Source organism: Mesocricetus auratus, unplaced genomic scaffold (assembly GCF_017639785.1).
Source record: "Mesocricetus auratus isolate SY011 unplaced genomic scaffold, BCM_Maur_2.0 Super-Scaffold_100008, whole genome shotgun sequence".
In the NCBI taxonomy this organism is placed as follows: domain Eukaryota; kingdom Metazoa; phylum Chordata; class Mammalia; order Rodentia; family Cricetidae; genus Mesocricetus; species Mesocricetus auratus.
Window position 1 is genome coordinate 76,699,057 of NW_024429192.1, and position 72,089 is coordinate 76,771,145.

The 72,089-nt window shown below is 37.7% G+C and overlaps 1 protein-coding gene across 1 annotated transcript; it reads right to left on the bottom strand.

Annotated features, from left to right (window-relative positions):
- Nucleotides 1-21,071: 21,071 nt before the first annotated feature.
- LOC101824195 (vomeronasal type-2 receptor 116-like) lies at nucleotides 21,072-54,517 on the bottom strand. Its single transcript, XM_040751449.1, has 7 exons — nucleotides 54,507-54,517; nucleotides 36,964-37,017; nucleotides 31,077-31,368; nucleotides 29,744-30,547; nucleotides 28,776-29,003; nucleotides 27,581-27,704; nucleotides 21,072-22,000 (listed from the first exon to the last, which is right to left on the bottom strand). The coding sequence occupies exons 1-7, from the start codon at nucleotides 54,515-54,517 to the stop codon at nucleotides 21,072-21,074; spliced, it is 2,442 nt and encodes an 813-aa protein (XP_040607383.1).
- Between the last annotated feature and the right edge of the window lie 17,572 nt (nucleotides 54,518-72,089).

Below are 72,089 nucleotides of genomic sequence, written 5' to 3' on the forward strand. Positions count from 1 at the left end.
TGTTAGATGATCACTTTTCCAAACAAAAAGGGGGAATTTTATGAATAGACCATGTAAAACTCTAGACAATGTTAGGCCCCTCTAGCTGTGCTATTTCCCCTCCTGAAATACAGTACTGAAGATGACCACCCTTCTTTGTTGTCTCACTCTACTCTGTTTACAGTAAAATTCCCATTTCCTGTAAGCAGTCTATTCATCAATAGGAAACAGAAAGTCAAGGTCATTCACTCTTCATGGGTCCTTTCAGAAAAGAGCTCAGGAAAAATTCTTCAAAAATGAGTTAAAAGCAGAACAGGCAATCTTTGGTCAGAGTGATGAGGTGACATTTCAATGTATAACTTGGTGTAGTCAGAAATCTTTGTAATTAGTACTTCTTGGAAATGGGATGTATTTTTTAAAGATCTGGATAAAAATGTGTGGTTAGGAAAAAAAGATCAGATCTTCTTTTTCTAAAGATGTATTTGCTGATCTTATGTATATGAGTGCTCTATCTGAATGTACAACTTTATACCAAAATAGGGTATCAGATCCCAATACAGATGGTTGTGAGTCACCATGTGGATGCTGGGAATTGAACTCAGGATGTGTGGAAAAACATCCAGGGCTCTTAATCTCTGAGCCATTTCTCCAGCACTGAGTATAATATTCTTAACAACACCAAAAAGCAACTAATTAAAGTACCTGTTATTTTATTCTTTTATAAAATTTTTATTAAGATAAGTTATGTCTTTGAAACATGCATGTATGCTTCACATGTCAATCCCAGTTCTCTCTCCCAAACCTCCTCTCCTGTCCCTCCACCAGACCTCCCCCAGCCCCACAACTAATCCCAACATCATTTCCCAGGGAGGGTGAGGCCCTTCTTGGGGGATCTCCAGAGTCTGCTATTTCATCAATCACAGGGCCTAGGCCCTTCCCCATGTATTCAGTCTGAGAGAGCATCCCTCCATGTGGAAGGGGCTCCCAAAGTTCATTCATTTGCCGTAGTAAACACTGATCTACTATCCAAGGCCACAGAGATTTCTGAGGCCTCCTCACTTACACTACATTCATGGAGTCTGGATCAGTCCCCTGTTGACCTCTCAGCCATCATTCTGGGGTTCAAGAGCTCCCCATTATCTGGTCAGCTGTCTTTGTGGGGTTCACCATCATGGTCTTGACAACTTTGCTCATCACTCTTACAGCTCTGTCACTGGGTTCCAGGAGTTCAGTACAGTGTTTAGCTATGGGTATCTGTCTCTGCTCCCATCAGTCACCTGATGAAGGTTCTAGGATGACATATAAGGTAGTTCTTAACCTCATTATCAGGGAGGGACTATTAATGTAGTCTCTCCACTATTGCTTAGTTTGCCAGTTGGTGTTACCCTTGTAGATCTCTAGAAATCTCACTAGTGTCAGCTCTCTCCTCAAACCTATAATGACTCCATCTATTATGGCATCTCTCATCCTGCTCTCCTCTATTAAAGTACCTGATCTTATAACTACTATAAACATAACAATACTCTGTTGACAGTGTTAAGTGAAGTTAGCCTTCAGCAGGTTTCACACATTGTTCTTAGTGTCCATTTGATTGAAAAATCTTTCCCCAACCCTTTACTCTGAAGTAATATCAGTCTTGGGACTTGATGTGTGTTTCATGTATGCAGCATAAGGATGGATTCTGTCTTTGTAGCATACTGCTAGCCTGTGTCTTTTTACAGGCAAGTCAGAACCATTATTATTTGGGTATATTAATGACCATTGTTTGTTAATTCTTGTTTGTTTTTGATATGTTGTTGGGGGTGTTATTTTGTGTGAATTCTCCTCTCCCATTTTTTCTTTGAGAAGAATACCAGGAGAGGCCAGACAATCCAGAGCTGCCATCATCGAAGATCTGTCCCACCTACACCAACCAGGAATCAAGAGGAGAGGGAGGTACCCCATCAGCACCCAGTGGAAAAAGGGATTGGAAGAGGATAGTATAAGAACACACTCAACAACAGAAGGACCAATATGACACCACTAGAATCGAGGGAATCTACACCAGCAAGAACAAAACATCCCAACACAGATGAAGGAAAAGAGAAGGACCTTAAAAGCAAACTTATGAAGATGATAGAGACTCTCAAAGAGGAAATGAGATGATCCCTGAAAGAAATTGAAGAAAACATAAACAACAAAATACTGGAAATTGAGGAAAAGACAAACAAAAAATTCAAGAAATAAAAAAAAAATTTAAAGAAAGCACGGATAGCCAAGAAAAAGCAACCAAACAAGGGAAGGAAACAACTCAAGCATTTCAAGGCTTGAAAGCTGAAATAGAAACAATAGAGAAAACACAGAATGAGGGAATGCTGGGAATATAAACCTGGGTAAACTTTCAGGAAATACAGAGGTAAATAACTAATAGAATAGAAGAGATAATATCAGGTGTTGAAGATTCACTAGAAGAAAAACTCATTGGCCAAAGAAAATCATAAGACCAACAAATCCCTAACACAAAATAGCCAGGAAATATGGAACACCATGAAAAGACCAAACCAAAGAAAAACAGGTATAGAAGACGGCAAAGAAACACAGTTCAAGTATACAGAAAACTTATTCAAAAATCATAGAAGAAAACTTTCTCAACCTAAAGAAGGACATGTCTATGAAACTACAAGAAGCTTACAGACCAAAAAGACGGGACAACAAAAACTTCCTTCACCACATAATAATCAAAACAATAACCTTACAGATTAAAGAAAAATTATAAAGAACAGCAAAGGAGAAAGTCCAACTAACATAAAAAGGCAGACCTATCAGAATGATACCTGAATACTCAAGGGTAAATTTGAAAGCAAGAATTTCCTGGATAGAGGTTCTATAAATGCTAAGAAACTATGAATACCAGCTCAAACTACTATACCCAACAAAGCTTTCAATCACTATAGATGAAGAATACAAGATATTCCCTGAATAAACCAGATTTAAACATGTATCCACAAATCCAGTCCTACATAAATTACTGGAAAGAAAGCTCCAACCTATGGAATTTCACATACAAAAACATAGGCAATAGATACTCTCACTTTACCAAACATAAAAGAAAAAAGGGGAGAGGAAGATCCACACAAAATAACACCACCACCAACAAACCAAGGACAAACAAGAATTAACAAACAATAGTCATTAATATACCAAAACAATGGCTCTGATTTGTCTGTAAAAAGACACAGGCTAGCAGCATGCTACAAAGACAGAATCCATCCTTTTACTGCATACATGAAATACACATCAAATTCAAAGACAGATGTTACCTCAGAGTAAAGGGTTGGGAAAAGATTTTTTACTCAATATCTAAAAAGTTAGATATCAAACTAAAATCAATCAAAGAGATGAAGAAGGTCATTTCATATTCATCACAGGAAAAGTCCATCATAATGAAGTCTCAATTCTGAGCATTTATGCCCCAAATAAAAAGGCACCCACATTCATAAAGGAACATTACTAAAACTTAAATCATAATAAAACCCTACATGCTTATAGTGGGAGAATGAAATACCCCAATCTGACCACTAGATAATACCACAAGACAGAAACTTAACAAAGAAACAAAGGAACTAACAGAAGTTATGGCCCAATTGTGTTTAACAGAAACTTTTAGAACATTCCACCCAAAAGAAAAGAATATATCTCCCAGCCCCACATTGAACCTTCTTTAAAATTGACCACATACTTGACATATATCAAACCTCAGCAGATACAAAAAAATGGAATAACACCCTGAATCTTATCAGATCACTGTGGTTTAAAAATAGAGTTCAACAACAACACAAATTGCAGAAAAATACAAACTCATGGAAATTGAACAATGTTCAATTATACCATTGCTAGGTCACAGAAGAAACAAAAAGAGAAATTAAAGACTTCTTAGAATTCAATGAGGATGAAGATACAACATAAAAAACCTTATGAGACACTTTCTAATCAGTGCTAAGAGGAAAGTTCACAGCATTAAGTGCCCACATGAAGAAACTGGAGAATAGTCACGCTAGAGAATTAACAGCACAGCTGAAAGCCCTAATACACAAAGAAGCAAACTTACCCAGGAGAAGTAGATCCCAGGAAATAATCAAATAAAGGGTTGAAATCAATAAAGAAGAAACAAAGAAAACAATACAAAGAACCAATGAAACAAATAGTTGCTTCTTGGAAAAAAATCAACAAGATAGACAAACCATTATCCAAAAAAAACAAAGGAAGAAAGAGTACATGCAAATTCACAAAATTGGAAATGAAGATGGGGACATAACAATGGAAACTGAGGAAATACAAAGAGTAATCATGTCATACTTTGAGAACCTGTACTCCACAAAATTTGAAAATGTAAAAGAAATGGAAAATTTTCTGGGTAGATATCACTTAGCAAAATTAATTCAATAACAGATAATCAATGTAAGTAGACCTATAACTCCTAATGAAATAGAAGGAGTCATCAAAAGTCTTCCAACAAGAAAAAAACCAGGGCTAGGGGGTTTCATTGCAGAATTCCACCAGAAATTCAAAGAGGAGGTAATACCAATACTCTCCAAACGATTCCACACAATAGAAGCAGAAGGAAATTTGCCAAAGTCTTTTTACAGGGCTACAATTACCTTGCTGTCCAAACCACACAAAGACACAGCTAAGAAAGAGAACTGCAGAAAATCTCCCTAATGAACATTGATGCAAAAATACTCAATAAAATACTGTCAAATTGCTTCCAAGAACACATCAAAAAATCATCTACCGCCAGGCGTTGGTGGTGCATGCCTTTAATCCCAGCACTTGGGAGGCAGAGGCAGGCGGATCTCTGTGAGTTCGAGGCCAGCCTGGTCTACAGAGCTAGTTCCAGGACAGTCTCCAAAACAATACAGAGAAACCCTGTCTCGAAAAACCAAAAAAAAAAATCAATCTACCATGATCAAGTAGGCTTCCTCCCAGGGATCCAGGGATGATTCAATGTACAAAAAATTCATCTATATATCTAACACATAAATAAACTGAAAAAGAGAAACCACATGATTATCACAATAGATTCTGAAAAAGCCTTTGACAAAATCCAACACACCTTCATGATACAGTCCCTGGAGAGATCAAGAAGAAAGGAGGGGAAAGTGACAATACAAAAACACACTCAGCAACAGAAAACAAATATGACACCACCAGATTCTAGAGACGCCACACCAGCAAGACTCCAGCATCCCAGTGCAAATGAAGCAGAAGAGAATGACCTTAAAAACAATTTTATGAAAATGACAGAGGCCCTAGAAGAGGATATAGGAAAATCCCTCAAAGAAATGGAAGATAAAACAATCCAAAAAATGCAAGAAATGGAAGAAAAACCAAACCAAAAAAAATTAAAAAATGCTCCAAATGGATGAAAAGACAAAGCAAAAGTTGCAAGAAACATTTCAAACAGTGCAAGGGTTGAAAACTGAAATAGAGAAACAATCTGAAGTAAGGCTGGAAATAGAAAAGCTGGGAAAATGGTCAGGTACAACAGATACAAGCATAACCAACAGAATACAACAGGTGGAAGAGAGATTCTGAGGTGTCGAAGATACACTAGGAGAAATTGATTCATCGCCCAAACAAAATCTTATGTTCAACAAATTTCTAACACAAAACATCCAGGAAATCTGGGACACCATGAAAAGACCAAACCTAAGAATAATAGGTATAGAAGAAGATGAAGAAAACCACCTCAAAGGGGCAGAAAACATATTCAAAAAAATCATGGAAGAAAACTTTCCCAACCTAAAGAAAGACATGCCAATAAAGGTACAAGAAACTTACAGAACACCAAATAGAGTGGACCACAAAAAAGTCCCCTTGCCACATAATAATCAAGATTTCAAATATACAGAATTAAGAAAGAATATTAAGAGCAGCAAAGGAAAAAGGTTAAGTAACATATAAAGGCAAGCCTATCAGAATTACACCTGACTTCTCCATGGAAACTCTGAAAGCCAGAAGGTCCTGGAAATTGCACCACCGCTAAGAGACCATGGATGCCAGCCCAGACTACTATACCCAGAAAAGCTCTCAATCACTATAGATGGAGAAAACAAGATATTCCATGACAAAACTAGATTCAAGCAATGCATATCCACTAATCCAGTCCTACAGAAAGTTCTGGAAGGAAAACTCCAACCCAAGGAAGTTAACTACAACCAGAAAAACATAGGCATTAGATAATCCCACATTACCAACAGCCAAAAGAACAAGGGGGTGGAATTTCACACGTAATTCCACCACCAACAACCATTCCAAATCAAAGAAGAATGAGCAATCAATGGTCATTAATATCCCTTAGTATTAATGATCTTAACTCGTCCATCAAAAGACACAGGCTAACAGAATGGATTTCGCAGACAGAACTCATCCTTCTGCTGCTAAAACTATACAATGGAAAAAAAGAAAGCATCTTCAACAAATGGTGCTGGCATAACTGGATAATGCATGTAGAAGTTTGCATATAGATCCATATCTATCACCATGCAAAAAAAAAACTTAAGTCCAAATGAATCAAAGATCTCAACACAAATTCAACAACATTGAAACCCTTAGAAGAGAAAGTTGGAAGTACCCTTGAATGAATTTGTACAGGAGACTGCTTCCTGAACATAAAAACACTATCTCAGACACTGAGGTCAACAGTTGATAAATGGGACCTCCTGAAACTGGGAAGCTATTGTAAGGCAAAGGACACAATCAACAAGACAAACTGACAGCCCATAGAAAGGGAAAAGATGTTCACCAATCCCATGTCAGACAGAGGCTCCAAAATGTATAAAGAACTCAAGAAGCTAGTCTCCAAAATACCAAATTATCCAATTAAAAAGTGGGGTATAGAACTAAATAGAGAATTCTCAATAGAGGAGTCTAAAGTGCCTAATAAACAGGTAAGAAAGTGCTCAATATCCTTAACCATCAGGGATATGCGAATTATAAACAACTCTGAGATACTCCTGTTTGAATGGCTAAAATAAAAAACACTAATGACAGTTATGCTGGATAGGATGTTGAAAAAAGGGTAACACTCCTCCACTGCAGTGGGAGTGCTATCTTGTACAGCTGTTTTGGAAATCCATATGGAGATTCCTCAGGAAAATAGGAATCAGGTTATCACAAGATCCAGCAATTCCACTCTTAGCCATATACCCAAAAGTTGCACATTCGTACAATAAATACATGTATTCAATTATGTTCATAACAGCATTATTTGTAATAGTCATGACCTGGAAACAACCTAGATGATTCTCAACTGAAGAGTGGATAGAGAAAATGTAGTACATTTGCACAATGGAGTACTACTCAGCACATAAAAAAACAATGGAATTTTGAAATTCACAGGCAAATACATGTATAGCATTAGAAGAAACCCTCCTGAGTGAGGTAAGTCACTCATAAAAAGACAAACATAGTAAATACTCATTCATATGTGGATTTTCAACATGAGGCTGGGTATTGCCAGCCTACATTTCCACCACTAGAGATTCTGGGAAACAAGGAGGAACCTAAGGGAGATATGCATGGTATCCTGGAGAAGAGGAATGTGACAGGTGGGACTGATTCTCCTGAGCATATTGGGAGCATGGGAGAGGGGAGAGGAGGCTGGGAGAAAGAGCAAGGGAGATGAGGGGAGAGGGGGACATTGGAGAGAATGGAGGATGAGATTGGGGAAGAATAGAGGAAAGCAGGATGAGAGATACCTTTATAGAGGGAGCAATTATAGGTTTGAGGACAGATCTGGCAGTAGTGATATTTCCAGAGATCTAAAAAGAGGATGCCAATAGGCAATCTAAACAATAGTGGAGAGGCTACCTTAAATAACCTTCCCTAATAATGAGATTGATGACTATGTTACATGCAATCCTAGAGCCTTCATCCAGTAAATGATGGAAGCAGAGACAGATAACCACAGATAACACTGAACTGAACTCCAGTTTCAGAGAGGGAGGAGTGATGAGCAAATGAGACAAGACCGGGCTGGTGAAACTCACAGAGGCTGCTGGGGCCTAGCCCTCACAGGGTCTCTGAGTTGTTTGTCAGCTGATAGCCACAGATGCATCCTGTTTTGTAGTCCTGGCTTATTGCCCCCGCATTGCCCCACTGACATCAACATCTAGCAAGAGGAAAACATGTTCTCTTCCACCTGGGGTTTTTCTACTGTGTTGTAAGACTATATATAACACTGCTCTCTCCTACAAGAGAGAAACTACTTAGCACTTGCAAAATAAAGACAAGAGAGAGACCTCTTAGCATTTGCAAAATAAAGACACACACACACATTCTCCTGGAAATAAAGACACTTCTTAGTACAAACAGCTGGACATCTTTATTTTCCTGATTCCTCAGAGTAGCTTGTGGCACAGGTGCCGCAAGAAGCAGCTGACCTGAACAAGGGAACAGGAAGCAGTCTCATGTACCAATTCATTCAAGGGTACCTCCCACTTTCTCTTCTAACAGGTTCAGTGTGGGTGGATTTATGTTGAGGTTTTTGATTCATTTAGACTTAAGTTTTCTGCATGGTGATATACATGGATCTATCTGCAGTCTTCTACATGCCAGTATCCAGTTATGCCAGCACCATTTGTTGAAGATGCTATCTTTTTTCCATTGTATAATTTTAACTTCATTGTCAAAAATCAGGTGTGCATAGGTTTGTGGATTAATCTCTGGGTTTTTAATTCGATTCCATTGGTATACCTGTCTATTTTTGTGCCAATACCAAGCTGTTTTCAGGACTATAGCTCTATAATAGAGCTTGAAGTCAGGGATGGTGATGCCTACAGACATTGCTTTTTGAGCAGAGTTGTCTTGGCTATCCTGGGTTTTTCATTTTTCCTTATAAAGTTGAGAATTTTTATTCCAAGGTCTGTGAAGAATTGTACTGGGATTTTGGTGAGGATTGCATTCAGTCTGTAGATTGCTTTTGGCAGGATTGCCATTTTTAATACATTGGTCCTACCACTCCAAGATCATGGAAGATCTTTCCATTTCCTGGTGTCTTCTTTAATGTCTTTCTTTAAAGACTCAAAGTACTTGTTTGGTTAGTGTTACCCCAACATATTTTATGTTGTTTGTGGCAATTGTAAAGGGTGATGTTTCTCCGATGTCTTTCTTGGGCCTTTTATCATCTGTATATAGTAGGGCTACTGATTTTCTTGAGTTGGCTTGTAGCCTGCCACATTGCCAAAGGTGTTTATCAGCTGTAAGAGTTCCCTGGTAGAGTTCTTTGGGTCACTTATGTAAAGTACCATATTATCTGCAAATAGTGAAAGTTTGACCTCTTCCTTTCCAGTTTGTATCCCCTTCATCTCTTTTTTGGTCTTATTGCTCTAGCTAGAATTTCCATACAATATTGAAGAGGTATGGGGAGAGAGGACAGCCTTGCCTTGTTCTGATCTCAGAGGAATTTCCTTGAGTTTCTCTCCATTCAGTTTGTTGTTGGTTGTTGGTTTGCTGTATATAGCTTTTATGATGTTTAGGTATGTTCCTGTTATCCAGGATCTCTCCAAAAACCTGGATCATGAAGGGGTGTTGGATATTATCAGAGGCTTATATAGAAGGAGTTCTTACTGACTGCAATAACATTAAGAGTTTGTGAGTTATCCTTCACACCACATACTAAAGAAATCACAATCCAGTTTTGCACTGAAAGAAAGCAGAAATCTATGACAATGGAGTCTTTGTGTCATGAAACTGTGGGAATTTAGCCATAGCATTAAAGAAAAACTGTCACAGAAATATGCTACATAAGTTAATGCATATTAGCATCGTAAGTCTCTCTTTGAAATGGAATGTGAAACTGTCACAAAGAGGATTCTTTGCCCAGATGCCTTATCCTGTATGGGTCCTCCATTCTACTATTACCTGATTTCCATTTTGAGGTGTAGATTCTTTCATTCAGAATACTACATTGCTTTTCAGTTTTTTGTTTGTTTGTTTGTTTATATGGGTTCTGATACCTATTTCTGTATCCCAGTCTCTTTTCTTTCTTGGAATCCAAGGAATGAGTTCTCTCTTTTGTTATCCCTAGTTTTCTACTCATATTATACTCCAAAATTCTACCTAAAAATTCACCTCAACCTGACACTTCATGTTTTTCATGGTCAATTTCTTAAAAGTATGAATGTGTGTTCTACGTTATTACCCATTGTCTTAGGCTGATGATTTATAAAAATCTTTTTCATTTTGATCAAAATCACTATCAAGTACTTAATTTCCAAATCAAATAGGTTTTATAATACAATATTTGAAATATTAACTAACACAAAAGATGCTTTTATTTGGAGCAGATGTTGACTAACACTGAGACAAACAGTTGGCAAAGGTACATTGAATGAGTAGACAATTGTCTGCCCTTTGGGATGTTTGTAATATATTCCCTCTTCATAAGACTTGTGAATCACTGTGAAGGGGCATAAACAATGTAAGGGAGAGACATGTTTGATAATTCCTAGAAAACATTTTCCTCATCACACAAGAGGGAGTTGAAATAATGAACTCAAATTAAGTGTGCCATCAGGCTCATACATGGTATAAGCACACAGGGGAACCAAATCCCAGCATTGAGACTGGAGGTAGGTACAAGCACATACCACCAGCTTATGAGTTTTGGGGATTTGACACCGGCATGTGAAAAAATAGTGAGACTGTTCTTCAAGAGTTATAATCTTAGAAACTCAATATTATTCCAGCTGAAAGCAATGCAAAATTACATATGGACATATTTTAATTTCTTCTACTTGCAAACAATGGCAAAATGTTCATGGGGTAGAGATAGGTGTTAGAACTAATATGCCTGGAAGAATTGGAAAATCTAAAATACATACTGAACACAATTCTCAAAGAACTAAGAAATAGAAATAAGCAATTCCATAATCCTGGATCAAGACCGGTGAGTTACAGTTGTAGTCACTTTGTGACAAAGCACTTGGAATTGGCACAAAGAAAAATATCACTGAACAGAAAAATATTGTTGTGCACATTTAACATGTTTATGTTCCTGTCAGTTTAAAAAATCACCCATAGAAGACTGAAAATGAGAATATGCCATTTGTTTTTTTGAATGTATTTGACTGAACATGCGGGCCAAATATATTCCTGCTAAAAACTGATTAAAAACAAACATATTTCCATAGATCATCAGAAAGAGACTAATGTAAATATGACTAAAGTCATCAGGGTACAGTTCAAGTTCATGAAAGGACAAAATAGCATTTTCAAAAAAGCTTCTGTGTTGTAGAAAGTAAAAAGAGTTGCAAATATGGGGTGCAAAGGAAGTTTTCATCAAGTTTTTTTGAATTAACTGACAGTGCTCTAAGTCCAATCCAGAGTGCATTAAGGAGGGAAATCCAGAGACCATTTGTATCTTAGATGTCTTTTGCTGAGAAAAGCCAAATGCCTGGAGTGGAGCTGAACACCCATGGAGGTAATGAATGTTAAAGCAAGCCAACCTGATGTTACAGGCTTACAGCATGGACCAGATCCTATCAAAATTATACTTAGATATTTGGTGTGGGTCTGAAATTTGGCTTATTTTATTAATGACTACTGTTCCGAGTGTTATTTAGACTTTTGTAACATTGGTTTTCTCATAATATGGGAGACTCTAGGATTTTGAAATGTTTGAGCATATGTGGGAAAACAGGTCATTATTCATAGACATTTGAATGTTCTACATGCCTTAGGCTATGGCCTTTAGTGTCAGGATCCTAGTCCTCTGCTATGAAGAGTACATATACCCAAATCTCACCACCTGCAGCTCACCTGAATCATACCATGTCTTTCCTTTTAATAATGATAGAATCTCTAAAGCGCCAGGAATCAGAGCAAGCATATCTTCCATTTCATTGTTTATTTCAGCTCCATTTTTTACACAGGGAAGAGAGATATAACCAATAAAAATGTTGAGCAATGATTTGTTCATAAGTCAATGCAGTCCTTGTTTATGTGAGCTGTTATGTATGTTAGATTCTTTTAGACTACTGTAATATTTGAACTGGAGAGGTATACATTATGAAGTGCCTTAGCTTAAAATATAATGTCTGAGAGTGTAAATATGGTTTCTGTACCTTATATCTCTCTCCACAATAGTTGTACTTGTTAGGAAAATAAATTTGGACATTGATCATTTTTATGAGTTTTTATCTAGAATCAAAGTTATTCTTAGTGAGATAATATATGTTCATTTGTTTTGTATGTCCAGGTAATTATTACATTTTTAAAAAGAGCAAGATCTTATTTTAAAGACAATTTCCACTTTCCTTATGACCAATTTTTGTTGCTTCAGATGATTAAGAAGACAATAGCAACTTCTTTTGTTAATCCCTGCAAAATCTTAGATGTGCTTAGGAAATGAAAGGAAAAAGGATGTTTCTCCAGTGAGGTCTCACTGGGAACACAAAGACGCTGATGGGCTGGCCCCATGTCCATCAGTAACACAATATGAATCATTGGGAATTTATATTTTTATTTGTTTGTTTCCAACTCTCAATTATTTGATTTATGTATTTATTCAACTATTTACAGATTCATTAATTTATTTTCCATGTATGTTTGTTTCTAACATGCAAGGAAGATAAAAGAGTGGAATATTGGGTACTCAGGAAGGTAGTGAAGATCGTGAGGAGTGGGGAACAAAATTCATTATAAGAATATAGTGTGAGGAAACCAGCAGATCTAGGTAAAGAAGGCCTGCATCATGGCATGACTTCCAGTGACTGGGGAAGGCCACAGAGCTTCCCATCCTGGCGGGAGCCAAACACTCCAGATCCCAGGTCTTCTCTTCCACCAATGAGACCAGGGGACCAGCTGGTCCATGAGACCAGGTAAAACAGGCCCTGCATCTGGACCTGCATTCCAGTGCCTGGGGATTGCCTGGGAACTGCACAGAGCTTCCCATCCCAGGGGGAGCCAAGCACCCCAGATTCCAGGTCTTCTCTTCCAACAATGAGACCAGGAAACCAGCAGATACAGGTAAAGAAGGCCATGCATCCTGGGTATGCCTTCCAGTGACTGGGGAAGGCCACAGAGCTTCCCATTCCAGTGGGAGTACCCCAGATCCCAAGTTTTCTCTTCCACCAAAGGGACGAAGGGACCAGGTGGGAGGCTAAGCCACCCAGATTCCTGGTCTTCTACTCTACCCACGGGACCAAAATTAGGATGAGGAATAAAAGAACAACAAGAGTATTGGACTAGCTAGCACCCACCGAAAGGGAACTCTGGTAGGCTAACAACCAGACCAGTAAGGGGCTCTTTCCGCACCCACTAGAAGAAGAGATGGGAAAGAGACAATACAAAAACACACTCAGTAACAGAAAAACAAATATGACACAGCCAGATTCTAGAGATTCCATAGCAGCAAGACTCTAACATCCCATGCAAATGAAACAGAAGAGGCTGACCTTAAAAACAACTTCATGAAAATGATAGAGGCCCTAAAAGAGGATATAGGAAAATCCCTCAACAAAATGAATGAAAAAACAAAATAAGAAATGGAAGAAAAAAATTTAAAAATACAAAAAAGGAAGAAAGAAAAGCAAAGGAAAAAATGCAAGAAATGGAAGAAAAAACAAACCAAAAATTGCAAGAAATGGAAGAAAGAACAAAAAAATTCATAAAATGCAACAAATGGATGAAAAGATAAAGCAAAAATTGCAAGAAACAATTCAAACAGTGCAAGGGTTGAAAACTGAAATAGAAAAAATAAAAAAGCACAATCTGAAGACAGGCAGGAAATAGAAAAGCTGGCCAAATGGCCAGGTACTACCAATACAAGCATTAACAACAGAATACAAGAGATGGAAGATAGAATCTCTGGTGTTGAAGATACACTAGGAGAAATGGACTCTTCAACCAAAGAAAATCTTAAGTAAAACAAATCCTTAACACAAAACATTCAGGAAATATGGAACACCATGAAAAGACCAAACATAAGAATATTAGGTATATAAGAAGGTGAAGAAAACCACCTCAAAGGGGCAGAAAACATATTCAACAAAATCATAGAAGACTGCTACACAGAGAGACCCTGTCATGAAAAAACAGAAAACAAAGACAAATAATCAAACAAGAAAAAAAGTTAATACATACTAGGCATTTCCTACCTCTAGTTTCAAAACCAAAATATCTATGATACTAAAATAGGGTTCACAGGCCTGTACACTACCTTCTTGGTTTTATGGCACAGAACACTTAAAGTACCATGATAAAAGTAATAATTCCCACCATGCCTGGATAAGAAGATCAGAAACAATGGCAATAAATAACAATGAGCCTTATTTTCCTTATTCTATGATACTTCTAAAGTCCTCTCAAATATTATCTCATCGTATCCTTAAAGTACATGTTATATCTGAATAAATGACCTGAATGAGATTCAAAAGGTTTAGCAATTTTCCTACCCTAAATTGCCAGGAAATGGCAAACAGGACACAAATCCAAAGAACCTGATTCTGGGATCTGTGTTCTTAACTTCTATGCTCAGTAACACAGCCTATAGCAACTATAATATAAGCCATTAAGGTATTAATCACCATACTTCCTGAATGTTGCCTCCTTATTCATCTGTAACATGACAGAAAAATTTTAACTGCATGGAGTAGACATCAAGTGCCTGATTAGTCAAGAGCTGTGTGACCAAGTATCAATATCTTATTCAGGCTGCAAACAGTATGCTGAAACACCATGACCAAAACCAAATTAGAGAGGAAATAAGTTTATTTTGCTTACAACTTCCACACCTCCGTTCATCTTTGAAGGAAGTTGGGGCAGGAACCTGGACTCAGGAGCTGATGCAGAAGCCATGAGAGAGAGCTGCTTACTGGCTTGCCCCTCCTCCTCATGGCTTGCTCAGCCAGATTTTCTTTCTCTTTTTTGTTTGGGTTTGGATTTTTGCATTTTAAGACAGGGTTTCTGTGTCCTATGTATCTCTGGCTGTCTTAAAATTTACTCATAGGATGGCATCAAACCCAAAGGCCCAACTACCTCTGCCTCCCAAGTGCTAAGATTACAGTCTTGTGCCACCATGTCCAACCATCAGTCTGCTTAAGAATCCAGGACTACCTAATATATAACACACTAGACTTTAAAATAAAATCAATCAAGAGAGATGAAGGAGGTCATTACATACTCATCACAGGCAAAATCCACCAAGATGAAGTGTCTATCCTGAACATCTATGCCCCAAATACAAAGGCATCCACATTCATAAAAGAAACATTATTAAAACTTAAATCACATATAAAGCCCCACACAGTCATAGTGGGAGATTTCAACACACCACTCTCACCACTAGACAGGAATACCAAACAGAAACTCAACAAAGAAGCAAAGGGTTTAATAGAAGTAAGGACCCAACTGGGATTAACAGACATCTATAGAACATTTCATCCACATAAAAAAGAATATACCTTCTTCTCACCACCACATGGAACCTTCTCAAAAATCGACCACATACTTGGCAACATATCAAATCTGAGCAGCTACAAAAAATTGGAATAACTCCATGTATCTTATCAGACTACTATGCGTTAAAATTAGAATTCAACAACAACACAAATTGCAGAAACCCTACAAACTCATGGAAATTGAATAACGCACAACTGCACCATTCCTGGGTCAAAGAAGAAATAAAAAATGAATTAAAGACTTCCTAGAATTCAATGAGAAGGAAGACACAACATACCCAAACCTATGGAACACTTTGAAAGCAATGCTACGGGAGAAGTTCATACCACTAAGTGCCCACAAGAAAAAACTGGAGAATAGTTATACTAGAGAATCAACATCACAGCTGAAAGCTCTAGAACACAAAGAAGCAAACTCCTCCAGGAGGAATAGACACCACGAAATAATCAAATTTAGGGCTGAAATCAATAAAGTAGAAACTAGGAAAACAATACAAAGAATCAATGCAACGAACAGTTGGTTCTTTGAGAAAATAAACAAGATAGACAAACCTTTGTCCAAACTTACCAGACAGCAGAGAGTGAACATGCAAAATCAGAAATGAAAAGGGGGACATAACAATAGACTCTGAGGAAATCTAGAGAATCATCAGGTCATACTTTGAAAACCTGTACTCCACAAAATTCAAAAATTTAAAGGAAATGGACGACTTCCTGGATAGCTATCACTTGCCAAAATGAAATCAAGAAGAGATAAGCAATTTAAATAGACCTATAACCCCTATGGAAATAGAAGCAGTCATCAAAAGTCTCCCAAACAAAAAAGCCCAGGTCCAGATGGCCTCAGTGCAGAATTCTACCAGAAATTCAAAGAACAGCTTATACCGATTCTTCTCAAAATATTCCACGCAATGAAAGCAGAAGGGTCTTTGCCAAACTCTTTTTATGAGGCTTCAATAACCTTGATCCCCAAGCCACACAAAAACACAACTAAGAAAGAGAACTTCAGACCAATATCCCTCATGAACATTGATGCAAAAATACTCAATAAAATACTATTGAGCCTTGGGCAGTACCCAAGTATACACACGGACTTTGGACTCCCATAGAACAATGTGAGGTGCACTCTCACCCTGAACTCTTGGGGAAGGGTCTAGGCCCTGCCCTGTATGAAATGACAGACTATGGACACCCCCATGGAGGGCCTCACCCTCCCTGGGGGAATGAGGGGATAACGGAGGGGGGGGGCTGGGGGAAGGGCACGGGAGGAGGGGAGGGAAGGGGAGAGGGACCTGGAACTGACTTGTGAAGCAACCTTGTTTCTTACCTAAATTTAAACTGGAAAAAAAAAAGAATGAAAAAAAATACTGGCAAATCGGTTCCAAGAACACATCAAAACAATCATTCACCACGATCAATTAGTTTTCATCCCAGGGATGCAGGGATGATTCACCATACAAAAATCCATCAATGTAATCCACCATTTAAACAAGCTGAAAAACAAAAATCACATGATCATCTCACTAGATGCTGAAAAAGCCTTTGACAAAATCCAAACCCCTTCATGATAAAGGTCTTGGACAGATCTGGGATAATAGGAACATACCTAAGCATAATAAAAGCTATATACAGCAAACCAACAGCCAACATCAAACTAAATGGTCAGAAACTCAACGCAATTCTGCTAAAATCAGGAACAAGAAAAGGCTGTCAACTCTATGCATACCTTTTCAATATTGTACTTGAAGTTCTAGCCAGAGCCATACGACAACAAAAGGAGATCAAGGGCATACAAACTGGGAAGGAAGAGGTCAAACTTTCACTATTTGCAGATGATACAATAGTTTACATAAATGACCCAAAGAGCTCTACCAGGGAACTCTTACAGCTGATTAACACCTTCAACAAAGTGGCAGGCTACAAGTCAACTCAAGAAAATCAGTAGCCCTACTATATACAGATGATAAAAGGGCTGAGAAAGAAATCAGAGAAACATCACCCTTTACAATTGCCACAAACAACATAAAATACCTTGGGGTAACGCTAACCAAACAAGGGAAAGACCTGTATTGCAGGAACTTTGAGTCTTTAAAGAAAGAAATTAAAGAGGTCCTCAGAAAGTGGAAAGATCTCCCATACTCTTGGATAGGTAGGATCAATGTAGTAAAAATGGCAATCCTGCCAAAAGCAATCTACAGATATCTTAGATATCATGTATTCCAATTATGCTTTATATCTTTTTATTTTCTTTTTGTGGATTCTATCTTTTTTCTTGAATGATATATCCTAATTACAGTTCCCTCAGTGTCTTCCTCTCCATGTTCATCTCCTCTAAATGTATGCTTTGGTTAAATATCATTCTGTCTCTCATAAAACAACAACCAGGGTTCTATGGAATACTTATATAATACAATATAATATAATAATATATGAAACGAAACTAACACATCATATTATGACAAAATTACCACACAAGAAAAACTTGCACAAAAGGCACAAAAGAAACAGATTTAGGCATGGAGAGCCACCTATTCACATTCTCAGGAATCACCTAAAACTTCTAAACAAGAAGCCATAACAAAAACACAAAATATACAGTAAAAAGAGAGAAAAAAAGCCATGAAAGGACATTATGATACAAGAAGGAAACTCAAAAGACATCATTATGTTTGTTTTCAGTTGTAAATCTAATGGTAGTCTTCCAGGCTATACTTAAAATATTTGTGTTTTCCTAGTGAAAGCATATTAGAGAAAACAGACATTCATTTGCAATTGGCTAGTAATGGGAAATAGCTACATGATATGAACAGATGAATTTTTAGACTTCCTCTTTCAGCTCTGGAACCCTATCTGCTACAGACCTCTTCAAGCTTCAAGTCCTGTGCATGTTTCCTCAGACTCTGAGAGTTCATATCTGCATCTAACCTGTTGATTTACAGGCCTTAATCTCTTGTCTTCTCTCTACTCTGCCTCCAACACACATTTTGCCTCATCTCCCACAGTGCTTACTGTGCCCTGAGGGAAGGGATTAGAATTAGACGTGCCACTTAGTGTGGGTCTCTGTACTTGCCGTCATCTGAATCAGGAGAAAGCTTCAATAGTGAAGAAGGCAATGATATCTTCCAGAATGTTACTAAGTGTCATTTTTAATGTTATTACTTTAATAAAACTGTAGCATTGTATTTTATCCCAGGCCCTTCAGCTGCCAAACTTCAGGTATTTAGACACACAAAACTGAAGGTATGTTTTCCATTTTCTGGAATACATGTAAATTCAAATCCTATGATCCTTGGCTACTCCTCAAAGTTCTATGTCATTATTAAATTAGATTTTGTGGGAAGCTGAACTCCCATGTGTATAAATGCGTGTGTGTGTGTGTGTGTGTGTGTGTGTTTTCATGGATTCTGTATCCTTTTCCTTATTTTTGTTTGATTTCTTGTTTAGTTTTTTTTTTTTTGGTTGGGTGTTTTTTTCTGCTTCTTTTCTAAAGAGAGAGAAGTAGAGGTTGTAAGGTTTTATGGGTGGATATTTAAGGAGGTTCTGGGAAGAGACAAGGTAGGACAAACCATAATAACAACATATTCTATGAGAAAATGTGTTTTTAAATTTATTTATCCTAAATTAATTTTATATTCTAAGTACAGTTCTCCCTCCGACCACTCCTACTATCCTCCTACTCCTCTCTGCCAAACCTCTGCCCTCTATACACCCTTCCCAATGGGTAATGGCAACCATCATTTGTCAACAATTCTGGTACATTAAGTTGGGGAAAGACTAAGCCCCTGCTCCCTGAATTAGGCTGAACATGACATTCCACCATTGGGAATGTGCTCCAATATGCTAGCTCATTCACCAAGAATAGATTCTGTGCCTACTACCAGGGGCCTATCAGATAATCCAAGATTTAAAACTCTCATCCACATACACAGGGACTAGTTTGGTCTCGTGGATGCTTCATAGAAGTTTCTCTATAGACCACAAGTTTTTAAGACATTGGTTCAGCTGTCTCTGTTGATTTTTGCATCATGATCTTAACCTCCTTTCTTATACATTACATCCTCCACCTATTTGCCTAGATTCTTGGAGCAGGGCCCGGTGCTTGGTTATGGATCTTGAATCTGGTTCCATCAGTTACTAGATGAATGTTACATAATGATAGTTGAGGTATTCACCAATCATGCCATACAGAAAGCACTAGAAAAAACTACAACCCAAGGAAGTTAGCTGTACAAATGACAGCACAGGAAATAGATAATTCCATACCATAAAATCCTTTAGGTGAGACATCCACACACTGCAACCCAAAATAACAAATATTAACAGTCACTGGTTATTAATAACCACTGCATCAAATGTGTCAACTTGCCGATTATAAAACACAGGCTAAGGGAAGGCATATGGAAACATTATCCATACATCTACTCCATACAAGAAAAACACTTCAACTTTGAAACAGATATTACCTCAGAGAAAAGTACTGTTAAAAGTCTTTCCAATCAAATTGACTTAAGACAATTTATTTTTAATAATCATAGACATTTATACAAATGTACTTTACATATGAAATTGGAAGCCTTAGAATTGTAGTTCCCAAAGAATTACATATCTTTTATGGAATGTTTATAAAGTATGCAGAGATGAGTGCTGATAAATTTTCAAGAGTCACAAAATACGCCGGTTCTATTGGAAGTATGTAGAGAAATTTATTAAAATTGAATTGTGAATGAGTAATTGCACAAACAATTTAGATAGCTATAGCCAAAGATAGACATGAGTACAAGCTCTACAGTAGGGCATTTCATTCTTCACAGACTTAAAGGAAGCTTCATAGGATTGTATTTTGGGTGAGTACTTGATTACTGAAATCTGACTTTGTGTTATTATTAAATAAATTGTTCTTCGTTCTATTCTAGTATGTAGCTCATTAGGTAATCATTTGACATAGTAATTCCTTTATGTCAAACTCATATTCATTTAAAAAAACGGCCTTTTCAGCTGGGTGGTGGTGGCACGCGCCTTTCATCCCAGCATTTGGGAGGCAGAGCAGACGGATCTCTGTGAGTTCAAAGCCAGGCTGGACCGACAGCCTCCAAAACAACACAGAGAAACCCTGTCTCATAAAACCAAATAAAAATGGTCTTGTCGCTGGGCGGTGGTGGCGCACGCCTTTAATCCCAGCACTCGGGAGGCAGAGGCAGGCTGATCTCTGTGAATTCGAGGCCAGGCTGGACCGATAGCCTCCAAAATAATACAGAGAAACCCTGCATTGTAAAAACCAAAAAAAAAAGGTCTTGTCTTCATAGCAAACTTACATGAAATGTTAACACAAGTAATCCAGGAAACATCAATGTCATCGAAAACACACGGATAAATATGAAAATATTTGGTCTTATAAATGCAATGTTGAAGAGGTAAAGAATGCATACATATCTTATTCATGTTTTATTTAACATTATTTGAGAGATGTAATGAATATTTATGGAAGCCAGCTTTCCAGTTAGAGAAATATGTAAATATGAGGAAATACAATAGGATTAGTTAATAAATGAATCCAATAAATGTAAAGTGTTAAATTACTATTTTATCTATATCAATTGTATAGGTCCTAGGCAGGAGTAAACGTGTCTACATAATTTAGAAAAACACCAATTAGGCTGTATAATTGAGTTTTTCCCTAGAATGTGCTTTCTTCCTGACATAATTAAGCACATTCCTATGAGATCTGAACAAAACAATATAGCACTTGGGGACAAAGATACAACCTAGGAGGCCTGCACTGGATGAGATGATAGAGAAGATTTCCATAGCAACTGAGGTTTCCCCCTTAGTGCTATGGTAGACAGGAAGAAATGTGACCCACACACTGAAGAAAACCAACATGCTGAAAGCAATGAACTTGGCTTCATTGAATGTGTCAGGCAGGTTCCGGGACATGTAAGCCATAGTGTAGCTCCCAAGTGCCATGGAGCAGAGGTATCCCAGGACAGAATGGAAGGCAATATTGCATCCCTTGTTGCATATAATAATTATGTGTCCATGTTCAGTGTGAGCATCTGAGTCAACAAAGGGAGGAGAGGTGCTCAGCCACATTCCACAGAGCACAAGTTGGATAAGGGTGCAGATGGGAATGATGAAGTTAGGAGCCCTTGATGTCATTATCCACCTCACCATTCTCCCTGGAACTGTGATCTTGAAAGCCAGAACCACAGTGATGGTTTTGGTCAGGACTGTGGAGAGAGCCACAGTGAACAGAACTGCAAATGTGCTCTGCTGCAGGATACAGGTGACTGTGTTGGGATGGCCGATGAAGAGCAATGGACAGAGAAAACAGAAAGTCAGAGTGATGAGCAGGATGTATGTGAGACTCCGATTGTTTGCCTTGACAATGGGAGTGTGGTGGTGCTTCACAAAGACACCAAGAACGACAAGGGTTAGTGCAGAGAATCCCAGGGCCAATAAGGTGAGTGCCATCCCCAAAGGGTCTTCATAGGCCAGAAATCTCACTGTTTTCTGGAGGCAGCGGCTCTGCTGTGTGTTTGCATAATGACTTTCTGGACACCTCACACAATGATCCATATCTACTCAGGAATTAAACATATTGTGAATCTCTGATCAGGTTACACTTTTATCCAAAGCTACTTCCCAGCACCAACTCTCTCCCATTTTCCCACATTTCCTTTGTTGTTTCAGACTCGAGTAAAACAATGCTCAATTGAGAATATTCCCAAATGCTCTCCAATTAATCATTCCAGATTGGTCTTTTTATAGGATATAAAATGAACCAGGCTATTTTTATCAATGTACTTAAATATAATTTTAATAGGAAATACTTTGTTTCTATTTATTTACTCATAAATTACTGAATTAAATTACATAATCCTAATATGATAATATCACCTCTTTCTTGATTCACTTTGTTATTTTTCCTGTGAGTTCAGTACAATGGATATGTAATGTGCAGGTTTTTCTTGTAATGTTCTCAATTATCACTCCCAAATCTACAAATTTGCATAGTTTTATTGAATGAATCTACCAGTTTGTTTCTTCTGTAATGGTGCTTGTGTAAATGGAAAATATTACAGTCTTGTAAGTTTTAAAACCTTCCTTTGTGAAATTGATTTGTCATTTCCAGGGAGAAATGATCAATTCAACAGATAGCTATAATACACTTAATTTGGCTGTAGTTAGCCATGGAATACTTATGTGATACATTATCACTTTTAGTTTTTGAGTTTCATCTTCAATTCAAAAGTTATAAATAACAATGTATTTGTATTTATCATTCAATTAAAATAACCAATTATTTTGCAAAGTAGACTTTCTAATTTGATTTTTCTTTAAAATTTTCATTAATTATACACTGGAAAAAAGAACTTATCATTTTGCTTCTGCCTGTGTGTATTTATTACCACCATCAGCATTTTATTTGTTAGCACTTGCAGTTATGCCTTCATAATACCATCTCACTCTCACAGCACTGTCTACTATTTTCTGTGTGTTCCATTCTGATGATTAAAAGTGAGCACAAATGCTTCAGAATCACAATCTTTAAATTTCTTAGTAAAAGCACAGGCTTTGTAAGTCATATTGTTTGGAAACTGAAAGTAATATAAAGCTAGTCCCATGTCATTCTACAGGTTTTGAAGTATGGGATTCACTGTTTTCAATTATTTAGTATTTATATTTTAATATTTTTCTTACTAAACATATTTTGAAATGTCTCTTTAAGCTTCAACCATGCAGGTTTTAATGTTGATCAATGTTGATCAATCTATTCCACTCTAGTGAATATATTTAACATATTCATGAACGTGTCATGGCTCCAATGTACTCAAATTTGCTATATGCACAATAAGTATTTGATTGTATAGTAAGTGTCAATATGCACGTTTTAAAATTAGGAAAGGTAATGTCACCAAAACATTGAAACTTTCTCTTCTTATGAAGTAATGTTAACACATCTGAGTATTCAGGAAAGCCATTACATTATTCAAAACATTCCAATTATATATGAAGAATCTCATAAAAAAGTAACATTAAGACTGAGGAATACTCTGATTTTCTCTCCATATTCGACATTATGTCTAAGTGTACTCAATGTTTCACTGTTTTCAATGTGTCAGGCCTACTTTCCATTCCTTGGATATATATTGACACGAGAATGCTGTGAAATATTAGATGAAGGTAAGTTACATTTGTTTACACTGTGGATACATTTTTTTCATGACTCAAATATATGTAGTATTGTTTTATGTTATAGTCGTGTTTCATTTTCTGTCTAAAATACCTGTTTGGTCTAATCATGTGTTGAATGTCCAATAGTTAGAAAGGAGAATGCTTTAGCAGGACTGGCAGGTAGAAAGAATATTTAGAATGAGAAACCTTGGAGACAACACCTAAGGAGCAAAACAAGGATGGGGAACAAAGGGTTTTCTTATGCTGGCACATTTACAACACTTTCATTAATGTAAGTGTTGTGCACTTTTCCCATATTTATCACAAAATTATTCCATAATTTACCCCTTCCATGTAAGGGGTATCGCGGTAATCGAGGCTATATAGGGAAAAACAATATATTTATTTATCAGGGAGAGAGAGAGTCGCACATACCAGGAGTTAGAAGCGTGGCTGGCTTCCAGGAGAAAAAGAGAGAGACCCCTTTTCCTTTCACTACCTTTTATCTCTACCTTGACCCCGCCCTGTTGGGCGGGTAGCTTTGTGGGGTTCACTCCTACAAATAATGCTTCCATTATCTAATTTTAGAAAATAAAGTCATTGTACACAATGAGTTAAGGACTATTTATCACTATTTGGCTTAGAAATCAAACTAACTCAGAAGAGATACAAATCTAGATTCAAATTTATTATACATAACAATCATTGAGTTTAAAATATTTCAGCCACATTGGAAATCAGTATGGAAGGAGATTTCTCAGAAAAATGGGAAACAGCCTACCACAAGACCCAGCAATTCCACTCTTAGGCATATACCCAAAAGATGCACATTCACACAACAAGGATGTCAGTTCCAATATGTTCACAGCAGCATTATTTGCAATAGCCAGAACCTGGAAGCAACCTAGATGTCCCTAAATTGATGAGTGGATAGAGAAAGTGTGGTACATTTACACAATGGAGTACTATTCAGCACAAAAAAACCAATGGAATCCTGAGATTTGCAGGCAAATGGATGGCACTAGAAGAAACAATCTTGAGTGAGGTAACTCACTCACAAAAAGAGAAACATGGTATGTACTCTCTCGTTTTTGGATTTTAGACATAGATTTGGGGAGTGCCAGTCTACAATCCCATGGCCAGAGAGTCTGGGAAACAGAACCTTCATCCAATGACTGATGGAAGCAGAAGCAGACTCCCACAGCTAAACACTGAACTAAACTCAAGGAACCTAGTGATAGAGAGGGAGGACTGATGAGCAAAGGTGTTAATACTGGGCTGGTTTAACCCCCAGAAACAGCTGACCTGACAAGGGTTATCTCTTGAGTCCCAGACTGATGGCTCAGAATCTAGCACAGGACTGATTGAGACCCCCTGAATGTGGGTGTCAGTGAGGAGGCCTAGGCAATCTATTGGGCCTTGGGTTGTAGATCATTATTTATTCCTGGCATACAAATGAACTTTGGGTGCCCATCCCACAATGAGAGATGCACTCTCACCCTGGATTCTTGGGAGAGGGTCTAGGTCCTGCTCTGGGTGAAATGACAGACTATGGACACGCCTATGGAGGGCCTTACCCTCCCTGGGTAAAGGAAGGGTTATGTGGGTGATTGGTGGGAGGGAGTGGAAGGAGGGGAGGGAAAAGGAGTGGGACCTGGGATTGACATGTGAAGCAACCTTGTTTCTATAAAAATTTAAGAAAATATATTATTAAAATAAAAATAACTATTTTTGTTCAATGGAATATTCCCATAATAGCTTTTTGATGGACCACCATATTGGATGTTTTCTGGGTCTAAACAGGTTTTAGACCTTTTTATAATTAAATTTTTTATTTAAATTAGTAACAAGCTTGCTTCCCATGTCAATCCCACCACTCCTCCCATGCCCTCCCACCAGCCCCCCACCCAATCCCCACTCCATTCCCCAGGGAGGGTGAGGGTCTCCATGTGGGATCTCCAGAGTCTGTCAGTTCATTCAGGGCAGGGCCTAGGCCATCACCCAAGAGAGAGCATCCCTTATTTTGGGCGGGCACCAAATTTTCATTTGTATGCCAGGGATAAATACTGATTTGCTTACTACCCAAGGACCCATAGATTGCCTAGGCGTCCTCACTGACACCCATATTCAGGGGATCTGGATTAGTCCCATGTTGACCTCCTAGTCTGGGGTCCAAGAGCTCCCCCTTATTCAGGTCATCTGTTTCTGTGGGTTAAACCAGCCCAGTCTTGACCCCTTTGTTCATCAGTCCTTTCTCTCTGTCACTGGGTTCCAGGAGCTCAGTTGAATGTTTACTTGTGGGTGTCTGCCTCTGGTTCCATAAGTGACTGGATGAAGGTTCACTTTTCCAGATGTTCTGGCAGTTGGAGAGTAGGCTGGAACTCCCCTGATTCATATCTCAAATTCATATATACATGAGTACATACCATGTTTATCTTTTTGTGACTGTGTTACCTCATTCAGGATAGTTTCTTCTAATGCTGTCCATTTGCCTGCAAATTTCTAGATTCCATTGTTTTTTTCCACTGAATAGTACTCCATTGTGTAAATGTACAACATTTTCTCTATCCACTCTTCACTTGAGGGCCATCTAGGTTGCTTTCAGGTTCTGACTATTACAAATAATGCTGATATGTTTATAGTGGAACAGATGTTCTGTTGTCTGAATGTGCATCTTATGTGTATATGCCTAAAAGTGGAATTTCTGATCTTGTGGTAGACTGATTCCCATTTTCCTGAGGAATCTCCATACTGATTTCCAAAGTGGCTCTATAATAGAGCTTGAAGTCAGGGATGGAGATACCTCTGAACATTGCTTTATTGAACAGTGTAGTTTTGGTTATTTGGATTCTTTTTTTCATATAAAGTTGAGAATTGTTCTTTCAAGATCTGTGAAGAATTGTGCTGGAATTTTAATAGGGATTGCATTGGATCTGTAGATTGACTGAGATTGACTGACTGCCAGTTTTACTATGTTGACCCTACCTATCCAAGAGCATGGGAGATCTTTCCATTTTCTCTTGTCTTCTTTAATTTCTTTCTTTAAAGACTTAAACTTCTCACAATTCAGGTCTTTCAATTATTTGGTTAGTGTTACCCCAAGGTATTTTATGTTGTTTGTGGCAATTGTAAAGGGTGATATTCCCCAGATTTCTTTCTCATACCTATGTGATCTAAGGATATCCCTCTCCTTGGAAGTTACATAGCTATGATGTTTCTGGTACTCATGTAAAGATGGAGGAAAATAGGGAACCTGTTATACTTCAGGATTACCTGGGTTAAGTTCCAAGCCCTGCATGGTCAACAATGATGTCTGTCATAAACCTTCAGGAGATCTGGTGCTCTAATCTGACTTTCATATGCACAATGTAATTAAAGGGTACCTACATACAGACATGCAAAACACTCACAGATATAACAAATTGATAAAAATGTAAAATGAAACATTTTTAAAACATGCCCATGAGTAAATAAAATACAACCTTTCTGATCACCTCTGATGAAGTTAGAAACATCACTAAAAATATACTACTAAGGGTCATAAAGATCCAACCCATAAATGAGTGTTTACTATGAACTAAATATGCTATGAAATACAAGAGAAGTCAGTAATTCTCTCTTAATTTCTCTCTCTGTCTCTCTCTGTCTCTGTCTCTGTCTCTGTCTGTCTCTCTCTCTCTCTCTCTCTCTCTGTGTGTGTGTGTGTGTGTGTGTGTGTGTGTATGTACAAAATGCCAGGGAGAAATGAAACAGAATATGTACATTGTTCTATGAAAGGAACAATAGCTATAGTGGATCAACAACACAAATCAAGTATGAATTTCAATGGACAAAGAATTAATAAAATGATGATAAAATGAACCAATATAGTTTTGCTTCTACATAAAAGAATTTTCTTTTCCTTCACAGAAACATTTCATCTGCTTAGATATTATTGAAAACTGTGGAGATGTAGGGAATTGCACAATGAGTATGACATTTACCTGTGACATTGGAAATTTCATTATCTAGACATTGAGTACAGTCATAGCAACAGGCAGGTCTCCCTTCCTGTGCAGATTTTCTGAGTCCAGGAAGACAGCTCTCACTGCACACAGAGCTAGGAGGCTGAAAATCAAATACATGGTGAAAATAATCAGGAATGGACAGTTGTAAAACAAGTAAAATGCAATTTTGCAATATAGAACTGTAAGGTGACAAGTTGTTATATGTATCAATTGTAGATCCTTGCATTGATACATAGCTTCTATTTCAATATAGTATATGATATAAAGTTCAATGCATTTAATAAGGGATCAAGAGACAATAGAAATATGAATAATTGTGGAAATGTTACAAGGGCAAAATAAGAAACAGGTCACTGAGTACATGTCAAAAAGATCAGCGTAATGCCATACTAATCCTACTGTGTACTTCTTTACAGTGAACCACTTTGCTTCCCAGTGGTGATGTTTAGTGTACACATTTCAGTTTGAAACATCCTGTATTAACAAATAAACTGTACTTTGTGACTGTCTGTTTAAAATGTTGTACAATATGGTATATGAAGTGAGAAGACATATTCTATAAGAAAGTAGAACCTCTTCATTTTCATTTGTTATGGAGTGAAAAAAATCAAAGGGGTTATGTAGAGCAGAGTTCATCAGTACCTACTACCTGACTGAAAAATACATCATGACTCATACATCATGTTACCTACCTGGTTGCTAGAATAATTATGTGGTCATAAAATTCTATGTAAGAAAGTTATTTCTGCCTGTGTTTTTATTTTTTTTACAAATTTGTCTCTTTTCAGCAGGAAGGCTTGTAACATACCCACATTTATGTGCCCTCAATGCTACTGCCAGGTACCCAAAATCCAATTGTCCGTACACTGATATTTTCTAATCTGGGAGTCAAAGTATTAGCTTCTCAGTTGGTTTGAATATATATGGGTGATATCTTAATAATCTTAATATATTAATAGCCACTGCTTTTATAACTGGAAAATGTTCCCATAAGAAAATGATGGAAAAATTCTATTACTCAGAATAGGGAAGAAAAAATTCCTCAAGTGGCAGTAGTTTTATATATTACAGATTGGCACTAAGTAGGGGTCAAATAACCATTACAACCATTACACACCAAAATGAGTGCTTATTGATAGAGATGAAAGCTATGAGATAAGAGACAACCCACCTCTCTAAATCCTGTGGCCCACTGTATCATATGGTCAGACAAGAACAGTTGTTGGTCATGTGGGGCTTTTGGAGAAAATGTGCCAACTTTCATCTTTTGTTTGAGACCTTGTGGAAAATTCCAGAAGTTGAGAATATCATATTCTGCATCTAATTTCCTTTGTGAATCCAAATCTACAATGTTTCCAGCACTATTTTTGAAATGCATATTCTTGAGAAAATGGTGAAGCTAAAGAGATGCAGAATCTGATGTTGAATTCATTCTCAGAATATTAAAACACAAGTAATAAAGCAATGGGTCTCATTGTACCAAACCCTTGACACTAATTGCAAACTGTATCAACACATGAATATTTTAATGTAAGAAGACCAAAAACAAACATACCATATTGCTAGACTGACAATCAGTTTCAGAAGAAATTATACACACACACACACACACACACACACACACCATATGATGAAAACGTCCTAATTAATGATTGTTGATTCAGTAAAATGTCAAACTTCTTGAAATGCTAGCCGCTTCTCCATATTTCAACTTGTGTATCATGGTATTTAAGGTGTAAACTGTATGTAAATGGTCAGATACTCAGTTAGGTAACAGGTATAATTTCAGAATTTAAACATTACAGATTGAATAAATTTGAGCACTTAGTATCTACAACCCCTATTTCTGCTATGAAATATACTTAAAGATAATGGGTTTTCAAATTAATTTTATAATGAGAAGATTATGTTGTTAGCGCAAAGTATAAAATCACATGTACACATTTAACCTTTTATTGCCATCCATTCATTAGGATCAATGACATATGTGTCTGCAGCATATTCTATATGACAAATTATATACTCTCCCATGTTCATTTTTGCAAAACTATTGTAGTGTACATTCATGTACTGAGTGCTTTCATAAAATTCTACAATATCACTGTACAATTTATAAAATATATAAAGTTAAAAAATTACCTCCCAAGGGTAAGTATTTGCCTTCCCCTTTCCATAGGGATAATTTTGTATTTGGTTGATAGTCAACTCATGGAGACTGTGAGCCACAGCATATACAGAATTATATACATTGTAACTCTCTTCAGTCATGTCCATGTCCAAAATATCTCTAGACAACATTTCCAATGAAATATTGGGTTTGCAGTTACCAAATGTTTTGCAATCAGTTCCAGAAAAATAACAATTGAAGTGTCTATCCCAAAAATACTCAAGATAATGGTCTGCAGGGTATTTAGCAGGGTTGTTTGTCTGGATAAACTTCCTAATTTCAGGAATCTCAGCATGGTGATGTGCAAAAATGAGGCTTCCATGTAGTGAATCAAACAAAAAATAATAACTAAAAATACTTGGATCCCGTTGTGACTTCATGACCCACACTTTCCAAATCATCAAAAAGTCCACCATATGTCTGAAAATACCACTTAAAGATTCTGTGTCACCATAAATGATAACCACATTTGCAGTTGATTTCATGATCTTCTGCATAGTCATAATAGAACTTAAGTAAAAGGAATGTATGCTGTCTGGAATCATTTCTACAAAAGCTATACATACTTGGTTTCTGTTCATCTCTCCTCCCAAGTCTGAGAGAATCTCAACCCCGTTGTGGTCATCTAGGAGAACCAGTCCCACCCATGTCCAGCTGAAATGGAGCAGCAAAAGCACAATGCCACGTGACAGAGATGTGTCTTTGGGTGCTGTCTGGTAGAGAGAAGTGTACTGGCCTCTGTCACTCAGGATAGTGTCAAATGGCCCAAAAGAAACCTGAAGTAAATTTCAAATAGAAAACAGGAGGAAAGACATTTAAATACAATACAATCCTAAACTTAAGGCAGCACATTCAATTTGTAGAGACTAACTTCTGCTCATCATGTTTATACTCCTGTCTTGGTTCAAAGATATTTATAGATAATACCTCACAAGACCCAACATTGTCTTTTTTTGGTTTTTCAAGACAGGGTGTCTCTGAACTGTTTTGGAGGCTGTCCTGGAACTTGCTCTGTAGACCAGGCTGGCCTCGAACTCACAGAGATCTGCCTGCCTCTGCCTCCCGAGTACTGGGATTAAAGGCATGTGCCACCAATGCCTGGCAACACAACACTTTCTAAAGACCCAATATAGGCACTCTTCATATTCTCTGCCTCCAGCAAAGTAGCTGAGGCTTTATAAACAAATGTCTTATTTATTATCTGTTATTGATAATGACATACTCTCACATGTGTACATTTTAATATACCTGAAATATCTGCAGTTTAATACAGGTTTCTTGTTCCCTCACAGCCTTATTCCTCACCTGTGGATATTTGTAGAGATTCAGCAGTCTCGCAATATATGCAGATGTTGCCCATGATGCTCCTGTAAGCAAAGCAGCAGCCTTCTTCTGCTTTCTACATGTGTAATTAGGAATCATTATTCCCATTCCTGTGAGACACATAATAGGTGCCTCCAGAGTATCCCATTGATTACTGTTGACATTGTAGAGTTCAAATCCTAGAGATGTGTTCGGTAATATATGAGTGTTTCTGTTGATTTCCTCCATGGCAAATATGAAGGCCAAAAAATACTGGTAACTCCCCAGCCTGTAACTGCAGAGAAGTATTATCAATATTTGCGAAAGGGACTCATATGGTATAATGGCTCTTATTTATAGAAAAAAAATGTTTTATCTAGCTTATGGTTCCTGAAGGATAAAATCAGTATTGTGGGACATAGTTAGTAGGTAGCAGACAGCTAGAATAGCAACTGACAATTTACATTCTGAACCACAAACAGGAGGCAGAGAGAGCCAGAGCCACTGGAAATGGCACAAGACTTTTGAACCCTCAAATGCTACTCTTAACAACATGTCTTCCATCAAGGCCACACCTTGTAAGATTACCCAAACATAGCTGACAATTATGGAGTAAGGTTGCAAATGCCCTAGACTTTTAGGGAACATGTCATTCAAACTTTCATGGCCTTCATTTTTCTCAACCCCTCTGAATTGCCTTAGGTTATTACATATATGATTTACATAATGCTATAAATAAATCACTCAGATTTTACAGACCTCTCTTACCTGGTAAAAATCTTGTAGAATCATGTGACTTTGTAAAGTTGACTAGAACTGTGTAAGTCATGATGTCACTGATTAACTTCTTTCTTAATTCTATTGTGAATGTAGTCTTATCCAGCACAGTGATCCAGATTCTAACTAATGCCTCTGTTATCCCAATTTCGCTATTATCTTGCTACAATCTATTGCTTTATGAAATGCTCTACCAGTACAAACAACCATAGCCATCTTAAAACAATGCCCCATATAGGCTGCCTTTGGGGATGGCAATGTATTTCATAATACTTCAGTGATTCCTCTGGAGATAGAGATGGCACACCCAGATTAAACACTGGACAGACACCTCAACTCCAGTTGCATGTCTCTTTATGCATGTAAAGGGCTATATGTATGATCATTTAGACTCACCTTTGGCTTTATTGTGTATGTCTTTGTGCAGTTAATGGAGAGATTTAAATATCAATTCTCTTCAGACTGGCACCAACTGACCAAAGAATCAGTTTCATCTAAGTTCAGCTTCATGAACCAATGATTTTTATTAAGGTCACTTACGGAGCAGGAATGAGAGGATTCTTAGAGGAGTGTGAGAGGCTCAGAAGTAGTGATAATCAGAAAGATATTCCACTCCAGCATAGGTGCTGAGTCATAAACGTTGCCTCATTAAAGTCCCATGTTCCATCAATGTACCAAGACTCAAAGTTCTTGAGATATAGGTCTTTCACTTGTTTGGTTAGCATTACCCCAAGGTATGCAAAAATTGCAAGAAACAATACAAACAGTGCAAGGGTTGAAAGCCAATGCCTATTATACAAATGGAGACTGCATTTAGAGGTCATTTGGGATTTTACGATTTCTGAGACAATATAGATAGGTACATCAACTTTAGTGTCTAACAGGCCTGAAATTTCAGTGTCATTAATTAGGAATTTTAGCTTTAGCATTTCTTTGTTAATAACAGTTTGTCTCAATATTTTCTTCTAGTATTTTATAAACCTCCTATCCTACATATTGGTACTTCTTTACCTTTTAAATATTGAGTAATAATAATTAAGAAATTATATCCAATTCCTATTTTATGGTCCTTTTCATACAAGCCATATAAAATCCTTAAAGATAATCTTTATATGCTTTTAAGAAGTAAATGTAGGCAATATTATGGAGTAGTTTTACAAAATTTTAAAAGGAGCATCTTTTTTTTTGGTTTTTTGAGACAGGGTTTCTCTGTATTGTTTTGGAGGCTATTCTGGAACTCGCTTTGGGTTTTATTTTTTTTAACTCTTTTTTATTTTAATTTTAAATAGCTTGTTTTACATGTCAATCCCAGTTCCCTCTCCCTCCTCTCCTCCTGCACCCCTCCACCCCCCCCAAGCCTTCTACCCTATATCCATTTCCTTCCACATAGGGGATATCTAGAGTCTGTCATTTCACTAATGGCAGGGTCCAGGCACTCCCCTAAGAGTCCAGGCTGAGAGAGCATCCCTCTTTGTGTTATGGACACACGATGTCTGCTTGTATGCCAGGGATAAACACTGATCCACTGCCCAGGGTCCCATAGGTTGCCCAGGCCTCCTCACTGACTCTCACATTCGGGAGGGGGGTCTGGATCAGTCCCATGCTGGCCTCCCAGCTGTCAGTCTGGGGTCCAAGAGCTCTCTCCTGTTCAGATAAGCTGTCTCTGCTGGTTTTGCCAGCCCATTCTTTGCCAGTTTGCTCATCGCTCCTCTCTCTGTGTCACTGGGTTCCTTGGGTTCAGTTCAGTGTTTAACTGTGGGTGTTTGCCTCTGCTTCCATCAGTCACTAGATGAAGGTTCCAGGATGGTTATAGACATCAAGTTCATTATCAGGAATGGGCATTCGAGGTGGTCTCTCCATTATTTCTTAGCTTGCCAGTTGGTGTCATCCCTTTAGATCACTAGAGGGCACACTGGTGCCTGATCTGTCTTCTAAGCTATGATTCCCTCTTCCCCCTATTCTACTCACCATTCAACCTTCCTGTCCCCCCATGACCTACTCTCTCTTCCACTTCTCCCGCTCTCTTCTTCCCAGCTCCCACTCCCCCGGACCCCTTGTCATGTTCCCCATCTATTCAGAAGATCTTGCCTCATTCCTCTTCTCTGGGGTACCATGAAGGTTCTTTCCTGTTTCCCAGACTCTCTGTCTGTCTGCTCTTCCAGAGGACCTGGTTTCCATTCCCAGCACCCACACGGCAGCTCACAAGTTGGCATGTTTTTTGTATTTTGTTTTTTACCAAAGAGACAAAATAAGAAGTTGAGGAGAGATGGCTTATTCAACGAATGCAATCATAGTCAGGGTACCTACATGCAGTAAGTGAAATTAGACCATTGTTCTCCACCTTATCCATTAATCAACTCAAAATGGGTCACAGTCCATTGAAAGTGATAGAAGAAAAGATATCTAGTATTTGTTAAGATATGGGTGTAGGCAAGAATTTATTGAAGAGAACACCAATTTCAAACGAATTAGCATCAGATATCAAAAGATGGAACTACAAATAAATGAAGATTCAACTACAAAAATGAGAAATATTCTATAAAGAAAAGGAAACTATCATCAAAGCATCATAAAGGGGAGAAAACACTTTACATTTGTTCTTTAAATGCTGGAATAATGTCAGAAGGATTTAATTAACTGAAGAAATTGTAAATGAAGTAAATAAAGCCTTTAAACAACTGTGCCAATGACATACACAAATCCTGTACAAAGGAAAACACAAAAACCCTGAACACTGATCATCAGTCAAATGCAAATATAAATCAAAAATTAGATACGGACTGTTTCCAGGTTTTTGAGTAGAGTGGCAATCTTTCAGGATGCATAGGTACATCAGTTAAAAGAGATGAAGAACAGAAATATGCACTCTGGATGTGATTGTGATTGTTTACTGTTTCACATCATTTCTTTTAAAAACCAAATGAAATATAATATGGCAGAAATGCAGTTACCAGGGGAAAGTGAAATACTGGCAAAATTAAAGTTGCTAAACCATTGCTATTTCAGGGACATTCAAATCACACGGCTTACATTTAATTAATGAAGATAAATGTGTAGAAGAACTTATGTGCTTATGTCTATAATTAGACCATTGCTATACATGAGAAAAATGAATAATCAAGAAAAGATTGAAAAATTTTTGATGAATCTTAAAATTTTTATTTTCACAAAAAGAAATATTTTTAAATGAACATAACATTGTAAGAATTTTTAGAATAACCACAAGAATATGCTATGTCCTTTAACATGATTAGGCTTAATTTTAAGGTAGAATATAATTGAATATATGCCGAAGTCAAAATTCTTAGGAAATTCATTATCCATGAAACTGAAGCACTTTTGTAAGGCAAACAACACCATAAAAAACAGTAGTCTACAGAGTGAGAAAGACTCTTCACTACCTCCAGATCCTACAGAGGACTTATATCCAAATTGTATAAAGTCCTAGGAAACTGTATATCAAACAGCCCCAAGCAATCCACATAAAAATGGGGTAGAGACCTTAACAGAAACTCTCAACAGAAGTATCCAAAAGGCTGAATATCTCTTGTAGAAATTATCAGCATTCTTAACCATCAGGGAAACACAAATCAAACAATATTGGTATTCCATTCTAAACTGTCAGAATGGCTAAGACCAGAAACTTGAGTCAAAGCTCCAGCAGGTGAGGATATGGAGCAAGGGAACACTCCTTCACTGCTGTGTGAATTTAATCTTGCACAACAGTTTTGGAAATCATTATGATTCTTTCTCAGAAACTTAGGAATAGATCTACCTCAAGATCCAACTATACCTTGAAATATACCAAAGGACACTCCACCATACAAGGACAAGTATAAATCTAAATTAATATAAGCTTTATTCATAGTAGCAACATAGATGGCCTTCAACTGAAGAATGGAAAGAGAAAATAATGTACTTTCACACAACATATTGTTACTTGGCTGTAAAAAACAAAAGCATCTGTGCTGGTAAGTGGATAGAACTAGTAAAGTTCATGCTGTGTGAGGTCACCTGGAACCAGAAATAAAACATACTGTGAACTAATTTTCGGGTGTATATTAGCCATTAAGTCTAACCATACTGTAATCCACAGACATTGACTAAGTAACAAAGAAGAACCAAGAAGGTAGAGGGAATCATCCTTGTTATCATGTTCTGAACACAAGAGTTATTCTTGTAATTGTATTGATAAAATGGCACTTGGGTTTGTCATATCAATTGTACCTTCAAGTAAATGTGAAAAACTGGTGCTCAGATATGTATAGCCAGATTGTGTGTTTGTGTTTATAATCTCTTGCAGGAGATATTAACATCGACTTGAAAATAAACCAGACCTGGAAATGAGACATTCTAATAATATGTGCAAACCACATTTAATCTGACGTGTTATCTTTTTCATAGACATATGTATACATTGTAATACATATTAATATGTTTATAACAATTATACATGTATCTAACAATATACATACATAAATTATATATATAACAATGTGTAGGTTTAAATAAATTATACTTACCATGTTTTAAATTATGATCTCAAGAATGTCAAGTTTAGAGATTAAGATAAAATATTAGAATGGAATATATTGCTGCCCAAATAGTCCATGTCCTTTTTGAAATGATTATCAGAAAGACCATGCATATTTTAATCCATCAAAATGTGAGGAAAATCAAGTAAGAGCTCACCCCATAATATAAAACCCATTTTCCAAATGTAGTCACATAGGCACATTCCTGTAAATGGATCTGTTACCATATCAGCTGAGCCTGTTTCAGACTGAGTTTCCAAAAGATAGTTGCATGTGTCAAGTTTTCCTCACTGATCATTTCTCCTACTCTACATTACCTGTCCTGAGGACTTATCACTTCATCCAGAGGAACACAGAGAAATTCAGAATACCAAATGTGTAAGTAAACATGAGCTAAACAAAATCTTTTTATTTGAGTGAAAAACAAAGGGAATGAGAAGACACACCTGAAAAAGAGGTTTGTAATTACAAGAGAAGGAATGCCATGATGGGAATTAATTAAATTCATGTCAATCAAAACTTACTTGAGAAAAATGAAATGTGACTAGTGAAAAGGAATAAAATTTAAAAGCACTTACTGGATGGAAGTACTTATTTCACCTGCCAAATCAATTGTCCGCACACGACTATACCTAAAAAGTGGAACAAATATAGCAATCATCACATTGCCATCAAAATGTAAAAGTTTTGGTTCATTTGAATTACATTGCAAAGAATCAAAGGAGTAAAAAGCAACATGATTCTGCAGGACCCAAACAAGAAAAATCCAAGAGAACATCATAAAAAGAACTATCTACCACAGTATTGTTGTAGTATTGAGGACATATATCTCCATGTGTTTAGCAGATATATATAGAGAGAGAGCTCATTTGCTTGTGAACATAAGGGTTGTAATATTTGTGACTGAAATCATCACATTGATCACACACACTTTTGGCAATCCTAATCTGTACTCCATGGAGAATTTTGGAAAACTTTCCTCCCAGAGAAGTACCATCTGAGACCCTGCATTAAAGATAAAAAACAAGCTTCAAAAGACAATTGGGATCTTCTTGAACCACAGGACCCATAATTTCATCTAAGAGGACAGAAGACAAGACCCCAGGGACAACTTCTCTTGAATTGATCTGCCCAAAACTATCTACCACAACAGTTACTTGAAACCTTGAATCAGCATGATGCAAAGAACTTGCAAGAGAGGATGCCAAGGGACATGAGAGAGAAAACATCCTGAAATAGTTCAACCAGACTGACCCCGTGAAAATCAGTGGGAAAACATGCTCTTTAAAAGTGATTATTGCCTATGCCATTCTAACTTGTCAATGGCCTGGAGGATTCTGGAAACACTTTGTGTACAAATCTTGCATGTGTGCATACCAATACTTCTTACCTGTTTCTCTATAGTCCTAAATATTTTTCTTCCCTTTTCTTGGAGACTGACAGGATAATTCTTGAATTTCAAATCAATGGCTCAGTAGATGATGTATCAGCAGTGTCTGATACTTGAAAGCTCATATAAGCACAAAGAGTTAATCTTCCTTCCTGTGATCTGCCACAATTATTTTAAACTTACTGATCATATGTCAATATATAGAAATTGAGGCAACTTCAATTTTTATTATGGTGTGGAAAGAAATGTGGAAATTGCAAGAAAATGAACATTGAGATGAGAGAGACTTTAGTAATTAAGCTGCAGCACAAAGATTTTGACTTAGTCTGCTTCTGACATAACATTATTTTTTAATTAGCTTACACATTTTCCATGTTTTAATTTTTTTATTTTATCTCACATGACAAACACAGTTCTCTCTTCCACCCCAACACTCACCACCTTTGCTTCCTCCCTCACCCCCTCACCTTCACACTAGCCCACCCCCATCTACTTCTCACATGGGTAAAGTCACCCATGGGGAATCAGCATAGTACTGCCCAATAGGATGGGACAGGGCCAGTCTCCTTCCCCATGCATTAAGACTGAACACGACATCCCACCATAGGGAATGGGATCAACAAGCTAGTTCATGTGCCAGGTTTGTATTATGGTCCTACTGCCAGGAGTCCCTTTTGATAATCCAAGCTTCTCAACTGTTTCCAATAAATGAAGGGCCTAGGTAGGTCCCCTGCAGTCTCCACAGGTGTGTGTCTAGAGTTCATGAGTTTCCAGGAACTTGGGTCAGTTCTCTCTGTATATTTCTCCATCAGGATCTTGATATACTTTGCTCATATGCTTCCTCCTCACTTCCTTCAATTGGATACCTGGAACTTGGCCTAGCTCTTGGTTGCAGATCTCTCTGTCTAGTTCCATCAATTATTAGATGAGGGCTATATGATGATAGTTGGAGTATTCATCCATCTGATTACAGGTGTAGACCAGTTCAGGCATCATTTCTCCTATTTCTAGGAGACTTAGCTGGTATTCCTTGTGGATTCTTGGGAGTTACTGGAGCACCAGTTTTCTCCATAAGCCCATAAAGCTCTTTTTATTTCATATCTGATCTGTGTTTTTAGGATTATATTTTTAGTTTAAATTAGAAACATGCATTTTACCTGTCAATCCCAATTCCCTCTCCCACCTCTCCTCCTCTGACCCACAATGGTCCGCTATCCTATTCTCTTTCTGCTCCCCAGGAAGGGTAAGGTCATCAAAAGGGAATCTTCACAGTCTGTCATATCATTCGGAGCAGGGCCTACGCCCTCCTCCTCATGTCTAGACTGAAAAAGTATTCCTCTGTGTGGAATAGGCTCCCAAATTTGATTTGTATACTAGTGATTTAAACTGATCCACTACCAGAGGCTCCATAGATTGCCCAGGCCAACTAACTGACCCCCACATTCAGGGTGTCTACATAAGTCCCATGCTGTTTACTCAGCTTTCAGTCTGGGATCCATGAGCTCCCTCTAGTTCAGGTCAGCTGTTTCTGTGGGTTTCACCAGCCTGGCCTTAACCCATTTTCTCATCACTCCTCCCTCTCTGCAGCTGATTCCAGGAGTTCAGCTCAGTATTTAGCTATGGATGTTTGCCTCTGCTTCCATCAACTACTTGATGAAGGGTCTAGGATGGCATATAAGGTAGTCATCAATCTCATTATCAGAGAAGGGCATTTAAGGTAGCCTCTTCCAATATTAGTTATATTGTTAGTTTGTGTCATCCTTGTAGACCTCTGGATATTTCCCTAGTGCCAGATTATTTTTTAAACCTAGACCCAGCAATTCCACTCTTAGGCATTTATCCAAATGAGGCAAGTTCATACAACAAGGACATCTGCTCCACTATGTTCATAGCAGCATTATTTGTAATAGCCAGAACCTGGAAGCAACCTAGATGCCCCTCAACTGAAGAGTGGATAGAGAAAATGTGGTACATTTACACAATGGAGTATTACTCAGCAGAAAAAAACAATGGAATCTTGAAATTCGCAGGGAAATGGATAGCACTGGAAGAAACCATCCTGAGTGAGGTAACCCAGTCGCAAAAAGACAAACATAGTATGTGCTCACTCATATATGGATTTTAGACATGGATCAGGATAGTGCCAGTCTGCACTTCCACTGATAGAGAGTCTGGGAAACAGGAAAGAACATAAAAGATATGCATATATGCATAGTACCCAAGAGAAGAGGATTGAGACAAGATCCTCTGAATGGATGGGGAACACGGCGAGGGGTGGGAGGGAGTGGGACCTGGGAAGAAGAGAGGGGGTGAAGAGGAAGAGAGTTGGTCATGGGGGAACAGGAAGTTGAGGGGGTGGGGGTAGAGTAGGGGGAAGAGGGAATCATAGGATCGAAGACAGATCAGGCACCAGAGTGACCTCGAGTGATATAAAGGTATGACAGCAATTGGCAAGCTAAGCAATAGTGGAGAGACCACCTCGAATGCCCATTCCTGATAATGAGCTTGATGTCTATAACCATCTGGGAGCCTTCATCCTGTGACTGATGGAAGCAGAGGCAAACACACAATTAATCACTGAACTGAACCCAAGGAACCCAGTGACAGAGAGAGAGGAGTGATGAGCAAATTGGCAAAGAATGGGCTGGCAAAACCAGCAGAGACAGCTGATCTGAACAGGGGAGAGCTCTTGGACTCCAGACTGACAGTGGGGAGGCCAGCATGGGACTGATCTGGACCCCCCCAAATGTGAGTGTAAGCGAGGCCTGGGCAACCTATGGGGCCCTGAGCTGTGGATCAGTGTCTATCCCTGGTATACAAACAGTCTTCGTGTGCCTATAGCACAAAGAGGGATGCTCTCTCAGCCTGGACTCTTAGGGGAGTGCCTGGACCCTACCAAGAGTAAAATGACAGACTCTAGATATCCCCTATGTGGAAGGATTTGGCAATAGGGTGGGAGGGTAGGGGGGGAAGGGGAGTGCTGGAGGAGGGGAGGGAGAGGGAACTGGGATTGACATGTAAAACAAGCTATTTAAAATTAAAATAAAAAATGATTAAAAAATCTCTTTTCTTGCTCTCCTCTACTCTTTCCCTGACACAGTCTTCCTGTTCCCTTATGTCCTCCTCACCCCTCCTCTGCTCCTCTTCTCTTTCTCCTAACTATTTCTACCCTCCCCCATGCTCCAATTAGCTCAGGAGATCTTGTCCCTTTCCCCCTCTCTGGGGGACAATGCATGCTTCTCTGGGCTAGTGTTAGGGTTGAAATTGCAGGCACATGGATGGAACTAGAAGAAACCATCCTGAGTGAGTGAACCCAGTCAAAAAATGACAAACATGGTATGTACTCACTCATATATGGATTTTAGATATGGAGCAAAGGATTACCAGGCTACAATCCACACCTCCAGAGAAGCTAGAAAACAAGGAAGACCCTAAGGGAAACATAACTGTCTCTCTCTCTTTTAAGATATCTTTTTCATTGGTCCTCAGCTGTATCCCTCTCTGCTTAGGCCATGTCATTCCATCCTGTTCTCATTTTCATTATAGTGTAGGCAGAAATGTGGAAATTTGGAAAACGTTAATACTGATATGCGAGAGTTCTTAGAAACTGATGCAGAACTAAGACTTCAAGCTAGTCTGTGTTTGATGTAACATAAGTTTTTAAAAAATTATCTTTTAAATTAATGGGTTCAATTTGAATATTTCCACAGGAGCTTAGCTTTTATTGATTCACTTCCCAATTTTGTAACCCTTTACACATCCTTAGAGTACCCCTCTCTCCCATCACACCTACCAATTTCCGTGTCCTGTTTTCAGTTCCTTGTTTACAGTTGTGTGCTCTTTTCTATGGGGGGGGCAATTTCTCCTGCTGTCAGAATTCCTTACTTACCATATAATTTTTCCTTTTAACTTCACATAACAATGTATCTTACACTGAGGCAAGAATTCATGGAGGAAATTTTTCAGAATAGTTTTAACTTAGGTGTGTCTGGGCATATTTTCCAAAGTTCAAGTCTTTGAATTTGATTATTCTCTTCCACATATCTATAATTACAATCTCCAGCATATACAGTACTGAGCATGTTCTTTCTTTTTTCTTTACACACACACACACACACACACACACACATTTACGGTATATGACACTACATTATAACAAAAATTAATTGTATTAATAATATTAAGAATATATTTTTAATTTTTTCTTCCATATTTTTATTTAATGTTTTACACATGACCCTCTCAGTTCCCTGTCCCACCTCTCCTCTCCACCCCCCAATTCTCCCAACCCCTCACCCCCAATCCATTCCCCTCTGCACCCCAGGGCTTCCATGTGGGATTTTCAGAGTCTGTCACATCATCCTGGGAAGGGCCTATGTCCTTCCCCATGTGTCCAGACTGAGAGAGCATCCCTCCACATGTAATGGGTTCTCAGAGTCCGTCTATATGCCAGGAATAAATACTGTTCTACTCTCCAATGTCCCACAGATTTCCAAGGCCTCCTCTATGTCACCCAGGTTTGGTGGGAGGGATGTCTAGATCAGTCCCATGCTAGACCCTCAGTCATCAGTCTGGGGCCCATGTGTTCCCCCTTTTGTAGGTCAGCTACGTCTGTGGGTTTTGCCAGCCTGATCTTGATTCCTTTGGTCATCACACCTTTTTGTAACTGGGTTCCAGGAATTCAATTCAGTTCCCAGCTGTGGGTGTATACCTCTGCCTCCATCAGCCACTGGATGAGAGTTCTAGGATGTCATATGCAGTAGTCATCATTCTCATTAACATGGAAGGGCATTTAAGGTAGGCTTAGTGCCAGTTGGTGTCATTCTTGTAGATCTGAGATCTCACTAGTGCCAGATCTCTCCTCCAACTTATAATGGCTCCATCTTTATGGTATCTCCCATCCTTCTCTGCTCTATTCTTACCCTGGCTCAACCTTCCTGCTCTCCCATGTCCTCCTCACCCCTCCTCTTTTCTCCCTCTCTTTCTCCCATCTTCTTCTGCCCTCCCTTTCTCCCCCCACCAATCCAATTAGGAGACTCATCCCATAACCCTTCTCTAGGTTGCCATACATATCTCTCTTAGGGTCCTTCCTGCACCCCAGAGACTATGGTGGTGGGATTGTGGGCTGGCAATGCCCTGCTCCATATCTAAACTCCTTACATGAGTGAGTACATACTATTTTTTGTCTTCTTGTGACTAGGTTACCTCACTCAGGATGGTTTCCTCTAGTGCCATCCATTTGCCTGCAACACCAAAGGATCCAATTAAAAGGTGGGGTATAGAACTAAATAGAGAATTCTCAATACAGGAGTTCAAAATGGCCAAGAGATAGTTGAGAAAGTGCTCAACATCCTTAGCCATCAGGGAAATGCAAATCAAAACAACTCTGAGATACCATCTCACTCCCATCAGAATTGATAAAATCAAAAATACTGAAGACAGTTTATGCTAGAGAGGATGTGGAGAAAAGGAAACACTCCTCCACTGCTGGTGGGAATGCCAACATGTGCAGCCACTTTGAAGATTGGTATGGAGATTCCTCAGGAAAATGGAAATCAGTCTACCACAAGATCCAGCAATACCACTCTTAGGCATATATCCAAAAGGTGTACCCTCATACAACAAGGGCATCTGCTCAACTATGTTCATAGGAGCGTTATTTGTAATAGCCAGTACCTGGAAGCAACCTAGATGCCCCTCAACTGAAGAGTGGATAGGGAAAATGTGGTACATTTATACAATGAAGTAGTACTCAGCAGAAAAAAAGGGAATCTTGAATAATATTTTAATATATACTAAATTTATACATATTATAATATAAAAGACTAAGATTACAAAATGAAAAACCCTAATATTTTCATGTTGTTTGTGGCTATTGTGAATAGCAATGTCTCTCTGATTTCTGTCTCAGCCCATTGTAATCTATATGTAGAAGGGCTACTGATTTTTTTGAGTTAATCTTGTATCCTGACACTTTACTGAAAGTGTTTATCAATTGCACAAGTTCCCTGGTAGAATTTTTCTGTCACTTGTGAAAACTATCATATCATCTGCAAATACTGAAAATTCTACTTCTTCTTTTCCAATTTGTATCCCCTTGATCCCCATTTGTTGTCTTGTTGCTGTAGCTAGAACTTCAATGCAATATTGAACAAATATGGTGAGAGTGGTCAGCCTTGCCTTTTTCCTGATTTTAGAGGAATCACATTGAGTTTCTCTCCATTTAGTTTTTATTGGCTATTGGCTTGCTGTACATTGCATTTATTATGTTTAGGTATGTTCCTTTTATACTTGATCTCTCCAAGACCTGCAGTATGAAGAGCTGTTGGATTTAGTAAAAGGCTTTGCCAATATCTAGTGAGATGATCACATGGCTTTCCTTTTTCAGTTTGTTTGTATGCTGAATTACAATGACAGATTTTCTTATCTGAAACCATCCCCATATCATTGGAAAGAAGCCTACTTGATGATGGTGGATTATTTATCTAATGTGTGATTGCATACAATTTGCCATTATTTTAGCATCAATTTTCATGAGGAAGAATGGTCTATAATTCTCTTTCTTGGTTGTGTCATTGTGATTGTCAAAGAAGGAGACATACTCATTTGAATTCCACACAGTGCCATTTGGATGATCTGGTGATAGCAACGATGAAGTTTGGCGTAGATGGTATCATAGGCCACCTTACCATTCTTCCAGGAAAAGTAGTCTCCAGGACTCAATCTACATTTGCATGTAAATATTTAGTAAATAAATAAGTTGTGATTATGAGACAGACCATGAATTTTCTATGTTTGTGATGCTGATTTTCTGTAGTTAATATATTTTCCAATTCCATCCTATCATGTCACTTTCATCAACAGACAAAAATCCTATTGCCAGAAAGTAAAATGTTTTCCTTAATTTTATTTGTTGATGTATATTTAGGTTGATGCATTCTCTTGCTCTCATGAAAAGAACAACCATAAATCTGATTCTGTAAGTATCTTTGTGATAGGATGTTCAGGTCTATAGGTGCATTGCCACAAGAGGTAAAGAATGATCATAATGGAGGGTTATGTTTAGTTAACTTTCTGCTCCAATTCTGTCTATAATGGAAAAAGCAAACACAGTTTAGGAATTTTCTTCTCTTTCCAGGCATTCTCATCATCAATTGTTATCGATATTTTTGCTGTTTTATTGGCAGATTTATTATTTTTAGGGTTTTTATTTGCATTGGGTTATTTTGGCTGAATGTTTGTAAGTATACTGTTTGCTTCTTGGGTATCTTGCAAGGTAGTAGAGGGAACCAGATCGGTAAAACTGCAGTTACAGATGGCAATAATCCACAATTTGTGTAAATGTAACACATTTTCTCTATAAAATCTTCACGTGAGGAGCTTCTAGGTTGCTTCCAGGTTCTGGCTGTTACAAATAATGCTGCTATGACCATAGTGGAACAGATGTCCTTATTGTATGAATGTGCCTCCTTTGGGTAAAAGCCTAAGATTGGAATTGTTGGGTCTTTTGGTAGACTGATTCCCATTTTACTGAGGAATCTTCATAGTGATATCCAAAGTTGCTGTATGTGTTGCACTCCCACCAGCAGTGGAGGAGTGTTCATTCATCTCTTTCCACATACTCTCCAGCATAAACTGCCATAGGAGTAAGATGGTATCTTAGAGTTGTTTTGATTTGCATTTTCCTGATGGCTAAGGATGTTGAGCCCTTTCTCAAGTGTCTCTCAACCATTTTAAACTCCTCTATAGAGAATTCTCTATTTAGTTCTGTAGTCCACTTTTTAATTGGATCCTTTGATGTTTAGGAGACTTGCTTCTTGAGTTCTTTTTAAATTTTGGAGATCAACCCTCTGTCAGATGTGGGATTAGTGATTATCTTTTCCCATTCTGTGGGGTGCCTCTTTGTCTTGTATCCTTTGCCTTACAGAAGCTTCTCAGTTTCAGGAGGTCCCATTTATTAATGGCCAATCTCATTGACTGTACTACAGGTGTTAGGTTTAGGAAGCAGTCTCCTGTACCAATTTGTTCAAGGTTGCCAACCAGTTTCTCTTCTAAGAGGTTCACTGTGGCTGGATTTATGTTGAAGTCTTTGATCCATTTGGACATAAGTTTTGTGCATGGCGATGGACATGGATCTATCTGAAGTCTTATATATGCCAATATTCAGCTATGCCAGCACAATTTGTTGAAGATGCTTTCTTTTTCCATTGTATAATTTTAGCTTCTTTGTCAAAGATCAGGTGTTCATACATGTACAGTTTAACGTCAGGAGTTCAATTTGATTCCATTGGTCTACCTGTCTATTTTTTCTTTTTTTAAACTTTATTTAAATTAGAAACAATCTTGTTTTACATGTCATTCCCAGGTCCCTCTCCCTCCCCTCCTCCCCTGCCCCCACCATCCCCTTTCTGCTCCCCATGGAGGGTGAGGCCTTCCACGGGGAATCTTCAAAGTCTGTCATATCATTTGGAGCAGGCCTTAAACCCTTCCCGATGTGTGTAGGCTGAGACAGTATGCCTCTGTGTAGAATGGACTGCCAAAGTCCATTAGTATACTAAGGATAAATACTGATCCATTATCAGAGGTCCCATAGATTGCCCAGGCCTCATAACTGACACCCACGTTCAGGGTGTCTGGGTTGATCCTATGCTGGTCTCCCAGCTCTCAGTCTGGGGTTCATGAGCTCCCCCTTCTTCAGGTCAGCTGTTTCTGTGGGTTTCTCAAGCCTGGTCTTTACCCCTTTGCTCATCACTCTTCCCTCCCTGCAACTGGGTTCCAAGAGTTCAGTTTAGTGTTTAGCTGTGGGTGTATGTCTCTGCTTCCATCAGCTACTAGGTGGAGGACCTTTAGCTATGTTTTGGTGACCAATTCCATGCAGGTTTCAACTAGCTTCAGAGAATGTCACTTAATGCTTTACCTCAAACAGATATGTTCATCATCTACCTCCAGGATCCCATAGGCAAACTTTGCATACTCCTTCTCTGATGCCAATACCAAGTTGTTTTCAGGACTATAGCTCTATAATAGAGCTTGAAGTCAGGGATAGTGATGGCCCTCGGAGTTCCTTTATTGTACAGGGTTGTTTCGGCTACCCTGGGTCTTTTGTTTTTCCATATAAAGTTGAGTATTGTTGTTTCAAGGTCTGTGAAGAATTGAGTCAGTATTTTGATGGGGATTGCATTGAATCTGTTTATTTGTTTTGGCAAGGTTGCCGTTTTTACTATGTGGGTCCTACCAATCCAAGAACATGGGAGATCATTGCATTTTCTGGTATCTTCTTTAATTTCATTCTTTAAAGACTAAAAATTCTTGCTGTACAGGTTTTCACTTGTTTAGTTAGCATTATCCCTGAATGTTTTATGTTGTTTGGGGCTATTTTAAAAGGATGTTGTTTCTCTGATTTCTTTCTCAGTCCATTTATTTTCTGTATATAATAGGTCTACTGATTTTTGAGTTAACCTTGTATCCTGCCACTTTACTGAAGATGTTTTTCAGCTGTAGGGGTTCCCTTGTAGAGTTTTGACTTCTTCCTTTCTAATTTGTATCCCTTGATCTCATTTTTGTATCTTATTGCTCTAGCTAGAACTTCAAGTACAATATTAAAGACATATGGGGAGAGTGGACAGCCTTGTCTTGTTCCTGATTTTAGAGAAACTGCATTGAGTTTCTCTCCATTTAGTTTGATGTTAGTTGTTGGTTTACTGTATATTACTTTTATTATGTTCAGGTATGTTCCTGTAATCCCTGATCTCTCCAGGACCTTTATCATGAAGGGGTGCTGGATTTTATCAAAGACTTTTTCCACATCAAGTGAGATTATCATGTGTTTTTCCTTTTGCAGTTTGTTTATATGGTGAATTACATTGATAGATTTTAGTATGTTGAACCATCACTGCATATGGTTCAACATACTAAACATGATGCCTACTTGATCATAGTGGATGATTTTTCTGATGTGTTCTTGGATTTGATTTGCTAATATTTTACTGAGTATTTTTCATTAATGTTCATGAGGGAGATTAGTCTCTAGTTCTCTTTCTTAGTTGTTTCTTTATGTGGCTTTGGTACCAAGGTAATAGTAGCATAATAGAAAGACTTTGGCAGTGAACCTCCTGCTTCTATTGTGTGGAACACTTGGAGGAGTATTGAAATTAGCTCTTCTTTCTATTTCTGGTAGAATTCCACACTGATGCCATCTAAGCCTGGGCTTTTTTTGATGATTTCTTCTATTTCATTAGGGGCTATGTATCTGTTTAGATTGCTTATCTGCTCGTGATTTAATTTGGTAAGTGATATCTATCTAGGAAATTGTTCATTTCCTTTAAATTTTCCAATATTGTGGAATACAGGCTTTCAAAGTATAACGTAAAAATTCTCTGGATTTCCTCGGTGTCCATTGTTATGTCCCCTTTTTCATTCAAGATTCTGTTAATTTGCATGTTCCCTCACTGCCTGTTAGTTAGCTTGGATATATGCTTGACTATCTTGTTGATTTTCTCAAAGAACCAACTCTATGTTGCATTGATTCTTTGTATTTTTTAATTTGTTTTCACTTTATTGATTTGATCCCTCAATTTTATTATTTACTGGTATCTACTCCTCCTTGGTGAGTTTGCCTCTTTTTGTTCTAGAGCTTTCAATTGTGCTGTTAATTCTCTTGTGTGACTGTTCTTCATATGAGCACTTAGTGCTATGAACTTTCCTCTTAGTACTGCATTCAAAGTGTCTCAAAAGTTTGGGTATATTGTGTCTTTATTTTCATTGAATTTTAGGAAGTCCTTAATTTCTTTCTTTAATTCTTCCTTGACTCAGAAATGGTTCAACTGCAAGTTGTTCAATTTCCATGAGTTTGTAGTGTTTCTGCAATTTGTGTTGTTTTTGAATTCTAACTTTAAAGCATGGTGTTATGATAGGATACAGGGGATTATTCCACTTTTTGTACCTGTTGAGGTTTGCTATGTTGCCCAGTATGTGGTCAGTTTTAGAGAAGGTCCCATATTGCACTGAGAATAAGGTATATTCTTTTGTGTTTGGATGAAGTGTTCTATAGATGTCTGTTAAACACAATTGGGTCATAACTTCTCTTATTTCCTTTGTTTCTTTGTTAAGTTTCTGTCTGGTGGTCCTGTCTCGTGGTGAGAGTGAGATGTTGAAGTCTCCCGCTATAACTATGTGAGGTCTTATATGTGATTTGAGTTTTAGTAATGTTTCCATTACAAATGTGGGTGTCCTTGTATTTGGGGCATAAATGCTCAGAAGTGAGACTTCATTCTGATGGATTTTTCTTGTGATGAATATGAAATCACCTTCTTCATCTCTTTTGATTGATTTTAGTTTGAAGTCTAATTTGTTGATTCTAGATTAGCTACACAAACTTGTTTCTTGGATCCATTAGATTGGAAAATCTTATCCCAAATTTTTACTTAATGCCAATTGGTGTCACTCTTGTAGACCTGTGAAGATCTCACTAGTGCCAGATCTCTCCTCCACCTTATAATGGCTCCCTGTATTATGCTATCTCTCATCCTTCTCTCTTCTCTTCCTGTTCTTCAGTATCCCCCTCACCCCATATCTTCACCCCTCTCTTTCTCCCATCTCCCACTCTCCTACCCCTCCTGCTCCCAATCCAATTAGGAAACTCCTATAACCTTTTTCCAGGTTACCATGCATATCATTCTTAGGGTCCTCCCTGCTTCCCAGATGCTCTGATGGTGGGATTGTAGGCTGGAAATCCCCTGTTCTATGTCTAAAATTCATATATGAGTGAATATATACCATGTTTGTCTTTTTGTGACTGGGTTACCTCACTCAGGGTGGTTTCTTCTAGTGCCTTCCATTTGCCTGCAAATTTCAAGATTCCATTTTATTTTTTTGCTGAGTGAAACTCCAATGTGTAGATTACAACATTTTCTCTATCCACTCTTCAGTTGTGGGGCATCTAGGTTGCTTCCAGGTTCTGGGTATTACAAATAATGCTGCTATGAACATAGTTGAGCAGATATCCTTATTGTATGAGTGTACATCTTTTGAGTATATGCCTAAGAGTGTAATTGCTGGATTCTTGTGGTAAACTGATTCCCATACCAATCTCCACAGTGGCTGCACATGTTAATATTCCCCCCAGCAGTGAAAGAGTGTTCTCCTTTCTCCAAATCCACTCCAGCATAAATTGTCATTAGTGATTTTGATTTTAGCCATTCTGATGGGAGTGAGATGGTGTCTCAGAGTTGTTTTGATTTGCATTTCCCCGGTGGCTAAGGATGTTGAGCACTTTCTCAAGTGTCTCTCAGCCATTTTATACTCCTCTATTGAGAATTCTCTATTTAGTTCTGTGCCCCATTTTTTAGTAGGGTCGTTTGGTGTTTTGGAGACTGGCTTCTTGAGTTCTTTGTAGATTTTAGAGCCTGGTATTGGCACAAAAACAGACAAGTAGACCATTGGAATCAAATAAAAATCCCTGATATCAACCCTCACACCTTTGAGCACCTAATCTTTGACAAAGAATCTAAAACTATACAAAGGAAAAAAGAAAGCATCTTCCACAAATGGTGCTGGAGTAACTGGATGCTGGCATGTAAAAGAATTGTCAATTTAGTGTGGTGATATATTGTTCATAATCAAGTGACACTTTCTTGACAATTAGAATGCAATGCTAGCCAGCACTCAGGTCCATAAAAAGAGAAACTGAAGTTTGAGTTCCACAACAGAGCAAGAAAATTACCTTCTGGGTGTTTGGAATGGTAGTATGTCTAGATAAACTTCATAAAATCAGAAATTTCAGGACATTGATGTGCAAAAAATGAGACTCCCATGCAATGAATCAAATATCAAAGATTGAGAAACAGCATTTGTATCCAATTGTGACATCATGACCCATACTTTCCAATTCAATAAATGATTTGCTATATTTATAAGTACACAATATAATGATTCAGCTTCATCAGAAATGATAACCACATTTGCAGATGATTTCATGATCTGCATATTAGTATTGTAGGCAAAAGGAATCAAGTTTTTTGCAATTATTTCCACAAATCTACACATACTCTGTTCCTGAGCATGTCTCTTCTCAAGTCTGATAAAATCACAGCCCCTTGGTGATCACCAATGAGAACCTGTCCCACCATCAGCTGAATGGAACAATAAAAGGATAATGCCATGTGACAGAATTGTCTCCTGGGATGCTGTCTAGTAGAGAGAAAAATACTGGCTTCTGTCACTCAGGATAGTGTCAAATGGCTCAAAAGAAACCTGAAGGAAATTTCAAATAGGAAACAGGAGGGAAAACATTTTCATAAAATAAGCAGTCTTAAACCTTAAAAAGCATTTGGATGGTAAATATTAACTTCTGTTCATGATGTATTAATCTCTCTTCTTGTTTCTGAAGACACTAGAGAATTTCTCTTAAGACACAGTATTTTCCAAACACTATGGACACCAATCTCACGCAAGCTAAGTGTTTGACGCTATATAACCAAATGTCTGATTTATTCTCCTTGAGAGATGAATGGAACAGGCTTACTACTTCACATTTAAAAAACACCTAAAGTATAAGCAGTTTAATAAAGGTTCTTGTTCCCTTACAGACTTGTTACTCACCTGTTGATAAATGTAGACATTTAGCAGTATCCCAATATGTACAGATGTTGTCCATGACATTTCAGTAAGTAAAACAGCATCCTATTTCTGACTTGTACATGTGTAGTTGGGAATCATTATTTTGATTATCGTAAGACAAATGAAAGCTTCATGCAGAGTATTCCAATGATTGCTATGGACATTTTAGATATAAAACCCTATAAATGTGTTAGGTAAAATATGAGTATGTCTGGTTTCTGTTGATCTCCTCAATACCAAACATGAAGGTCAAAGAAAACTGATAATTCCTCCCCTTGAACCTGCAGAGAAGGAGTATCAATATTCATGGAGGGGATTCATATCATACTCTCTGTGGTAACAGGAGGTTTATCTCTGACACGGCTGCTCCAGCAGCCCATCTCTAAACCAAAAAACACACTGATGCTGTATTAGTATAAAACTGTTGGCTTGTGACTTGGGCTGCTTAATCTTAACCCATAACTAATCTATTGTTTTCCATGTTGTCTTGGCTTAACAGACCTGCAAATCCTTTCTCTGCTACAAGATAATGACTGTCTCAGTGTCTCCACAGAGAAGAGAAGAGAAGGGAAGGGAAGGGAAGGGAAGGGAAGGGAAGGGAAGGGAAGGGAAGGGAAGAGAGTGAATTACTAATTGTCTCTGCATATATATTGTTTCTACCCTGCTATTTCACTTCCTGCCTGGATCACCTGGCATTTTCTCTATAGTACATTTTCCAGAATCCTTCTTGACTCCTAGTCCCACTTGTCTTGCTTCCTTATTGGACAACACTGCTTTATTTATCAACCAATTAGACAGACATATACACAGAAACAGAACATTCCACATCAAACAGTATGATGCAATGTCTCCTATATCTTCTATGTCATATATTTACAAGCAATAATCATTTATCATCATGGTAATGATTGTAATTTGAATGCCAGGGTATTAGTGATTTAATTCCATAAAAGCCTTGGATGGATCTAAAATCTCTAGAAAGGAAGGTTGACCTGAACTGATATCTATATGATAGCTCTGTTATAGGGAAACACACGCAAACCCCAACAATTCTCTGATGTGTCAGTGAAATAACAGGCAAATGGAAAATTGCATCCTTGGAAACTTGCATCCTTTAAAGACTCCATGTTCTATACTTTAAATGCCTTAGGACACAAAACCACATTCACCCTCTCTGTATATAGATGGAGAGACTGAAGCCTTTCAACTGTTCCTAATTAAGGGCCAATGATGCTTATGGGAATGCCTGTTTGTGTTGCATGCATTAATCCCAAAGCAATTTAGGATTTGAACCTAATTAGTATGGTTTGGGATCATCCACTTAAGTATATCTTTTTGAACAACCTTTTGTTTTTCCCTTTGTCATCTCCACACAAGCAAGAGTACAAAGACTGAGTGAGCTTCCTGTTTTAACAGCCTACAGTCAAGATTTGATTCCTCTTGGGGGTTTTATATGCTCAGATATTTTTATTTTCTCTTATCAGCCTTCTTCTTTCTCTATGCCTTCACTATGTTCTTGTCTCCCAAGCAATGTGTATTACAGAGCAACCTTGAATGCCCTGATTGTGAATGTCATTACCCTTCAGGTGAGTTCAACTTGATCAGAAAATGTGACCTGGTTTATTGACCACTTGACTTGAGGATCATCATTAAGAAGAAAGAAAAAAGTTGGTTTGGCTGCCAACTTTTCTAATGATTGCATAAATAAAGCATATACCATGTGACTTCACCATCATCTTGGTTAATATTACCACATGTGACATGCCAAAATGAGAGTACCTTTAAACATCATGGTCCCATTGATTCCACATGGTTCCAACATTATGTTATATCTGGCCATGGTGTAAATATTGAACTTCCAAGGTGTCTCTTTTGTAATTTTTGTGTTTTCTTTTGTTTTGCTGTAAAATTAATACAGTTTACCTGACCTGATATAATTATGGGCTCTTGAAGAGACATAATGGAAATTCAGAGATACCGACAGAGAATAAAAGAATGAATTGCCAAGAGACAGAAGACAAGCTGCAGCCATGAAAGAACTATTTGATACCCTCTCCTGGGTTTTGCTGCTGATTATCACTGGTAATTCCAAGCCAATTTTCCTCTTACTGTGATAAAAATGTCTTTTCACTTTAATGCTCATTTGTTCTCCACGTGTTTGTCTTTGTTTCTGCCCAAAGTAACAACATGCTTACTGAAGATAACTATGTTGTTTCCCTTTTAACATGAAAACTATAAAAACCTGATCTCAAAAAGCCTTAGTCATAAAATTTTGCTTTACTAGATTTGTCTTTTCTATTATTTAATATTTATGCATAGACTGTCCATATGGAACCCTGGTTTGTCATTCAAGACATGTACTTTATAACAAATCCATTATAAGTAAATGCTCTTATAAACTAAAAATGTTTACTTGGCCCTCATTCATTTTGCTTTATAGTAATACTAAAATTAAAAACTAGTACTTAATTCAAATATATATTTAATTAACATGACCACATAGTTTAAGTAAAAATTATGTTCCTTAATAATTCTTTAGAACAATTAATCTGAGGTTTTAGCTCCTTGATACTTATACCAACTGTGGTTCTACAACATGGTTCACATTCCTTAAGGTTTTCAATTATCTTTGAGATATTATTATTCCTAAAGCAGGATATATCACTCATAATGAAAACTTGTCATCTCTTTGTATATAAATAAGTTAGATCTGTATTTTTGTATATTATATATAATGTATATACAGAAATAAACATTTTAATGAGTATAGATTATAACAATGTTTTGCTCATCACTCATCTCTCTCTATAACTGGACTCCAGGAGTTCACCTAAGGGCTTAGCTGTGGATCTCTGCTTCTGCTAAAAATGAAGGTGAATTTCATCAACTAATAAATATAAAATTCAAAACTAAAACATTATTTCTGACTTAAGGTTTGGTGATAAACTGGCTTAAAGACCTCTATATAATTGAGAAACACAATAACTCAGATGTGCTTCATGCCTGATTCAAAAAAGGAAGTCACTATGTGGTCTTAACAAAATAATGTCGCACTTGAAGGCAAAGATGCAGCCTAGGAGACCTGTACTGAAAACCAAGATAGAGAAGACTTACCTGGACACCATAATGGTCTTTTTTGGGGATTTTGTAGATGGGGGAAGTGTCCCACATACTGAAGAATGAAAGGTGAATGACAGGAACTTGGCTTTATTGAACATAACATGCAATTTCTTAGATAGTAAGGCCATAATGTAGCTCTCAAGAGACCAAAGGCAGAGGTATCGCAAGATGCAGTAGAAGGCTACAACTGAGCCCTTGTTTCAGAACAAAAATGACATGTTGTACCCATATTCATAGCAAACAGCTGTGTCAATAAAGATAGGAGAGGTGTTCTGCCAAACCACACAAAGCACAATTTGGATGCTGATATTGATGGGAATGATTCTGAGACCTTGTTAACCATTGGCAACACCCTCATTCTTCCTGGAACAGGGGCTGCAAGGAGAGAATTACAATTTTGGGGAACACTATGGAGAGAGCCACCTAGAACAGAGCTATCAATGTTCTCTGCTGCAGGATAGGTGGCTGTTCTGTGAAGGAAAATAAATAGCAAAGGACAGAATGAACAGGTGGGCAGAGTAAGAGGAGGATGTGAGATACCAGTGTTGGCTTGGACAATGGAAGTGTAGTGGTACTTGACAAAGACAAAAACCACTAACAATGAGTCCAGAGAAGACCAGGACAATGCAGGAGAATTCCAGCCTAAAGGGATCTTCATCGACCAGAAACTTTATACCTTTCTGGATGCATTGGTTCTGATATTGCCTGAATAATGACTTTCTGAACACTTCACTCGGTGTTCTATATCTGAATTTAAAAGAAACTTATGAGTCAATATTCAAGTTTCGTTTCTATGCCAAGCTACCTCCCAGTGCTTTAGAGTGTTATCTCCTACAAATTGCTTTGTTATTTCAGATTCAATTAACCCAACCCTCCAGAGCTAGCTATTTCAAATGCTCTCTCATTAATTTTGCCTTGTGAATGTAACCAACCTTCTTTATTGGGGCATTAGTTATATTCATAAGCAATTAGGACATAATTTAACAAATTTATTCTTTTCCTGACTTTATCTTTATGAATATGTGTAGTCATAAGTTAATAGATTACATTGAAAAAACTAATTTGACCATAATATCACCTCCTCCTGAAACAACTCAGTTTTGTCTAGGGGCTGTGAATGCAGTGCTAATAGGAAAATTGAAATTGTTGTTTCTTCCCAAAATTAATTCATGCTCACCCCTCACTGAACTGAACATCCATTGTAATCACCTGCATCCACAAATGATTAAATTCAAATTAGGTAGTAGGTACAATACACATTCTATATAGAAATAAGTTATGTATTTTTTAAGATTGGCATAGGTAATTGTACAGGTTATATGAGTATCATTTCATTTGATTCATGTATATTTTTATTTAAATTAAAAAGAATTCATTTTACATAGCACTGCCACTTCCCTCTCCCTCCTCTCCTCCTACTCCTGCTACCATGGCTCCATCCTACCACCAGCCATTCTTCAGGGAGTATCAGATCATCAAAATCTGCCATGTATAGAGGCTGAAAGAATATGCCTCCATAGGGAATGGGCTCCAAAAAGCCAGTTCATGCACTAAGGATGAATACTGGCTCCACTGATAGCAGTCCCATAGACTGCCCAAGGCCCCCAAAAGATGCCCATGTTCCAGGGGCCTATTTCAGTCTCATGCAGGTTCCTTAGATGCCAGTCTGTTGTTCATGAACTCACACTTGCTCAGGTCAGCTGTCTCTGTGGGCTTCCCCAGCATGGTCTTTACCCCTTGGCTCATCACTCCTCCTTTATAACTGAAATCCAGGACTTTGTCTCAGTGCTTAGTTCTGAATCTCTGCTTCTGCTTCTAACAGCTACTAGATGAAGGCTCTCTGATGGCATTAAAAGCAGTCATCAATCTCATTATAGGGTAAGGGTATTTAAGGTAGCCTTTCCACTATAGCTTAGATTCTTAGCTGGGGTCATTCTTCTTTATCTATAGACATTGCCCTAATGCCAGGTTTCTCATTAAGGCAATAACATCTCCCTCTATCAAGGTATCTCTTGGCTTGCTCTCTTTCTCTGTGCCTCCTCCAACTGAACCTTCCTTATCCCTCATGTTCTTCTCCCACAGGACCTTTCCCATCCTCTTTCTCTTACCTCCTTTGCCCCTCCCCCTGCTCCCAATTTACCCAGAAGATCTTGTCCCTTTCTTCTTCTCAGGATTATATGTATGGATCTCTTATGGTTCTCCTTGTTTCCTAGCTTCTCTGGGGTTGTGGATTGTATGTTAGTTATCCTTTGCTCTATGTCTAATACCCACTTCTGAATGAATACATACCATGTTTCTTTTTTGTCTGGATTACCTCACTCAGTGTGGTTTCTTCTAGTTGCATCCTTTTGACCAAAGATTTCAAGATGTCATTGTTTTTTACTGCTGAGTAGTACTCCATCGTATAAATGTATCATATTTTCTTTGTAAATTCTTTGGTTGAGGGGCATTTAGATTGCTTCCAGGTTCGAGCTATTACAAACAATGTTCCTAGGAACATAGTTGAACAGATGTCCTTGTGGTATGAGTGTTAATCCTTAATCATCAGGTAAATGCAAATCAAAACATTTCTGAAACATCATCTTACACCTGTCAGAATGGCTAAGAAAAAATACCAAGGAGAGATAATGTTGGAGAGGATGTGGTCTGAGAGGAACACTCCTCAATTTTTGGTGGAAGTGCAGACTTATGGATCCAGTTTAGAAATCAGTATGGTAGTTTCTAAGAATATTAGGAATCAATCTACCTCACAATCAAGTAATACTACTCTTGGAAATTTACCCATAGGATGCTATTTTTAAAATGACTGTCAGATGAACCTGTTTGTGTTGTGCAATAGCCTTTAACAACAGAGAAAATGCAGGCTTTAGAAGAGCTGGTACAGGAGCAACTAAATTTTCAGTATATAGAGGAATCAATGAGCCCTTGGAATTCTCTTTTATCTGTTATTTTAAAAAATCAGGAAAATAGAGAATGGTAACAGATTTAAGTGCTGTTAATAAGTCGATATATTCAATGAGCCCTTTACAGTCTGGAATTCCTTTGCTTTCTCTATCGCCTAAAGAATGGCTTCTCATAGTTTTGATTTAAAAGATCTTTTTTGTAGTATACCATTATAAGAAATGACAGAGAAACTTTTCCTTCACGGTGCCTACTTATAATAATCCTCAGTCTGCTAAGAGATACCTGTCTCTGGGTCCTTTATTTTATTTGTTGCAAATTGCTACTTTTATAATAAATGATAAAAACTTCAAGGACAAATTGATCAGATGCAGATATATTCCCTCGAGTTATCAAAAAGAGATTATTGTAACTATAACCCAAGACCTCAGGGTATAGTTTAAGATGGTGGCAGGACACAGGAGAATTTACAAAATGGTTTTGCATTGCAGCAAGTAAAATGAGTTGTAAATATGAGAAGCCCAAGGAAGTTTGCAGGAAGTTTCAAATTTAATGGATGAATGATCTAAGGTTCTAAAGACTGCAGAATTATGCAGTGAGAGTTCAGTTGACAAATCATGAAGCTAACCTACTGGTATCACACATTCCAATGCAGGAAGCCCACATGCAAGGTGGTGGGAGTATTTGCTTTATGAATAGTCACTGTCCTTACTGAAAATTTCCTGTGAAGGCATGGCACGCTCTTTCTATGGTAGGATTCATCCCCAAAACTCCAGCAGTATATTAATCATTTACTGGACATATTTTCACCCATTCATTTGTACATTGGATGACTCTCCCCAGTAATTCATGATTCTGGCAAGAAAGTTATCACAATAGACACCCTTACTCTTTCAACCAAGTCTTTGTATAAATTTGACAGTATATCTCCCTGCTGCTATGTTCCTTGGCAGAAAGCTGGTCAGTGTTAGTATCAAGACAAAGAGATATCTATTAAGGCATTCAAAGATGCCCTAAGGCAAGACTTGTGACATGAATAAAGTTGTTGAGCTTTATCTCTCAGAGAGATATAGAGCTAGAGTGTCCTGAATTCTCTACTAGCATATAGAAAAGTGTTGTCCCAAGCTAGCCATATATTAAACTTAAAACTTGTCTATTCTTCACTTGACATTCTACTAATGGTAGATCTGTGTCTTAAAGTTGTTATAGGGCTCTGTTCCCTTTCTGTCTGGTCAAATGTTTCTCCTATGGCATTGGACCCTTGTGTGGCCAAACCAACAGCTCTACATTTATCACTTAGCCTGACCAATGAAAAGCTAACAATGTAATTCTCTTCTTTTTTTCAAGCCTCTAGGGACAGACATATTTGGGAAGAGGATATTAGAGAGGTATATCTGAAGGGAGAAGCTGGCAGAAATTAGCATAAATGAAAAGGATATGAATGTAGGAAGAATAAGTAAGTAGAAAAATGAAAAAGGAGAAAGCATAACACAGAACTAGAATTGGAATGAGATTTGAGATGGAGAATCAGAGCTAAGTAGCTATAGTCAATTAGGATAAAAAATTAGAATAGAGAATAGAAATTTAGAGCAACAAAGAGCACATGTAGAGAAAGTATAGCCCTCAGACTTATATCTTATGCTTATTGTGACCCAAATTGTTGTAAGGAGGGAGGGCCTGAAAGCATATTATATCTCAGATTTCTTTTGCTGTTGAAATTGAGGACTGGGTGGAGCTGAACCTACACCGAAATAATGTGTGTTATAGCAAACAGACTTGATGTCATGGGATGTGGCAGCACAGACCAGATCATCTCAATATTACTCTTAGATGTTGTCTGTGGGTCTGAAATTTGGGAGCATTTTAATGGCTGCAGTTATTTCTGTAACTCAGACTTTTGTGATACCATGGTTCTCACAATATGGAGTGTTTGCAATATTTTGAAATGTTTGAACCTATATAAGGAAAGTAGGTCTTTTTACACAGAGTTATGAAAGGTTGTACCTACTTCAGGCTCTGTCCTTCAGTCTCAGGTTCCTTGTACACAACTATTGTGAATGTATGCATCCAAATCTCACCATTTGCTGCTCACCTGAATCCTACTGTGCTTTTATTTTAATACTTATGGACTCTCTTAAGCACCAGAAAGAAAAACAAGCATATGTTGCATTTAAATGTTTATTTCAGGTCATTTTTCACATGGAAGATAGAACTGACTAATAAAAACAATGAAATATTATTTGCTCAGAAGTCAATAAGTCCTTCTCTATATCAGCTGTTATGTATGTTGGATTCATTTAGACTATTGGAATACTTAAACTGGAGAGGTGTATATTAAGAAGTGCCTTAGCTTAAACCATGAGATCTGAGAGTGTAAATGTCTTTTTGTAGCTGATGTCAATCTCCACAATAGTTGTACCTGTTAGTATCAGAATAAATTTGAACATTGATGGTTTTCATAAATTTTATTACCTAGAGTCATGAGTTGTCTTTAGTGAGATAATATATATATATATGCCTAGGTTTATTTTCTACCACTGGTATTTGTTCCATTAAAAAAAAGAGTATCAGCTCATGTTAAAGATAATTTTCCACTTCCTTTATGAGCAAATTTTCATTGCTTCAGATGGTTTAAGAAGAAAATTCCAACTTACTTAGTTAATCACTGCAGAATCTATGACCTGCTTAGGAAATTAATGGAATTTTTTTTCCAATGATGTCTCACAGGGCTCAAAAGGCATGGATGGGAAAACCCCATGCCAAGCAATAGGTGGCAACACAAAATTAACTCAATGGGTACTTATTAATGTTTCTGTTTTTTATTTCCTATTCTAGACAATTTATTTATTCACTTGCTCATATATTTCACATGCCAACATCTAAAACAGCTGAGGTGATGCTGCCTTGCAGACCACAAAAACAATGACTTCAACAGGTTTGTGCTTTTTTGTCATGATCCCCCTGGTATTTCAGCACTCCTTAACAGTAGGAAGTAGATTGGAAAGAACGAAGCCCACATTCCCAAATATTGTTTATAAATGTTTGTTTGCATTTATACAGGGCTGGTTATTGCTACAAATTTAAGGTCAATTTTGTGAGTCATCTCTAAATACTTTTTACAAGAAGTGGGTATGGCTGTAGCCCCTGAAAAAAATAGCGGAAGCCTACAACATGGCCTGAGAGCCAAAGAAATCTGTATGAAAGATTCTATAGAGTTCAAACAAGATTTCAAAAAATACAAAAGGGGGAGATGTTGGGCCCTAGCCCCCACAGGGTCTCTGAGTTGTTTGTCAGCTGATAGCCACAGGTGTATCCTGTTTTCTAGTCCTGGCTTACTGCCCCCACATTGCCCCACTGACATTAACATCTAGCAGTAGGAAAACACACTCTCTTCCACCTGGGGTTTTTCCACTGTGTTTTAAACCTATATATAAGACTGCTCCCTCCTATAAGAGAGAGACATCTTAGCAATTGCAAAATAAAGACACACACACACACACACACACACATTCTCCTGGCAATAAAGGCAGCACATGCATTTTCTTAGTACAAACAGCTGGACATCTAGTCTTTCTTTTCCTGATATCTTGGACTTGCTTGTGGTGCGGGCGAAACATCCCTCCATCCCTGGGATGAAACCTACTTTTTGTGATGTGTTCTTGGATTCAATTTGCCAGTATTATATTGAGTATTTTGTGTCAATGTTCACGAGAGATATTGGCCTGAAGTGTTCTTAATTTGTTGTGTCTTTAAATGGCTCAGGTATCAACTTTTGATGACTGCTTCTATTTCCTTAGGTGTTCTAAGACTACTTAAATTGCTTATCTGTTCTTGATTTAATTTTGGTTAGTGATATCTATCCAGAAAATTGCCCATTTCCTTTAAATTTTCAACTTTTTTGCAGTATAGGTTTTCAAAATATGACATGATGATTTTCTGGATTTCCTCAGTGTATGTTGGTATGTCCCCCTTTCCATTTCTAATTTTGTTAATTTTCATGCTCACACTCTGCTGTTTGGTAAATTTGGATAAAGGTTTGTCTATCATGTTTATTTTCTCAAAGAGCCAAGTCTTTGTTACGTTGATTCTTTGTATTGTTTTCCTAGTTTCTACTTTACTGATTTTAGCCCTCAATCTAATTAGTTCCTGGTGTCTGTTCCACTGGGGTGATTTTGCTTCCTTTTGTTCTAGAGCTTTCAGTCGTGATGTCAATTCTCTAGTGCAACTATTCTCCAGTTTCTTCATGATCTTTCCTCATAGCACTGCTTTCAAAGTGTCCCATAGGTTTGGGTATGTTGTGTCTTCATTCTCATTGAATTCTAGGAAGAATATAATGTCTTTTTAATTTCTTCTTTGATCCAGGAATGGTGTAATTGCACATTATTCAATTTCCATGTGTTTGCCAGGATTCTGCAATGTGTGTTGTTGTTGAATTCTAACTTTAGAGCATGGTGGTCTGCTAAGATACATGGAGTTATTCCAATTTTTGTACCTGTTATGGTTTGCTATGTTGCCAAGTATGTGGCAGATTTTTGAAAGTTTACATGTGGCACTGAGAAGAAGTTATATTCTTTTCTGTTTGGATGGAATGTTCTATAGATGTCTGTTAGACCCAATTGGATCATAAATTCTATTATTTCCTTTCTTTCTTGTTAAATTTTGGGCTGGTAGTTCTGTCTAATGGTGAGAGTGGGGTGTTGAAGTCTTCTACTGTAAGTGTGTAAGGTTTTATATGTGATTTGAGTTATAGTAATGTTTATTTTACGAATGTGGATGCCTTTGTGTTTGGGGGATAGATGTTGATAATTGTGACGTCATCTTGCTGGATTTCTCCTGTGATGAGTATGAAATGACCTCCTTCATCTCTTTTGATTAATTTTAGTTTAAAGTCTAATTTGTTAGATATTAGAATTGCTGCCCTTGCTTGTTTCTTGGCTCCATTTGATTGGAAAATCTTTTCCCAACCCTTAACTCTGAAGTAGCTTCCATCTTTGAAGCTGAGGTGTGTTTTTGTATGCAGCAGAAGGGTGGATTCTATCTTCAAATCCATTTTGTTAACCTGTGTGTTTTTATCGACAAGTTAAGACCATTAATATTGTGGGATATTAATTACCATTGATTGTTCATTCTTGTTAGTTTTGGAATGGTTGTTGTTGGTGAAACTGTATGAGGATTTCTACCTGTTGTTTCTTTTGCCTGTTGATAAAGTGGGATTATCTATTGCCTATGTTTTTCTGGTTGTAGTTAACATCCTTGTGATGGAATTTTCTTTCCAGAACCTTCTGTAGGGCTGGTTTAGTGGATATGTAATGTTTAAATATGTTTTTTCATGAAATACCTTGTTTTATCAATATATAGTGATTGAGAGCTTTGCTGGGTATAGTAGTCTGGGCTGACATCCATGGTCTCTTGATGTTGGTAGAATAGCTATCCAGTACCTTCTTGCTTTCAGAGTTTCCATGCAGAAATCAGGTGTAATTCTGATAGGTTTGTCTTTATATGTTACTTGGCTTTTTTCCTTAGTTGCTCTTACTATTCTTTCTTTAGTCTGTATGTAAGGGGTATTGGTTATTTTTTATCAAGGAGACTTCTTTGTGTTCTACTCTATTTGATGCTCTGTAAGCTTTTCGCACCTTCACCTTCATTGGCATGTCTTTCTTTAGGTTGGGAAAGTTTTCTTCTATGATTTTGTTGAATATGTTTTCTGCCCATTTGAGGTGGGTTTCTTCCCCTTCTTCTATTCCTATTATTTATAAGTTTGGTCTATTCATGATGTTCCATGTTTCCTAGATATTTTGTGCTAGGGATTTGTTGACCTTAATATTTTCTTTGGTTGATTAACCCATTTCTCTTAGTATATCTTCAACACCTGAGATTCTCTCTTCCATTTCTTGTATTCTGTTGATTATGCTTCCATCTGTAGTACCTGACTGTTTGACCAGCTTTCCTATTTCCAGTATTCCTTTTCATACATTTTTATTGTATTTATTTCAGATTTCAGCCCTTGCACTGTTTGTATTGTTTCTTGCAATTTTGCTGTGTCTTTCCCTCCATTTCTTGTAATTTTGCTGTGTCTTTCCCTCCATTTCTTGCAATTTTTGGATTGTTTTTTCTTCCATCTATTTACAGGATTTTCTCATATCCTCTTTGAGGGCCTCTATCATTTTCATGAAGTTGTATTTAGTATCTTTTGCTTTATTTGCATTGGGATGTTCAGGTCTTTTTGGTGTAGGGTCTCTAGAGTCTGCTAGTGTCATATTGTTTTTTTCAGGAGCTGTGTGTGCTTTTCTATAGTCTCCTTCCCATTCCTTCTTCCATTGGGTGCAGAAGGAGTCTCTTCCTCTCCTGGTGGGTATGGGACCAGAGTTCCCTTCAGGTGAGTGTAGATAAGTCCAATTCTCTGATAGCTCTCCTCTGCCTGATCTTGTGGTTGGAGAAATGGTTTAGGATACCAGGGTTCTTTGTATCCTCCTAGGATGGATGGAAGTCCCAGTGGTAGACCTAATGCACAGGAGGGCAGCCTGAATACAGGCCCTGTTTGATTTAGTCTCATGGGCAGATTTGGAGACGAGGATGTTGGGGTACGTTGGATCCCACAACAGGAATGGAAGCCACAGCGGTAGACCCCAAGGACCTCTATGTTATTCTCTGTGTGACTTGAAGTGTGAAATTATTTTTATTAGGTATATCAATTTCTTTGATTGTTACTAAACAGTAAAAAAGAGGATGTGAAGAGCACTATTCAAATCTATCTATTTCCTGACTAAGATGCAGCATGACTCACTTTTTAAGGCTTTTTCCAACTTGATTGCCTAAATTAGTACAGATTGATCAAGCCAAGTATCACCTATTTAATGTCTACATTCTTAAGTTATATCTCCCTGGTGGTTTTGGGGGTGTTTGGCATTATTTATTTTGGCAGCAAGATATGCAATTAAGGCATGTTCATGTTCCCTCCATGCTACCAGTGTCTAAAATCAAAATGCCATGCACCGATATGTCCTAATCTGAAAGTCACATTAATTCTCTTATCAGGTAATTACAACACAGGGCTAACATACTTATAAATAGATACTGTATTACTAACTGAACATAAATGCCCACAAAAAATGGTAAAATAAGCAATCCCATTAGAATAAGAAAACACAAATTTTTCATTGACAGTAGTTTTGTGCAAATAGGTGTATACTGTTTGAGGAAATAAGTATCATTATATCCACAAAGTATTGCTTATTGATGCAGAGATTAAAGCAATAAGATAAGAACCAACTCATTTCTGTAAATCCTGTGGCCCACTGTGTCATATGATCAGACAAAAACAGTTTTGCCTCTCTTTAGCTTTTGGAATAAATGTTCCAACTTTCACCTTTTTTCTGAGATTCTGGAAAATTCAAGAAGTTGAGAATATCATATCCTGTATCTATTTTGCTTTGTGATTCCAAAACCACATGGTTTCCAGGAGCATTTTTAAAATGGATGTTCTTGAGAAAATGGTGAAGCTAAAAGAGATGCAAAATCCAATTATTATTTTATTCTCAGAAAATTTCAACAGCACCTGAGGTATCAATATTTCTCATTGGCATAAATCACTGCGTTAATTTCATTTCTAACAAACTTTTAATTGATGAAAATTAAAAATGAACATATCATAATGATTCTTGACTGTCTGCTAGTTTGAAAAGAATGAAATGACACAAATACAATATGAAAAAAAGATTTAATCTATTAATGTTGATTCAAGAAAACTTCCACAGTAAAGAATTGCTAGACCCATTCAAATATTTAAGAAATCTACTCAAATGTTCAGATTGCATATTAGGTTTTTTATGTCCAAAATGTAATGAAATTGCCAACTAATTGTGGTAATATATTGTTTATAATTTAATTACAAATGCTTGACAACCAGAATGGAAAGCTAGCAAGCACCACAGATGCCAGGCAATGGTTGTACATAATTATAATACCAGGACCCAATATTCAGAGGCAAATGGATCTCTGTGAGTTCTAGGCCATCCAGCCTATAAGAGAGTGAACTAGTTTAAAAGAGAAACAGATCTCATACCTTTGATCATATCACTTGAAACCACATGCCTTTATATTCAGTACTGAGTTGGTGGAGACAAGAGTGATATGGCTGGGTAGAGAGGAATATAAGGCAGGAAGAGACAGAAACTCAGAGCATTGTAATCTGTAGATTTTTGGAGACATATTCACCTATTTTGGTCTGAGGTAAAAGTAAGAGCTAGTGAATGGCCTGTTTGCTTTACTGATCTCCAGCTTGAACCCCAGTATCTGACTCTGGGTTTTTGTTATTCATGCCACAGTTAGGTAACATAGCCATAGCTGTAGTATTTGAAATATAAGGATACAGCAGCATTTGACCAGTTAGGATATAGTCCTCTCATTTGCATTCTGATATATATTTATCAACAATGATGTATTAATTGAGTATATTATCATGAGATGATTCTGAAGTTAATTGTAACACAAAGTAGATAGTTAATCATAAAAAATTAAACCAAGTTATTGCCTCCCATTTATCATGAACAATGACAAGTGTGGTGGCAATGACTTCTAGATGACTAATAACATACAGTCCCTCAGGTGTATTTTGGCAAAATATGCCACAGTGTACAGTCATGTATTAAGTGCTTCTATAAAACGTCAGTATGTCAAAGTGCTACTGATGAAATCAAGGGAAAAGAAATTACCTCACAAGGGTAAGTATATGCCTCTGCATTGCCACAGCATACACAGAATTATATAGGTTGTAACTCTCTTTAGTCATGTCCCTCTCCAAAACTACTAGGAAATATTTACAAGGAAATATTGGGTAGTAAGTTATCCAAAATTTTACAAGGTCCACAAAAAGAATAACTGAAGTTAAGTTTGAGTTCCACAATAGAGCAAGAAAATGGTCTTCTGTGTATTTGGAATGGCAGTATGTGTGGATAAACTCCATAAAATCAGAATTCTCTTTTTTTTTGGTTTTTTGAGAGAGGGTTTCTCTGTGGTTTTGGAGGCTGTCCTAGAACTCAATTTGTAGATCAGGCTGGCCTCGAACTCACAGAGATCTGCCTGCCTCTGCCTCCCGAGTGCTAGGATTAAAGGTGTGCGCCACCAACGCCCGGGTGGGGGTAGAATAGGGGGAAGAGGGAATCATAGGATCGAAGACAGATCAGGCACCAGAGTGACCTCGAGTGATCTAAAGGGATAACACCAATTAGCAAGCTAAGCAATAGTGGAGAGACCACCTCGAATGCCCATTCCTGATAATGAACTTGATGTCTATAACCATCCGGGAGCCTTGATCCTGTGACTGATGGAAGCAGAGGCAAACACACAATTAATCACTGAACTGAACCCAAGGAACCCAGTGACAGAGAGAGAGGAGTGATGAGCAAATTGGCAAAGATTGGGCTGGCAAAACCAGCAGAGACAGCTGATCTGAACGGGGGAGAGCTCTTGGACCCCAGACCGACAGTGGGGAGGCCAGCATGGGACTGATCGGGACCCCCCCAAATGTGAGTGTCAGCGAGAAGCCCTGGGCAACCTATGGGGCCCTGAGCTGTGGATCAGTGTCTATCCCTGGAATACAAACAGTCATCGTGTGCCTATAGCACAAAGAGGGATGCTCTCTCAGCCTGGACTATTAGGGGAGTGCCTGGACCCTACCCAGAATGAAATGACAGACTCTAGATATCCCCTATGTGGAAGGATTTGGCAATAGTGTGGGAGGGTGGGGGGGATAGGGGAGTGGGAGGAGGGGAGGGAGAGGGAACTGGGATTGACATGCAAAACAAGCTATTTAAAATTTTTAAAAAATGTTTAATAATCAGAAATCTCAGGATTTTGGCCAAAATGAGACTATTGTGCAATGGATGAAATATCAAAAATTTAGAAACAGCATTTGCATTCAATTGTGGTGTCATGACCCAGACTTTCCAATACAATAAATGGTCTGCTATATTTATATGTATAAAATATAATGATTCAGCTTCACCATAGATGATAACCACATTTGCAGATGATTTCAGGATCTGCAAGTGAGTATTGTAGGCAAAGGAAACCAAATCAATTTCAGAAAAGCTACACACATTCTGTTCCTGTCCATGCCTCTTCTCAAATCTGATAGTATCACAGCTCCTTAGTGGTCATCTATGAGAACCTGTTTCACCCACATCAGCTTAAACTGGACATAAAAAGGATAATGCCATGTGACAGAGTTGTATCCATGGGGGCTGTCTGGTAGAGAGAAGGGGACTGGTTTCTGTCACTAAGTATAGTGTCAAATGGCCCAAAGAAACTTGAAGGAAATTTCAAATAGGAAACAAGAGGAACATTTACATAAAACGCACAGTCTTAAACCTGAGACAGCACTTTGGATGGGAGAGATTAACTTCTGTTCATGGTATTTTGATCTCTCTTGTTGTTTATGAAGACACTTCTAGAGAATTGCTCACAAGACACAGAATTTTCCAAACACTATAGGCTTCAATCTCTTCTTCTCTGTCTCAAACAAAGTGTCTGAGGCTTTATCAGCAAATGCCTGATTTATTCTCTTTGGTAGGCTCACTTTACATTTAAAACACACCTGAAGTATAAGCAGTTTAATACATTTTCTTGTTCCTTTATAGACTGAGCCCTCACCTATTGATATTTGTAGAGACTCAGAAGTCTCCCAATATGTGCAGATGTTGTCCATGATGTTTCTATAAGTAAAGGAGCCAGCAGCCTTCTTCTGCCTTATACATGTGTAGTTGGAAATCATTTTTTCTGATTCCTGTAAGGCAAATGAAAGCTTCATGTAGAGTATTTCAATGATTGCTATAGACATTGTAGAGATCAAATCCTAGAGGTGTGTTAGGTACAATGTGAGTGTTTCTGATGATCTCTTCAATAGCAAACATGAAGGTCAAAGAAAACTGACAGTTCCTCCCTTTGAACCTGTGGAAAAGGATTATCAATATTTATGGAGGGGACTCATATCATACTACCTAAATATTGTAATGTGAAGTGTTTCTCTGGCCCGGCTAGATTCCTCAGCCCTTTCCTGCCCTAAAGAAACACACTGACGCTATATTAGTGTAAATCTGTTAGCTTATGACTTGGGCTTCTTATTCTTAACCCATAACAACCAATCTATGTATTTCCATGTGGTCTTGAGTTATAATACCTGCAAATTCTTTGCCTGCTACAAGATGATGGCTGTCTCTGTGTCTCCACAAAGAAGAGAAGAAAAGAGAAGAGAGGAGAGGAGAGTGACAGGAGAAGAGGAGAGATGAGAAGGGAAGAGAGTTCCTGCTTATATACTGATTCTTCCCTGCTGTGTCACTTCCTCCATAGATAACATGGTGACTTCTCTTGTCTACATTTCCCAGAATCCTCCTTGACTGCTAGTCCCACCTATCTTGCTTCCCTATTGGCCAATAGTGCTTTATTCATCAACCAATAAGACAAACATTTATACAGAACATTCTACATAAAAGAGTATGATGAAATGTCTCTTATAATGTCATATATCTACAAACAATAATACTTTGTCATGAGGGTAATGAGCATAATTTGAATGCCAGGGTAATTACATAAAAGCCTTGGATGGATCTTAAATTTCTAGACAAGAAGGTTGACCTGAACTGATATCTACATGATATCTCTGTTATGGGGAAATACATGCAAAACCCAACAATTCTCTGATGTGTTAGTGAAATAACAGGCAGATGGAAACTAGCATCACTGAAGACTCTCTGTTCTATTATTTAAAAACCTAAGGACACCAAACTGCATTCACCCTCTCTGTACAAATATGAAGAGACTGTAGCCTTTCAGCTGTTCCTAATTAAGGGCCAATTATGCTTATGGCAATGTCTGTTTGTGTTGCATGCATTAATCCCAAAGCAATTTAGGATTTGAGCCTAATTATGAGGGTTTGGGGGTCACTCACTCAAGCATATCTTTTTTAACAACCTATCATTTTTCCCATTGCCATCTCCTTCTCTTTTCTTAGAGTCATACAAGGAAGAACAAAATGACTGAATGAGCTTTATATATTTTAACAACCTACAGTTATGATGTGAATTCTCTGGGGAGTTTTATGTGCTCAGATTTTGTATTTTCCCTCATCTTCCTTCCTCTTTCTCTATGCCTTCACTGTGTTCTTACATCCCAAGCAACAGGGATTACAGAAAAACCTTGAATGCAATGATGGTGGATGTTATTACCCTTCATGTGAGTTAAACTTAATAAGGAAATAGCACCTGGTTTATTGACCACATAACTTAAGGTTCATCATTAAGATGAAAGCAACTATGTGGGTTGGCTGCCATCTTTGCCAATAATAGCATAAAGAAAGCATATACTATGTGACTTCACTACCATCTTGGTTAATGTTCCCACATGGCACAAGCCAAAATGAGGACACCATTATACTTCATGGTCCCATTGATTCCAAATGATTCCAACACCCATTTTCTATTTGACCATGGTGAAAATATTGGACCTCCTAGGTGTATCTTTTGTAATTTTTGGTGTTTTGGGTTTTTTCTCATAAAATTGATAGGTTTTACCTGACATATTAAGTATGGGCTCCTGAAGAGACATAATTGAAATTCAGAGATCCCAACAGAGAATAAAAGGATGAATTGCCAAGAGATAGAGAATCTGCAGCCCTGAAAGAACTATTTGATACCCTCTACCGGGTTTCACTGCTGATTCTGATTGGTAATTCCAAGCCAATTTTCCTCTAACTGAGATTAACATGTCTTTTTGCTTTCATTCTCATTTGTTCTCTAAGTGTTTGCTTTTGTTTCTCCCCAAACTAACAACGTACTTACTGAAGACACCTATGTTGTTTCATGTTGTAACATGAAAATTACAAATACCTGATCTCAAAAAGGCTTAGTTATAAATACTTGGTTTACTAGATTTGTCTTTTCTATTATTTATGCATAGACTGTCCATATGGAATCCTGGTTCTGCATTCAAAGCATGTACTTTATAACAAATTGATTGTAAGTAAATGCTCCTGAAAACTAAAAATGTTGACTTGTCCCTCATTCATTTTGTTTTATAGTAACACTAAAAAAATCTAATACTGAATTCAAATATATAATTAATCAATAGGACCACATAGGTTAAATAAAAATTATTATGTTCCTTAGTACTTCTTTGAAACAATTAGTCTGAAGTTTTATCTCCTTGATGCTTATACCACCTGTGGTTCTACAACATGGTTGGCATTCCTTAAGGTTATCTATTATCTTTGACATATCATTGTTCCTAAAGCAGGATATATTACTTACAATAAAAAATTGTCATCTCTTTGTATACAAATAAGTTATATACGTGTTTTTAAATGTTAAGTATGTAACATAAAATGCATATACAGAAATTAACATTTTAATTATTATAGATTATAAAGATGTTTTGCTCATCATTCTGCCTTCTCTAAAACTGGATTCCAGGAGTTCAGCTCAGTGCTTAGCTGTGTGTCTCTGCTTTTGCTTCCAATAAAGAGGGATTTCACAAACACATGAAACCACTAAATATAAAATCTTAAATTGGAACATTATTTCTGAATTATGGTATACTGATAAACTGGCTTAAAATGTTTATGAAATGGAGAAACACAGGAACTCAGATGTAAGGTGGAACTTTCATACATAATGTGCTTCATACCTGATTTGAAAAAGCAATTTACTATGTGGTCTTAACAAAATAATTTAGCACTTGGAGGCAAAGATGCAGCCTAAGAGCTCAGTACTGGAAGCCAAGATAGAGAAGACTTCCCTGGCCACCATAATGTTCCTTGAGGCTTTTGCAGATGAGGGGAAGTGACCCACACACTGAAGAACAACAGAAAGCTGAATGACACGAATTGGCTTTATTGAATGTGACATGCAATTTCCTACATAGTAAGGCCATGTAGCTCCCAAGTGCCCAAAAGCAGAGGAAGACCTAGACGCAGTAGAAGGCTACAAATGAGCCCTTGTTTCAGAACAATAACGACATGTTGTGCCTATATTCATAGCAAACATCTGTGTCGATAAAGGGAGGAGAATTGTTCTGCCAAACCACACAGAGCACGATTTCCATGCTGGTATTGATTGGAATGCTGAAATTTTGAGACCTTGATAATCATTGGCAAATCTTTCATTCCCCTTGGAACAGGGACTTGAAGTTTACAATTACAATTTGGGGGAAGATTGTGGAGAGAGCCACCTATAACAGAGTCACAATGTGCTGTGCTGCAGGATAGGTAGCTGTTCTATGATGGACAGTAAATAGAAAGGGACAGAATAAACAGATGAGCAGAGTAAGAGGAGGATATGAGGTCCCAGTGTTGGCTTGAACAATGGAAGTGTAGTGGTACTTGACAAAGACACAAAGACCACTAACAATGAGTACAGAGAAGACCAGGACAATGCAGGAGAATGCCAACCTCAAGCAATCTTCATAGGCCAGAAACTTTATACATTTCTGGAGGCCGTGATTCTGGTATTAACTGCACAGTGATTTTCTGAACACTTCACTCACTGCTCGATATCTGAAGGTAAGTGAAACTTATGAGTCAATCTCAAATTTACTTTCTGTCCCAAGTAACCTCCAAGCTCTTTAGAGTGTTATCTCCTACAAATTGCTTTGTTATTTCAGATTCAAAGAAGTCAAACCTCCACA

Bases quoted from the DNA above. Each gene is read 5' to 3' on its own strand.
- LOC101824195 (XM_040751449.1), bottom strand. The intron at 27,705-28,775 runs GTGGGTTGTCTC...TTTGATTTTCAG, and splicing joins GGGCCACAGGATTTAGAGAG to CCTCCTAGCTCTGTGTGCAG. The intron at 22,001-27,580 runs GTAAATGTCATA...ATTCCTGAGTAG, and splicing joins TGAAATTTCCAATGTCACAG to ATATGGATCATTGTGTGAGG.